The sequence below is a fragment of the Thermobia domestica genome, chromosome 8 (genome assembly GCF_964235325.1).
Source record: "Thermobia domestica chromosome 8, izTheDome1.hap1.1, whole genome shotgun sequence".
Classification (NCBI taxonomy): domain Eukaryota; kingdom Metazoa; phylum Arthropoda; class Insecta; order Zygentoma; family Lepismatidae; genus Thermobia; species Thermobia domestica.
Genome location: NC_137461.1, coordinates 79,084,810 through 79,156,898, shown reverse-complemented (window position 1 = coordinate 79,156,898; position 72,089 = coordinate 79,084,810).

The window sequence follows — 72,089 nt, the reverse complement described above, 5'->3', positions numbered from 1 at the left end:
GTACTATAAATATAATAATAGCCAAATGCAAAGTCTTGGTTCATCCGTATGTGGCTATTATGCTTATTTTTATTTGTGCTGTAAAGCCCAAGGAAAATCTCTGCGTGAAATTCAACACTTATTCACAACAGTACCCACGGTTAACGATCGTAGACTACTACAATATACATTACAGGTAATTTTATCTTATTTATCATTGAGAGTGTATTTGTTTTATCATCACCTATTTCTATACTAATCATCTTTTTTCCTCGTTCTTTTACAGAATTCACAATACGAAGCTTTGCAAACCGGTGCTATGCTGCGAAACATGGAAACAAATCATCACAATCAAGAAGAGAAGGAGATCTAATAAAGAAACCTAGCTCAATATACAAACATTGTCAATAAGAAAGAAAAAGAAGAAACCAGAAAAATGAATAAAATACAATTTATGCTTATCTATGTGTTTTTATTGTTCATTCCATCAATATGATACATACAACGTTATCAGATTCTCCTAAAGAACTGTACGATATAAGACGAGAACCCTGGACAAAGTTTCCACCTAATTCCTGGAGGACATTGATCAGGGACCCGTCGCGCATCAAAACAAATCATCGATCACGTGACCGTACTACATCCTAAGGGTCCTACAAAATTGAAAGGGGATACGCGTCCATACCTTATAACCTTATCAAAGAGGATAAATTGAGTCAATAACCGAACACGTGGTTGTACTATTTTGTACGCATGAAAGGACCACCGAAATTTATCATGATACATATTGAGGTCCTGTACTATGCTTAAATTGGACAATTTCCAAAAATTGAAGGGGTGGACCCCCTGCCAAATTTTAAAAAGGATGCATCAATATGATAGAAAATGGACCCTTGTAATCATAGGACCTCATCAAAGGGGATAACTTAGGTCAAAAACAAAACACGTGGTACAACGTATTGCTTACGTTTATATTTTGACAATTTTGTACGTCTAAAAGGGAACGAGCTGGACCATCCAAACTTATAGTGATCTATATTAGGGTCCTATACTATTACACCAAATGTACAAATTTGGCAATTTCCAAAATTTAAGGGGTGGACCAAGGTACACCTCCAGCGTGCATTAATATAATCATGTCTTATGAAAGGTAATAGACTCCTGTATACGACCATATAAACATATAAGGTAATAGGACCTCATCAAAGGGGATAACTTTGATCAAAACCAAACACGTGGTACTACGTATTGCTTACGTTTATATTTGGGCAATTTGGTACTCCTAAAAGGGAACGATGTGGACCATCCAAATTTATCATAATACATATTAGGGTCCTGTACTATAATACCCAATGTTTAAATTGGTAAATTTCTAAAATTTAAGGGGTAGGCCAAAGTACCCCTCCCAAATTTTTCAAGGGGTGCATTAATATTCCCATGTCTTATGAAAGGTAATGAACCCTTGTATACGCCCATATAACCATATAAGGTAAACACCTCATCAAAGGGGATAACTTAGGTCAAAAACCTCCGAAATTTCAATTTTTGGCAATTTTTTTACCCATGAAAGAGAACGACATAGACCCCAATACTAATAGAGGTACATACTAGGGTCCTAGGCTACCATACCTAATTTTTAGATTTGGCAATTTCCAAAATTTAAGGGTGGTGTTCCGATGTACCCCTGCCAAAATTTAGGGGGTGGGCCAAGGTACCCCTGCCAAAATTTAGAGGGGGTGGTCCTAGGTACCCCTAGGTCATTGACTCCGGGCCAAGGTCATTGCCCTTTGACCTATGACGTCACAAAGGTCGGGGTCAAAGTGCAAAGTGAGACAGGGTGGGGCCAGTACTACTGAATACCATGTGTTCTCTTTCCTATTACTATTTAAAACTTGACCCACATGGCCAAGGAACCTCTCATGTTCGTCACCGATATGAGCGGTTCTGCCATTGTCCAGCATATTCTCATTCGCTCACCCCTTTTCTCATTTCTTTAATCATCACCTCCTTTAACCTAAAAAGCAACACTATATAATGTTAAGTTGGTTAAAACAAATCTGGGAGGATAAGTTACCAACTCTTGTCGAGATATCTGCCTCCTTAACACACTTTTCGTTCTTTGTGTTACCTAACCAGTTTTGTTGCTTTAATATGTCATCTCCTCCAATATGTTGTCAACAATCTGTTGTTCGCTACGTGGGAGGGGAAAAAGGGATTCATTCTAACTCAGTGGTAGTGTGCACCTATATGGTAAGATCTTTAGATCTACAACCAAATGAGTTTGTGATGAATATTGTATCAGTTGTTCCTTTTTCGTTTCTGTTTTTGCGGTGAATACTTCCATTTTCTCGCAAATTCTTATTGCATCAATACTAACAAAACCATTAGGTATTATTAACGTCTGTCTCCATTAGGACTCGGGCCATGGTTGTGCGTCATGAACCCGCAGACATAATGATTTTATTTAATATCATTTTATCCACTATATTCAGTCCCTGTTGTAGTTATGCAACCACACTAAACACACACAAAAAAGCTTGTCCATCTTGCTTCTGTTCGAAATATCTAGGATCTGTCAACGACTTTTCTTTCCTTGCTTGGTGGAATGTCGTTCCATCCGTCATGAATCGGATCCATCTTTCCTAACAAAATATCTGGGACTTCTTGCTTCTTTTTCACGACTCCCTAGCGCCACCACTGAACGATTCGGAATCACTCTTTTTTGATACAGCAGATTACAAGTCTAACTAGAAACTAACTAACTAGGGATGATTCCATGCCGGGACCAAGTACCTGGGGAAAACATATATATCGGCTGAAAGCTCTTGCCAAGAGTAGCACGAAACCGTTTTCAAATCACGGGCAAACCCGCAACCTGAAACTATAAGAGTGACCCTATGTATGGCATATTAGACAAAAGTAAAAAATGAATGTCACGATGCATCACGCGTAAGCAACTGAGGCCATCATGTTCCATTTTGGTTCATTGCTAGAACGTAACTCGGGAAAGAGTTTGACAACATCGCTTTGCACCCAGATGTACCCATTTGGTCAGTGTTGCCAACCAATTGTAAATACAATGTGGCAGATGGTCTCTGTACCACTGGATGTATATCTATGAAACGTGGCATCAACATCATTCGTCACTAGAAAAGATATAGTGTGGACGTATTCCTCTTCCAAGTACCCCAGTTTGTCAGTGTTTCCAACTAACTTTAAAAATGAGATGCAAAGCAGATTTCTTACGATGAAACGTTTATGCAGCAAGATTGACAGAAACATCGCACGAAATACCATTCATAATATTAGACAAAAAATTACTACGAAGCTAGTATACTACTATTTGAAGAACTTCCATTTTGAAAACGTTAGCAATACTGACAGACTGGAGTGCTTGGGGAATGGTAACAAGCACAGAATGTTTGCTGCTGTGTCGAATGATGTTAATGCCAAGTTTTGTCTCTATGTATGCAATGATCAGGCAACCTTTCGATAAAATATATTTTAGAATGGTTGCCAACACTGTCAAATTGAGTTGCTTGGGCACACTCATACTATGTTTTTCATTGTCCAATGCTGCTTCTGTCACATTGTTCTATATTCGTTCAATGGCACGCACCCATTTGCAACATTGTGATGTTTACACTTGGTTGGCAACACTGACAACCGAGAATGGTTGGTATACGGTCACATTCAACGTATTTTTGCTATAATGTCGTGTGATGTTTCTGCCAATCTTGGTGTATAAAAGTCTCATCGTACGTGCTTTACACCTTATTTTTACAGTTGGTTGGTAACACTGACAAACTGGGCTCCTTGGAGGAAGAATACGTCCACAGTATATTTTTTCTAGTGACGAATGATGTTGAGGCCACGTTTCATGGATATACATCCAGTTTTACAGAAACCATCTGTTACAGTGTATTTACAATTGGTTGGCAACACTGACCAAATGGGTACATCTGGGTGCAAAGCGATATTGTCAAACTCTTTCCCGAGTGACGTTCTAGCAATGAGCCAAAATGGAACAGGATGGCCTCAGTTGCTTATGTTTGATGCATCGTGACATTCATTTTAACTTCTGTCGAATATGCAATACATAGTCACAAATACCAACAAATTGTTTGTGTTATTGGATCAGGATGCTTTTTTGCCCGTGATTTGAAAACGGTTTCGTGCTTCTCTTGGAAAGAGCTTTCAGCTGATATATAAGTTTTCCCCAGGTACTTGGTCCCGGCATGGAATCATCCCTAGTAAGACAATAACGTGCCGCTTCAACTCAATGGGTAATAGTTTTAGAATTATTTGCTCCCAAAGTTTATTTTTCCACGATTTTGGACAGCTCTATCTCTGAAACTATGCACTTGTGACCACAGGTCCATAAGAACATTTTTATTTTAATGTCAGGAATCTGTAACTATATATACCTATCTATATTTATTCTGCACACTAAAATTATCAAAATAATACACTTGGAAAAACTAGTGTTTGTATGTTAGAGCAGTGAACATATATAAACTACGAATGTTTTGCGTTTGAACTGTTTTCAATGGTAGTAGGTAGTTTCAAAGCTCGGATAGTTGTATAGTATTTCAAAGCTCGGCCAGACGTTCGTGATGTAAAATGAGAAACATCCTTGCCACTTTTAATTAAGGCGAATTGTGTTAAACTGTGCTATTAGATAAAGTGTGCTATGACGTGTCATTGTAATAGCTGTGTCAAGAGCAGCAGGACTTTGATGATGCTACACAAAGCTCTTTGAGAAATAAAATCACATATTATTATTACTACATTTTATTTCTTTTTTATTCATTACTTTAAAAATGGCCTAATCACAATATTTGCACACCTGTTACATTGGAAAAGAATATTAGATATGGACTTAACCTAGGGAATCCATCAATTGCTAGAAACAGAAATTTACTGTCAAGTAATCTCTTTCTCTTCACGTAGCAATTATTAGTAATAACGCAAATGGTACTGAAAGGATTGTAATGATACGATATCGCTTCATACGATATCTCCTGAATGAATAACAATTTCCGAATTTCTTTTGCAATACATAGCTAGAGGGATTATCCCGGCCGAGTTTGATAGAGGAGTAAATCCTTTAGCTCATGATTCGATAATGACGACTTTCACGTGGATATCTCGTATCCCATACATGTAAGCAAAATTTTTAAATTATGTTTTTTTTTTTAAAAATAGATAACTAGGCCGGTTATCTCTGCTGGGTTTGTTAATGAAATCTGTCCGTTAATATCTTCCGGCTAACGGTGACTTTAACGGTTGTTATTCATATCTCATTTTCAATTATTGTAACAAAAGTAGTGGAAGTTGCATTTCTTGCTTTATATAGGAGCAAACATCTTTTATTGGTTAACATGACGAAAACAAATTAAAACTTGTAGCATGTGATCCTTTTTACTATTTTACAGAATTCATTATTTTAAATATTGTTTGTCATTGGTAGCCTGTTTCGTTCTTTCCCAACTTTTCCTTCCAGAACATTTACTGTTATGTACTTCGAAATACAGCTCAAGATAATATTAAGTCAACCGTAAACATCTTTAAATTTTGAGATTTGATATATCATTTCGTAGTAATTTCGAGAAACCCTTCACAAGCGCGGGCTTCTTTTTTTTTTTTTTTTTAAAAAAAAAAACTTGAACCATTTGTTATGAACTCGCTAATGTTACTAGAATTCTGTATAAATCTATACTGTATTAGCCTACCATACAAATGTAGACTCTGTAAGAATAAAGCATAACTTTAGACACGATTAGTACACTCACAAATTTAGATCCTATTAGACCATTGTATACACCTAAACTATTAGCCCACCCACATTTCTAGATTCTATTAGACTACCGCATATATTTAAGCTCTATCAGACTGTTGTATAAATCTAGACTTTTTTATACCACCTTTTAATCTAGACTATATTAAACTACCTCATAAATGTAGGTTATATTAGACTAATATATAAACCTGAAACGTGATATTAAGTACTTTGATGTGTAAAATAATAAGGATTAAGCTTATCATTGCCGTTAATTATATAACTATTATTTGGATTGCAATTCAACTTATACTGGTATATTTAATTCTTTCCAAAAAAAAATCTTTCTAGAACTGATTCTTCTTAGGAATAAATACTTCAACTGTGTCCAATTATATTCTCCATTTACTCCTTTATCATATATAATTTTAGAGTACTAGGGTACTCTAGGGTACTCTAGTAATAGGATAAGGGAACGATGCATTTAACATATATTTGGTAAAGCAATAACATAAAATTGTAAGCCATTAAGTTTATTTTACGAGCATTTTCGAGAAGAGAAAAATAATAATTTTGAACTTTTAAGTAAAACTGGTTAACTTTTAAGTATTTATAAAACGTATTAGTCTTAGAAGGTTCGCCTTGTGACCATGCTGTAAGTATTTTGAATATATTCAAGTGGTATATTAAATATTATACAAATAATATTATATTTAATTTTAACGTAACTTTCCAAGCCTGGAACATATTTATCCAGATAATATTTAATAATATGTATTAGTTTCACCTCTAATTAAGGTATTTCTAATCATATTCTTTTTACAGTTAGCTAGATTTCATAAATGTTCTCACATGTTAGTTTCATTTCTTTTTAGGAGCCTGGCGCAAGGCTAGTCAATTGAATGCCATTGTATTCCGTCTCCCACTTTCTAACTTTTTCAACCAACTAGCTGGCGTTGAATTTTTTTGAAGGGCTTTTTGTAGTTTTTTATGCAGGTCAAAACATACAAAAAAGGCAACCGGCTCTTTGTTCGTTTCTGTGCGTTTTCAGGAGTCTTACTGTTAAGGTCTCGACCAGACGCTCATTTGTCAGCGCTAAAAATGAACAGTGCCGTAGTAATTGTCCCTTTTAGTTAGCTCTGTATGTAATTGGACGAGAAGGTCCTTCGCATTACAGATTCCCAGTGAAGTGAAATGAGCTTTGACCGTCAGTTAGGTTCTTCCAAGTTACGGAATTTAGAGGTCTAAGAATTATATTTAGAAACTAATCCTCTGAGGGTCACTTGGATTAAATTCTTGTTATTAGAATGATCGCATATAAGCTATCTATAGGGTCTGTGTCGTGGGTGAGTGACCTTGAACATTCTTAGGTTTTTTTAATTCTCTCCTTATGGTGGAGAAATCCTTGTTATAAAGGTAACCAAGAAAGTTCTGTCGCTTTTTATGGAGATCTGTGAGTAATTGGCCCTCACATCGTGAGTTGAATGCGAATGGAGATAAGGCGAAGGTCAGTTGTTGGTGTGGGTATATCTAACATACTACCTGGTTGTGGCAGTTCAGTTACACGTGAACTTGAACTTGCGTAAGGACAGAATGAACATGGGACTTTCACAAAGCGTCATAAGGGCGTGTATGTGTACGAATTCAAACTGGGGTCAAACGCCGCTGCAGTGGGGCGAAAGATATGCCGGCCTGTCGTGACTACGCGGACTGGGCAGAGATGGTTTAACAAATTTAAGCATAGTCTCGCCACGTGCCAGAAGACCAATACATGCACAAAATAAAGATCTACAGGCACCATTTGAAGCAAGCACTGGTCAGACATGTGAGGAACTGGGACTACAATTCAATGTGAGTGGAGAAACATTCGGCAGCACTTAAATCAACGGGGGAAGCACTACAAGTTGGCTCGATTTGTTTCACATTATTTGACTCCGGACCAGAAGGCAATGCGAGCAGACACCTGTGTTTCTTTACTGTCTCGTCTGAGGAAGGATCCATTTCTGGACAGGGTGTTGACATGTGCTGAGAAGTGGGTCCTGTACGAAGCTCCATGGCGCCCTCATCATTAATTAGCATCCCATGAACCGGTTCCAAACAACCGAATCCAGAACTGCACCAGAAGAAGATCCTCTGTGTGTTAGGTGGACTGCTCTCGGCATCGTGCATCTTAAACTGTTACCAGCTTGTCAGACCATCAATGCAACTGTGTACTGTCATCAGTTGAGGCGTGTTGAAGAAGAATTCAAAACTATGGAGCCATCAATTCTGAATCGCAAAGGTGTTCTCCTGTTATAGGACAAGTGGCTAGGATAACCCAGGGCACCATTCTACGCCTTGAATAAGAAAACACTATTGCTTCCGCCATACTCCCTGGACATTGCTCCGTCCGATTATTATCTGTTCCATTCCTTCAGCAACCACCTTAGAGGATGCCAGTTCAAATCTCTGCACTTGAAGCCTTCTTCGCTTCCCGGCCCAAGTTCTACCGCGATGGAATCCATGAATTTCCTGAACGTTGGCGGAAGGTTGTCGATGCTGATGAGGACTACTTTTGATCTTCCAGGTACATCTAAGGTGACATATCGATGTTCTAAGATGGTGGGTGAAAAAGCGACAGAACTTTCTTGGTTACCTTTATAGAATCCAAATGCGTTTGGGTTCAATTCTCTTTTTTATGATTATTTCCAGCATAATGTATTTACGGTTAATGTTTCGAGCTTCTTCCTCTAACTTTCATGTAGTAAAGTGTAAGTGTGAGTTTTTACTTCTCATTCCTTGAACGCTAGAAACTTTAACTCTGGTCCAGGAGAGAAGACCGACTAACGTAACCCAGAGTCCAACCGATCCCAAAGATTGCTAGATTCGTTTATGGTAGACTTGGGGGTTCAGAGTCTCCAAACCGGGAGTAGGCCAGACTGTGCTTTTGAATATAGGTCCAGTCTTTGAAAGTAAGGAATACGAGCCAGAGTTGAGTGTTTACTGTAAATAGTATTTCCGATGGTCCGTGATTGATTAGAGAATGTTGAATAAATTAAGGAAATTAGGGTTTATAGAGAGTTAGCTTACTCCTTGCTTTCTCCAACAATTATTGGGGAAGGTGAGCAGGAAATTTAGTAATATATAGGAACGGAGTGGCGTTCTGTGAAATTTAGTCAATCAACCACTTCCAAAATTAAAGTGTTTAACTTTGAAATAAATGTTTAATCTCATATATTTTTTCCGCATCTTTCATTTAATTTTCTTTGATACGAACTTACCGACAGTTAGACAAGTTACGAACATATATATGATGAGGTTAGCTAGTCCTATATGATTTTTGATTGGAAGTTAAATTCGATCGTCATTCTTGAGAGAATCATATACTGAGAAGATTGATGAGAGATAAATATTATTATTATTATTATTAATTATTTTTTATAAACTTCCAGTCTAGAACTCCATTTGATTCATAACTTAGCAGAAGTATCTATTTTAGAACGAGAAGAATAATGTTCATGCATAATGAAAATCGCATAATGAGATGAAAATCGAAAGACAGGACTTCCCTTTCGGTTAGTTCTGATAAAGATATATCGCTGTCCAATATGTGGTGGTTGTAGATGACTCCTTTATATGAGGAAATCTGATGGACACACACACAGACACACACACACACACAAAGATGCACACGCTATTTTACAGAGGAGATTACAAGCCTCTTCACTCTATGGTTGAAATTCAATATAAGAACAAAGAGAAAATTAAGAAAGTAAATAGCAAATTATTTTATAGGATTTTGCTGAACTTTATCCCTCACATACCATCAGGCTCTCATTCAAATGAGGAGTTGGTGGCAAACAACCCACCCTTTCTTTGGAAATAGTGCAGATGCCTTTCGTAAATTTTTACATAGTTCTAATAAAGTTTCGCTGAAGACTTTAAGATTTAGTTTACCAGTACATGGATAAGCACAAATTTTATTTTTACTTTCAAAGGATGAATCTACTGCGGTTGAAAATAAGGCATAATATTAAAAGTGTAATTATTTACACCAATGCTTTATATGTGTTATCATCAGAGCCCGGATTTTTATGTGCTAAAAACTGTAAAATATTTTTTATGTGCCAAAAATAAAAAAAATGCTAAAAATTAAAAAAAAAACATATAACAAAAATATCAAGGAAAAGTACGGAAAAAGGCGCAAAATAAGAAAAGTAAATACTGGTTCTCACTAATAGCTCCTATTCATCAGATGTCGAAATTTCATGGACATTGCAACGAATAACTAACGTCTTTTCCAAATTGTCCATCGTAAAGCCATGCCTATTGTCACGGAATAATGCCTTATATTCAGAAAAGGAACGTTCTACATCACACGAGTATTTGAAAAGGTGCATATCACGAATATTCACACCATCAATTTCACTTGTGTTTTAGTCTTCCAATACTTCAGACATTTTACAAGGTTATATAGGGTTTTATAGCTAATCTTTTTCTCAAACAAATCCTTATTTTTTCTCTTGATTTCGGCTTTCGAAGTAGAAAGAACATTCAGCTTTTTTCAACTCACTGTACTTCTTTAACCGAAGTACTCAGTAAACCTACCATAGTGTATAGTTTCTTTATAGAGTGAGTCAAGAAACCGAAATTGGCAGATATGAAAGCCAAGTCACATTTCAAGCTACTGCCATTTACTAAATTTTGAACAATTTCAATGGATAAAGCATTGTCTGGATTTAGTTTAGTTGCTACAGATACAAATGCTTCAAAAATCTCCCCATAAAATAGTACTGCATTAAGCCAGGCGTCCCACTGTGTGATTACGGGTGTTGGTGGAAGTGAAAGATCGGGATTTGTTTCTTTGAAAAGTTGAATTCTAGTTGGCGATTTTACGAATTTTTTCCCATTTGACCCTAGTCTACTTTTGGGTAAAGGGTTAGGATTTTTTTTCACACAGTCGATGTAGAGTGTATACGACACATGTCACGTGAATCATGTTATGGTAGCATACAGAAAGAGCTTCAGTTTTCTTCATATAAGGAGCACCATCAGGCACGAAAAGAAAAATATTGTCATATTTCACATCATTCGGCCATAAAATGTGCAAAGATTCATTAAAGAGCCTGACAATTGTCAACGTGATTCGTAACTGAAAGTCCTTTAGAGGCTAACAAGAATTGTTGTTTGGAAATTATTTCATCATTATTCAGTACACCTACCACAACATTTCTTACTTTTCTAACACTAATAGAATCACTAGCTGCATCAATGCTCACAGAAATGTTTCGTTTTCACATACGAAGCAAATGTGTGTTAATGTTTCTTCATAGCATTTAGGTAACTAGTTTCTCCGAAGCGCCGACTCATCTGGAGGACTTACGTTTGTATATTTAGTAAGAAAATTTCGGGGTTCGAGATTGTTTATCATATGCAGGGGTATGTCCACATGTCGTTATGTAGCTTATTCTTTTCCCGATATTAATTTCTCTCCAAAATACTTATTTACATAACTCTTAAAGCAAATATGTATTCTTATGTGAAATAAAATTTGTAATTTACACTTGTAGACTCTTAATTGGGATAATAAACTTTGTTTTGGGCTTGTATGTGTTTGGAATAAATAGTTTTTTACATATAAATCCGGGCCTAAGTTATCATACACATAAGTTTGTTATGGACATCATCGTATCAGTGAGTTTTCCCGGGGTACTCCCGTTTCCACACTTTCTCACTGCACCAGTTCTTCCATCGTTATTAACTTACTTTAATTATCGTCTCCCTTAGCTTAAAGGGCATAATAGTGGGAGTTTAACTGAAATATTTCATTTTTCAATTATTATTGGCAATTTTTCTTTTGTTGAAAGAATTGTCGTTTCTTTCCTATTTACTGAAGGGCTATTTGTAGCAAAATACACTGCAAACTAGCAGATTGCTTTTTGCTTTTTCTTGACAATGATGCAGAAATATTTTTTTTCCGCAACAAGGACACCGTCCTGGCTTTTGTTTCTTTTTTTTCCCAATGAATACAGTATTTTTGATATTATCCATGTATGCAGGTGTACTAGAATTCAACAGTGGCCAATACCTAACTAAAATGTTAAGATCCAAATTGAAACCGGATATTCAGACCAAAGACCATCAAAGTTTCAGCCATATGGTTTAGCCATAGCATTTTAAGCCCTGAAGAACTATTTTAATTTAATTTATTGATCTGTCATCCAGAATTCAGTTTCGAACAGTCATTCATGCTGCAAATATTTATTATTATTATTATTATTATTATTATTATTATTATTATTATTATTATTATTATTATTGTATGTAATAATTGTATACAGGGTGACAGGGTTTCTGAAATATCTCATAAAGATGGTAACTTTGGAGATTTTCAAAAGTCAAACTTTGAAGATTCTTTGGAGAAAATGTTTGAAAATAAACTGAATGATCTGAAGGGAGTATTTCTAAGGGAATTTGAAAGTTTGAAAGAGAAAATAGTGCAATTAAGGTCTCAAAATGAAAAAAAAACTTAATGAATTACTTTTGAATAAATCCTGTAATTGTTCGAGGAATGCATCAGTAGAACCTTCTCGTAAAAATTTTAAGGTTGTTGATATAAGTGATCCTGATCATTTCCCAGAATTAACTAATCTAATAATCCTGTAGTATCTCTGGTTCCGCCTGGTCAGTATCACGATCCGATTGAGATTATTGTTAAATTATTATCTCTAATAGAGGAGATACCAAGTGATAGCTTTTTGTTATATCAAAAGGGTGATTATCTTTCTTTATATAAAGAAGTCCAAGGGCTACTTTGGACCAATATTTTGTTGAATCCAGATATTGATATTGTTGCTCAAAATATTAATGATGTTATATTGAATGCAATTAGGAATAATGTTCCTTTAGTAACCAAATCAATTTCTAAATATCCGAGATGATATTCTCGTAATTTAAGTTACTTGCTTAAAAAAGAAGAATAATGCTCATAAGAAGTATAAAAGAACCCAATCTCTTCAAGATTATAATGTATTCTCTAAATTTCGTTCTGATTTTAAAAAGCAACTTACTGTTGATAAAACTAAATATTATAATAAAATTGAGAATAGTTTAAAAATAATCCTAAAAGATTTTGGAAGTATACGAATAATAAAATAAATACTAAAGATGGACATAAGGCAATATTAGTTGACGACGAATTCCTCTCTGATCCTCAACTGATATCTGAAGCTATGGCCAAACAATTTGTAGCTGTTTATCATAAAGATGAAATGTGAATGATGATAATATTACTTTTATGGCCAGTCAATTTTGTAGTGATCAAATATTATTTTCTGCTAAACAGGTAATTGATGTTATTAAATCTTTAAATGTTAAAGCTTCTGTAGGTCTTGATCAAGTTCCGAATTTTATAATTAAAGGTATATCTGAAATAATTGCACCAATTTTGACATCATTGTTTAATTGGAGTTTAGCATATCATTTCTATCCTAATATATGGAAAACTGTTGTTGTAACTTCAATTCCGGAAACTGATGGAAGGTTCGTAACTGATTATAGACCTATTTCTATTCTTGATGTAATGCCTAAAATTTTTGATCAGCTTATTTACAATTATCTTTATAGTTCCGTCGAACACTGTATTATATCCGAACAGTATGGTTTTCTGAAAAGTAAATCAACCAAACTAAATTTGAATAAATTTTTGACATTGGTTTCTCCTGTTGTGTATAATCGTGTTCAAGTCGATACTATATATGTTTTGACTTTGCTAAAGCCTTTGACAAAATATCTCATTATATTCTCCTTAAGAAATTTCATTCCTTTGAAATTCCTAAATCTTTGATACTTTGGTTCGTTTCCTACTTGTTTGATCGTAAATTCGTAGTTAGATATATGGGTTGCAACTCATCTGTGTACAAGATTTCTTCGGGTGTTCCTCAAGGATCCAACTTGGGTCCATTATTATTTTTAATATATGTCAATGATATTGGTAATTATTTGAAATGTTCCCTTTTACTGTACGCGGATGATCTGAAGATATTTTTAGAAATAGTAATTAATCAGGATCACCTTAAATTACAAGTCGATATTAACTCAGTTTATCAATGGTCCGTACAAAATTTACTTCCCTTGAACATGAACAAAATAAAAATTATATCGTTTTCTAGGAAAACGAATATATAGTATTTTTTATACTCAATAAATCAGCATACAATTCAAGCTGTTTCAATCAACAAAGACTTGGGTGTTATGATGGATTCTAAATTACTATTTGGTCATCATGTTTCTACCATGGTTTCCAAGGCTAGAAGGAATCTGGGACTCATCAAATGAGTTGCTAGAGATTTTAAAAATATTGCAACATGTAAAATCTTATATTGTGCATATGTTCGATCCCATTTGGAATTTGCTAGTTTAATTTGGAATCGTAATCTTACTAGTATCACTCAAGCTCTGGAGTCAGTTCAGATTTCTTTCTTGGCTTGGTTAAAATATAAATTTAAATTATACGATATGACTAATAGGGAGATTCTTGCTAAACTGGACTTACTAGCTCTTGAAGTTCGGCGAAATTGAATGCAAATCAAATTTATTCATGATATAATACACGCTAGAGTAAATTTAATTGAATATTTATATATCAAAGTTCCCCTGTATAAGTCTAGGGTTTACCGTTCTACATTATGTAATAATCAATTGGTTAGTTCTCCACTATTTACTAGTGTTGACAATATAAATAAAAACCCTCTTAAAATTGATTTATTGAATCCCAATTTTACAATGCTCAAAAAACAATATTTGGAATGTTTTATTTAATAAATATACAAAATTCACCATTGCTTGGTATATTGCCTATTGAATTTTCATTGTTTTTGTTTTACCTACTTAGTTTATATCTGTCCATGTGTATTATTATAAATCTTTTTCTAATGTGTTTATTTTTATTACGTTCAATATATTTAATTTCTTAGTAATACATCTTGCTTAATTTAATAGTTGTTGAATCAAGGTTATGTTGTAACTTTATTTTATAATTTAGTTTGTATCAAATTTAAGTGTAAAATTTTTAATTTTTCTTTGTATTTGGTCGTGATGACTTGATGTATTTTTAATTTGTTTTGTTTTGTTTGTATTTCTCTCGTAATATTTTATTGTATATTATTGTATATATGACCATTTTGGCCTCGGCTGTGGTCTTTATCATCATCAATAAATAAAATAAAATAAAATGAATATAATAATAATTGTTATTATTATTATTATTATTATTATTATTATTATTATTATTATTATTAATAATACCGATTGCAATTTAGATTTTATTATTTTTTTTTTAAAAAAAATATGTGATAGTTAATAATGAGGAAATTAATATACATATTTTTTTTTTGAATTTACAGAACCCATGTCAATTCCGTTTCTGGGGAACTTTTTCTACTTTTTTTATCTTTGGTTACAATTTCATTCTTGGAGTAAAGTGGTGAATTATGTGTGCAATAAATATGGTTCAGAAGTCTCCTTGAACCAATTTGGCTTCCTTCAAATATTTGTCTCCAAAAAGGAGTTCGTTCATGAGATCCTTACAAATAGGAAAACAGAAGGACGTGACATGCTTCCAATTTTTAAATATGGCTATAAAGACAAGGGAGGTAAGTACTGTTTTAAAGTTTAGAGTAACATGTACTTGCATAATTAGTAAACCTACATTCAAAGTTTACTTTTTCATTTCTTCACATGTTCAAAATAAACTTTGAATACATAATATACTTACTTGATGTGTATTCAGAGTTTGCACGGTATTTATTCGATGCAGTATTCTATCGTAGCTCTTTTATCAAATTTTCGAACAATATAACCAAAACACAAATATTACAAAGCAACGTTTTACACTCACTAGAAAAATAAAATGAGAAGCTGACAGTTTGAAGTAATTTAATTCGTTTAGGTACTTCAGCAGATGTGTTTTTGAGGGTCACTTCAGAAATAAATAAATAGCAAGGCGTATTGCGTATATATACTGGGTGTTCGTGCATCAATGACGGAAAATTTGGGAGATGAATCTACAGGTAAAAACAAGCAAAAAATGTCATATGAACATTGGGTGAATGCGGCTTCGTTTGGACGCTAGAAACGTCTTAAATGTCACCTTTCGAGGCGGTAATTTGCAATATCACAAGAACGGAGAGAAATACGAATGTCGGGTCAAAAGATATCAAAGGAAACCCCATCCAAAGAATCCAATTATGCATAAGTGATGGTGAAACAGTGGCGGCTCTAGAGGGGGGCACAAAGAAAGTGACTGAAACCTGGAGAAAACTGGACAATTTACAATGAAAAATTGTAGGACGGGATGCTACTTGGAACATGCAGCAACAAATGTTAATGAACAAAGGCAACAATGGCTACGCTGTGTTGACACTATGGGAGGCGAAATATAGGAACACAGTATCTTTGAAACGGAAAGAAATAGGAATGTTGGGTCAAAAGATATGAAAGGAACGCGCTATGAGCCTAATTTCTTGTGTTTTGGTTACAGGAAGGAAGATTATTAGCTTTCCTGTGCTTTGAAAATGTCACTCTTTTTCACTTGATCTGTCATGCTTACCTAAGCCTGGTGTATTTATAGCCTTACTGGAGCACTCAATTCTCTTGGTGTTCTATTGTTTCATATTGTAGCTAATCAATTTTAATGTTTATGAATTTGTTTCAATAGTAGCTTTTTTTTTAGTTAAGCTAATTTGATTTCTTGTGTTTTGACCATTTGATTTTCTAACACTTGCTCTGTCATGTGCGTTAGATAACGTTTAGCTACATAAGCCTCTTTTATTTTTAGCCTTGCTATAGCACACAATTCTCTTCGTGTTCTGTTGTTTAATATTGCAGCTAGGTCCTATTTCATCATGTGTAATGTTTTTGAATAATGGTTTCAGTAATAGTTTTATTTTTTCGTTTAGGTGAGCTAATTTACATGAAATGATTAACGTTGTGTTTACTTAATAATAATAATAATAATAATAATAATAATAATAATAATAATAATAATAATAATAATAATAATAATAATAATAATAATAATAATAATAATAATTAATAAATAAAATGTAGCTACGAAGAAAAAAATATATATAATTCAAATCCTTTCAGTTTATATAATTCAAATCCTTTCAGTTTGTAACACTTATGTCAAGTAGGCTTATAGGATAGTGAAATTAGTAACAAACAGGCAATATTGCCAAATTAGGACGTATAACTGTGAAATTGGGATCAATTGTATTTTGCACTTCGACGGAATTACTAAATTTCTAAAAGCAGCAATAAAACAACAGCACATGTATCTAGTCAGGTAAGTATGTATCTCTAAACCTCTCGAGATTCTTTCCACACAAATCAAGCGTGGAGTCGGCGAAACACTGTATTGATAAACTACTGCATAATTTTTAGTGCTGCAAGAAATAATTTAGTATTATGTTATTGTTAATGACGAAGGGGAGGAGTGCATTTAATATAACTGCTTAAATGTCGTGTTTCCTGATATCTGGGTTTTCCTATGAATATTTTTATTATTACATAGTTTCACTTAAGAAAAACGGTAATTTGTAGGTGCTCGAAGAGGTTACTTGGATGTTTATGTTTGGAAGGTACTCATAACTCATAGATGTTTTGTATTCCCATATTTTGATACAAATTTGGCATTATTTTATTAAGATATTTGTAAATTAATATTTAGAAAGAAATATTGCAATAATAGAGGTAATATCTATAATAGTTCTATGATAGAGAAAGAATTAATAAGATTTGATATAAAGCTTTTCATGTAGGTCATAATCCACGATAAATTTACTCTCTTAAATTTTCAAAGTTCAGTGATAAATATGATTTCCCTTTATGAACTTCCCTTGTAACAGTGTTGACAATGGAAGAAAGGTAAGCCATATTTGAATATTTTGCTTCTAATTTAATTACTTTAAACTATTTCTTAAACAAAAGTATTGAAGAAGTATTTCTCAGCAATATTTCCTTTCTTTGAAATGATCAAATATTTCGAAAATATGAAGGGAGAGTGTGTTTCTTACAAATAAAAACCGTAATGGACAAGTTATATTCACTTCTTGGACCAGGATTTCATATGACAATATCATTAATTGAAACTCATTAGAAAGTTACATTTATCTCTATGGTAATTTCCAAATGATCTTGCATTGTAAAATATATGTATTTATTTCAGGTTTGCTGTTTCGAAGTGGACAAATATGGCTGGAACATAGACGATTAAGCTTAAAAGTATTACGAACACTAGGATTTGGAAAGGATACCACGGAATCGATGGTTGTTGACGAAGGATCACGTTTAATAGGAATGTTACAACAGAGAAGTTTGGAATCTGGATCCAAAGGAGTTGCGATAGATCATATTTTCCACGCACCTGTTATCAATTGTCTATGGAGATTTATTGCTGGACATACTTTCAGTTACAGTGATCCAGTGTTACTTGAAATGATACATATACTCGAAGAATATGAATCAGTAACAATGAAATCAGGATTAATACTAAATGCATTTCCATTGCTTCGATATGCTCTACCAGGATATACAAATTATACCAGTCAAATTAAGTTAAAAAAATTCTTCGGTGACTACATCAAGGTAAAGTTAACTAATTTAAATAGTTTTTCACATAAACAATAATATGTCTTTCATTGTATTTATAAACTAGGTGCACATTTATTAAATTCTGTAACAAATTATAGGTGTATCTTAGATTTAGTTCTCCCAATTTGAGTAAGGATATTATATCAACCATTTCTGGTTGCTTGTGGACTAATTTGCGGTGCAATTAATGGAGTACAGAATGGAGCGATCTGCAATAATGGTTTCTCTTTGACAGAGAAAGGCATGATTTTTCACCCCCGCCATAGATCGCCTTACCAGAAAACATACCTTCTTTGGGTGAACTGGTGGTTTTTGAATACCATTCTGGACATTGATCATAGTGCTGATCGTTTACTGGTGTCGCAGCTGAGTCATAAAAAGAAGACTCATAAGTAGTTTGATACAGGAAATTTCCCTGGTAGTTTCTTCTACTGAGAGAACTGCACACATTCAGAAGATGACCCCTGTGTGCTGGCATCAACTCTTCGGCACCTAGTGGTCCAACATTTTCACTTTACCGATTGCGCAGAGCTACCGAAGGACAAGTTTATGATCTGCGTAACTAGTCTGCAATCACTAACACTTTCCCATGGTCCACTTCCATGGTATTTCTAAACAGATAAACAGACCGTGCTGTTGTTCGGTCGGGGCTGGTCTTATTTTCTTTAAAATTCTGTTACCTGCATGATATTTTTTAAACCAACTGGGTACACTGCATTCATCCACGACAATTGGTCCATGTATCCTGTTGTTATTTTTCGTGATTGGATGTGGGAATGGACTACGACTTCTGATTTCAATATTGCTCTGTGTAAAGCATAAAGAATAAGAGTGTGGTTTTAACGTTGATCCTTATAGAGGAAAACTTATACCAACTAGCGGGAAAGGATTTCCTGCAATCGATTAAGTTTCCCAAGAATATACGTTATTCCATATCCACTCCAATCTCTCTAGTAAAACTGGAAGTGGTGTAAACATACTACTACTTCCATTTTCAATAATTATTAAGAAATTATGACACCATAAAAAAACAAAACTCCTTCACGTGTCGTACATGTGAAACTGCTTATTATTATTATTATTATTATTATTATTATTATTATTATTATTATTATTATTATTATTATTATTATTATTATTATTATTAATATTATTATTATTATTATTATTATTATTATTATTATTATTATTATTGTGAAAGACTTTAAAAACGATTTTAAGTGTAATTAAAGCAATGTGTAAATTTCCTTTTGCAGAATATATTTGAAAATCACAACCAAACTTACCACGAAGATAACTTGCGAGACTTGATGGACTACTTTTTACAGGAAATGGAACAGAAGAATTCAATCCTAACAGGTGTGTCTGCAGGTGCTTTTACTACCACGCACGGATGATTATGGTAGATAAAACTAAAAAAAAAAATCCCCAATTAAAATTAGGTTATTTAGCCCTTTAGAATTACACATACAGAGGTTGGACAAAAAATCTAAAACGTTTACAAAAGTAAGAATCATACCTAGTATGCTGTGGGGCCTCCTTTTGAATCCAAAACAGCTTGGATCCGACGTGGAATGGACGTATACAGCTCCTGAATCGTGGTGTGTGGAATTTTGTACCATTGTTCCTCCAAAACATGCTCCACTTCCTTAAGGGATGCTGGTGGAGGGTAATGAGATCTAACAGGCCTTTCTACCTCAGACCACAATGGCTCAATGATGTTCAGATTGGTGATTGTGGGACCCAGCGGAGGAGCTCCTGGTCATGCTTCTTAAACCATGATTTCACCATTTTTGCAGCGTGACAGGGTGCCAAATCATCTTGGTAGATGCCATCACCATCAGGGAACAATATTTTCGCCATGGGTAGAACCTGGTCCCCCAAAATGGCCCCATACGCCTTAGCATTGATCATTCCATGCAGGGCTATGATGGGACCTGCAGAAAATGACGATATCACTGCCCATACAGTAACAGAACCACCCCTATGCTTTACAGTTGGGAGCAGAGAGTCTGTATCATAAGCCTGTGGCAGTGTTCTCCATACGTAAACACGACCGGTTGTTGGAAACAAGGTGAAGGTCGATTCATCGGACCACATTACGTGTTTCCACTGCTCATGAGTCCCACGCCTTGTGGCCTTTGCACCATTGGATACGCCTCTTCGCATTTACTGCTGTGATCAGGGGTTTAGCGATAGCGGCTCTCCCACGAATTTTCATTTTATGAAGTTCCCGTCGCACTGTTTTCGACGAAACCGGGTTCTGTAGGCCGAAATTGAGTTCACACGTAATTTTCATTGCAGTGGTCTTCTTTTTAGCTGCTACAATCCGTTTTATTGCCCTCCGGTCCCTATCTGACATGATTGGTTTTCGGCCATTGTTGTGCTTTGCATACGTCGTTTGCTCATGAATTGTGTATGCCCTCGTGACTTTGGACACAGTGCCTTTCGATACCCCCACAATGTTCACCACTGTTGCCACTGAAGCTCCAACCAGACGGGCATCAACGATCATGCCTCTTTCGAAGTCTGTCAGGTCGCCCATTTTACCGCACCACTTTACACCAGGATACTCACAGATGAACTGGTTACTGCTGACGGAAGAGGAAGGTCCACATGACACACTGAAAACAAAAAAACGATCGGCAATCGCAACACGTGTTGTACATAGAGGGCCAAACTTACGTTTCCTGTATGAAGTGTTTTTAGATTTTTTTATCTACCCCTAGTTATCAATACATTTTTGCCACAAAGGTATTTTGGTAAAAAGTGAAACGTCTTCTCTAATCTCTTATACCATAATTAACTTTGTGTTTATTATGGTATAAGTCTATAAATATTGATATTCAGGTCAATAATATTTTCGAATCTATATCTTACTGAATTTCTCTTGATCCGTAATTAATGAGTTTAGAATGTTTTGCATACACTGAAACAGTTTCAAATAAATTCAAGCATGATTAGAAGTAAATTATTGAACTAAAATTGTAATGTCACTAATGGATAAACAAATCATTACGCAGGTAAGGGTGCAACATTCTTCATATCATTTAATTAATTACTTTAAATCGTCTATTAAAGATTGGCTGTTTAATATTGTAGCCTGTAATAACAATCCAGTGAATGTGATACTTTTGCTTAGTACCTTTAATCATTCTAGCTTTGTAATGTCAGGTGATATATATATATATATATATATATATATATATATATATATATATATATATATATATATATATATATATATATATATAGATGAATACAATTTTCAAAAAATTTAAATCATAAAAATCCGAGTTTTAGTGATAATACATTTAAAATTTTAATAGTCTTAACTTGAATATGTGCGTAATATAGTTTATTACAAATAGGACATTAAGAATTCTATAACTATTACAACATAATCAGTTAATATGCTCTGTTGTTTAATATTAGAACAACACAGTCTGCGGCATTTCTTCAATAGTCGAATCATTATACGTAGGTATTCTGCCCTTATTGGCAGGTCACTTGCCGCAGCTGAGAAGCTTCCATGCTCCATAGTCTTCCGCTAACCACTTCCTCTTCACATATGATCTTTTTGTTTTTATACTGTCCATTAATTGTAGCCCCCTTCACCCTCTCCCTCTCTTTCTTGCCACACTCACATTTCATAAGCTTCCAGTCGTTTCTTATCACTTTTACGTAATATCCATGTTTCCGCTCTACAAAGTAAAACACTCCACACGAAGCATTTTATGTCTTTTTCTCAACTCTTTATTCAGGATCCCACAAAACAAACTTTTCTTCCTTCTTTCGCCATTCCTATTCCTGCTTTTATTTCAGGTTCGCACTTCATGTCATTACTAAGAATACTACACAGATATCAAAAACTATTCACTTGTTCTATTTCATCCCCTCCCACTTTTACATTTGACACAGACCGCTTCGTTCCAATTTCCATGACTTTTGTCTTTGTAACGTTTATTTTCATCCCATATTCTTCAAAGTCCTTCCTCAAGTTTTCTAACACCGTATTGATTTTCTTTTCTGATTCTGCAACAATGCCATATCGTCTGCAAATCTTATACATCTAATCATTCTGCCTCCTACCGAAATGCCATCTTCATTATATAGAATCTTTTTCACCATCTCTTCTATATATATATATTAAATAATGTTGGCGAGAGATAGCATCCTTGTCGAACTACCCTTCCAATTGGACTTCCTCTGTCAGTTCCTCCCCTATCCTAACACTTGTTGGTTCATATATAAGTTCTTATGAGTCTTTGATCTTTCCATTGCAACCCAATCTTCTTTAGAACTCTCAACAATAATTCTCAATTCATTCTGTCAAAAGCCTTTTCTAGATCATTAAATACAACGTACACTTGTTCCCCTTTTTCTATAAACCTTTCACCGATCACACTTAATAACCCAATTTCATATCTTGTACCCTTACCTCTCCTGAATCCAAACTGTTCCTCCTCAACCTTCTCGTTTGATCTTCCATCCAACCTCCTGTTCAGTATTCGGAGCAGAATTTTAGCTGCATGAGATATGATACTAATAGTTATATAATCTTCACATCTCTTTGGGTTCGATTTCTTAGCAGTCGGTATCATGATCGTCTTCAGGAAGTCTTTCGGCCACTCTCCTGTTTCATATATTTCATTGGAGGGTCGGAACAATTCTTTCTGGCCCTTGTCTCCCACATTTTTAATGAATTCTATTGCTATATTATTATTCCGGTTGCCTTTCCATTTCTAATCTCGGATATAGACTTTTCAAATTCATCCCGAAGAATTCTAAACCTTTTATCATCCTCACTTACTACTTCATTTCCTACTTCTACATTTAGGCTACATGGTCTATCTCTACTCTCATATAAGTCTTCATCATACTCTTTCCACCTTCCTATGACATCATTTCTCTCGCTGACCACCTTCTCATTCTTATTTTCTACTGCCATTGGAAAAATCGAAATATCCCTTGTTTCCGATGAAATTCCATCGATTTCACCTCCTTGTACATTTCCTCATATTTCCCAACTCTTTCTAATTGTTCTATTACCCTAACATTTTCTTTTGTAGAATTCCTCCCTTGCTCTATCTGTTTCCCTTCGTAAAACTCACTGTTTAACTTTCCGTACATCTTTCTACCTTCTTCTGTATCAACCTGTTTCCACGTCTTCCTTTCCCTCACTTTCTGCAACATCCGTCCCGTAACCCATGATTTCTGTGTTCGCGGTAACCTACCACTTCTTGCGTGGTAACCTACTACATCTTTTCGTCCCTTGTGTTCGCGGTAACCTACTACTTCTTCTGCAGCTTTCTGTATGCAAAGTTTTATATGTTCCCACAGTCCGTTACTACTAAATATTTGTTTTTTCGAATTTTCAACGAAAAGATTTCTTACTTCCTCGTTTTTCAACTTTTCAGTATTCAACACTTTGTTGGCTGTTTTCCTTCTGTCTACATTTCTCAGTTTAATATCTACTTCGGCCAGCACACGACTATGATGAGAGAAAATATCTGCCCCGGGAAGGGTCTTCACGTTCTTCAAGCTATTCCGATATTTGTCCTGAATCATAATATAGTCTATCTGATATCTTTCGTCGTCTATTCAGGATTTCCATGTATATCTTCTTCTCTTGTGCTGATTGAACCAAGTGTCCCCAATCACTAGTGAATTCTGTCTACAGAAATTCACCAGTCCCTCTTCCCTTTCATTTCTTTCGCCTAAACCATATTTGCCTACTATAGTCAAATAATAACGTCATAAAACTAACAACAAAATTCCCATTGTTTAATAATATATATATATATATATATATATATATATATATATATATATATATATATATATATATATATATATATATATAGGGTGGTTCTTATTTATATGTGAAAAAAATTAGGAATTTCCTTGGACGACCCCCTAAAATGGTTCCATATATGACCAAATTAAGCCAGGAGAAAAATTAGATCGATTGAAAAATTTTAAATTGTGCCTCAAGCGACCTAAAGTTTTGAATTCGTTTAAAATATAAGTTATAGTATATGGGGAAAATCTGGAATAAACCCTTGTAATTTAGAAATAACTTAAGAGAATGGGAAGATACCCAGGATTATGGAATTAGAGGAAGAGACCAACCTAATCTTGTATAGCATTATTATGGCGGCCATCTTGAAGTCAGCTCAAAATTTTCAAATAGGAAGAGGGTCATGTGACATATCGTTTTGAGGTAGCGTTTTCCCAGAAGCACAAATCTGGCATTACGTTTACGCTACCAATAATCATGTAAGAGTTATCACGTGTGAAAAACGAAATCCTTCGATGTAATGTTATTTTATTGTAGTTATGGACTACAGATTTGTAAAAAAAAAAAAAAAAAAAAAAAAAAAAAAAAAAAAAAAATGGAAGTATTTTACATAAATTGGAAACAAACTGCTAGAGAAAGTTAAATCTTTGTTTCCCCATGAACTAGAAATAAGGTTTTTCATCAAGATGATTCATATACCATTATGAGGAAAAAGAAAAATTATAACTTGGAAAAATCGAAATATCCCTTACACTGGTCAACAAATTTTCACTTTTTATTTTTTACAGAAACGAAAGTAGCCGATCTTTATAGATTTCGAGGCGCTGAACACGAATATCACACTTAAAATTAGCTGGTAGCTCAGGGTTGCCAGTAAATGTGGAATTTACCTAAAAATTCATGTTTTTCACATTTATTTTGTTAGGTTTTACTCAGGAACGTATAATTACGTCCCTATTTATCGTTGCGGAATGTGTTATACCTCTTTCTTTCGATGACCGTACTTTCTGAAAATTTAACAATCATTCCGGTAACCGGTACCGTTGGGAAGTTATATACCCATATATTCGAAAATATCCCTTTTTTAGAGGAAAATCCGGTTTTTTATTTTTTACTGGCAACCCTGCATTAGTAAAATTATAATTTATATTTGAAAAGTAACCTGTCAATATTGGGAATGTTTTCTGCAAATGTCGTCATGATCGAAGTGAGCCGAACTGTGAAAAAAAACATTATCCCTTCTACCGAAATGCCGAAATTTTACATACCTTTACAAAATGTACATTAAAAATGTAATATTGACTTCCGTATGAAGAACAGAACTATAGGACAATACATTCAGACAATGTAACTATCATTTCGGTAGTCTGTACTGGGGTGGGGGATTTTATGTACTGAAATGTTGCACGAAAAATTCCCTTTCTGCCTACAACTTTTTTCTGCCTACAACTGGCAATCCTGCAATAAATAACTGCACTGGCAATCCTCGGATAAATATAATCATAAAATATACGTTGACACCAACAATTTATATTCTATTTACATCCACACAACAAAATGTTTTTCCCATGGGATAACCGTATTGTCAAGAAATTTCGAAGAAGGAAATGTCACACGTACTTAGGGAACAAATGAATTGCGTTGTTGTTATACACGAATTGCGTTGTTGTTATACATATACAAAGAAGTGTAACAACGGTTTTGCTTCTGTCGTTAAGCAAGTTGTACTTGTTGGATCTGGCAACAATGCGTAAAGCTCACTCATGTGCCCACGATCCAATCACCTGATCATTCGACAGGCTGAAACTTGTTGGCGGCGTGCGTGTGTGTGTCCACGCTCTCTTTTACTGTACTGTTTGTGTCTTGGTTGGGAGGTGGTTGGTGGTGAATGTATATACAGTACAGTATTTGAATTAAACTGTTAGTGTTTGTGTTATTTGAGCGAGTGTCGGTTTTCATGAAAATGCCCCGCACCTGCAAGAACAATCCTGACAACTTTTGTTACATTTGTGCAGGATCTATTTGTGATAATAGAAGGCGACCACTTACTAATGCAGTAAAGAAAGCCTATTCATTGTATTTCGGTTGTCGAGTGGGAGACCAAGACAAATCTTGGGCTCCACACGTGTGTTGTACGTCGTGTTTTTTCCGCACTAAATGCTTGGATGCATGGGAAAAACGTCTCCGTGAAGTTTGGCGTGCCTGCTATTTGGCATGAACCCACAAATCATGTGTCTGATTGCTATTTTTGTATGACACCGCCCTTGAAGAAAGGAATCAATACCAAAAGGAAGAGAAATATCGAATACCCTGACATCCCATCTGTAATTCGCTCTGTGCCTCATGGACAACGACTGCCAGTTCCATTCCCCCAAACGCAACAACATCAAGCAGTGATAGCGAGAATGCTGATCCTACACATTCAGCCGAAGAAGTGCATCCATCCACCAGTGTTGTTGATCATTTACGCTATCTTGATCCAGCGAAACACACAAAATCACACAAGTTGAACTCAGTGATCTGATTAGGGATTTAGATCTCCCGAAGTGTAAAGCTGAAGTGTTAGCCTCACGACTGCAGCAGTGGAACCTTCTAGCTGAAACAGTGCGAGTGTCAGTTTTTCGGGATCGTGAGAAAGAACTTGAGAATCATTTCAGTACTGAAGGTGACATTACATTCTGAGGTGATGTTGAAGGTTTGTTTCATGACCTACATATTTCATACAAACCGGACGAGTAGATACTGTTCATAGATGGTTCCAAAACAAGCCTGAAGGGTGTACTGTTACACAATAATAACGAAAGACCGTCCATCCTTGTCGCATATGCTGCTTTAGCGAAGGAAACGTACACTACGTTGAAATCTGTTCTACGCGTCATTAGTTACAATCAGCATGAATGGCTAGTATGTGGAGATTTCAAAGTAATTTCGATTTTGTTGGGTTTGCAAGGAGGTTATACTAAGTATTATTGTTATGTATGTGAGTGGGACAGTCGCGCAAGAGATAAACACTATACACAAAACGAGTGGCCTTTAAGAACAGCTCTGATTCCTGGCTCAAAAAATATTGTCAATGTACCTCTAGTGAACCCTCAGATAATTGTTCTCCCACCACTGCATATGACAGCGTTTGTAAAGGTAGTGAACACGAATGAAGCAGCATTCGGATATTTGTGCATGAAGTTTCCACGATTAAGTACAGAGAAGATCAAACAGGGAATATTCATTGGTCCACAGATACGCCAGCTCCTAAATGACCCTGACTTTGAGGCCACTCTAACCCCTGATCAGCTGCATGCGTGGCGTTGTTTCCGTAATTTGACCACATTGTTCTTGGGAAACAAGAGAGCCGACAATTACAGGGACCTTGTGGATGAATTAATTCATGCTTATCAAAACATTGGCTGCAACATGACACTGAAAATGCACTTTCTTTACTCACACCTCGATGTCTTCCCAGAGAACTGTGGTGCTTTCAGTGATGAACACGGCGAGAGATTTTACAGGGATATTTCTCTCATGGAACATCGATACACGGGTCGGTGGACAGCTGCAATGTTGGCTGACTTCTGCTGGACACTACAAAGAGATGCTCCAGACACAACCTACAAGTGGAAGGCAAAGAAAAGGCTCATTCATTGAAGGTGAGTGCATTCATTTATCCTAGGCAATAAATATGCGTACAATTTACTTTTGTGCAGCAATAACGAAGGTCCGAGGACCAATTTATTTCTTTGGCCAAAAATGTAGTAGACAGGGGAAATTTGCGGTATTTCAGTTCAAAGGATAATATTTATTCTCAGTCCGGTCTTCTTGATGGCACATAATGTTACCAGTCTTAGAATAACTTTTCCAGCATTCTTTCCAGTTATTTATTGCAGGATTGCCAGCTGTAGGTAGAAAAATGTAGGAAGTTTGCAGAAAGGGAATTTTTCGTGCAATATATCAGTACATAAAATCCCCCACCCCAGTACAGACTACCGGAATGATAGTTACATTGTCTGAATGTATTGTCCTATAGTTCTGTTCGGCATACGGAAGTCAATATTACATTTTTAATGTACATTTTGTAAAGGTATGTAAAATTTCGGCATTTCGGTAGAAGGGATAATATTTTTTTCACAGTTCGGCTCACTTCGATCATGACGACATTTGCAGAAAACATTCCCAATATTGACAGGTTACTTTTCAAAAATAAATTATAATTTTACTATTGCAGGGTTGCCGGTAAAAATAAACAAATCGGATTTTCCTCTAAAAAAAAAGATATTTTTGAATATATGGGTATATAACTTCCCAACGGTACCGGTTACCGGAATAATTGTTAAATTTTCAGAAAGTACGGTCATCGACGAATAGAAAGAGGTATAAGACATTCCTCAACGATAAATAGGGACGTAATTATACGTTCCTGAGTAAAACCTAACAAAATAAATGTGAAAAACATGATTTTTTAAGGTAAATTCCACATTTACTGGCAACCCTGAGCTACCAGCTAACTTAGGTGTGATATTCGTGTTCAGCGCTTCGAAATCTATAAAGATGGGCTACTTTCGTTTCTGTAAAAAATCCACTGTAGACCAGTGTTATTTATGTAGTAGCTTTATGGTAAGTTTTCAATAAATTTTCAATCTTATTTTTTGCTACGCAGTTCACTTTTGTCACATCCAGGAGAAGATTTTCTATGGGCCTTCAGATGCAGAAGGTATATATATATGAGGATTTTAAGACAAATTGTATTCAAATTATGCCAAATATTGTATATTCATAAAAAAAATAGGGGGTCCAAATGAGCTTTGGGGGGGCCCGGGCCCCCTCGTCTCCCCAGGATAGGCGCCCTTGAAGATAGTCATTGTTATTTGACCATGAAATTGGACCGCACTCAAGAAACTCTTTGAATATTTTAAATCTCTCGAGAAAAAATTGTTTGTTGTAACAAAATGATTGATTTCTCTTTTCACAATAATTTTTATGGTTTCGCTTCTTGCGTCAAGCTTCTTTGCTGCTTCACGGTTTCCCCTTACAGTTTTTAATTCTTTCAACCAATTTTTGTTTTTCCAGTATGGTAATTTCATTAAAAAAAAAAAAAACAAACAAACAAAGCTACGTATTCATCAGTCAAGTACCAGAGATGTCGAGAAAGTTTAGTAAGAGCCACTTCACACAATTCAGTATCTATTTTTGCACATATAGTCGTGTCTGAGAAATGCATACTCTCCGAAGACCCGTTTCTATTTGCTTCATTAAACGAAATTGTTGGCAAAAGAGAAGTATTTTTAAATAGTAGATAGCTTTTCCCATCCACCTTGCATGGTAAATTGCTCCAGGTAAACGGAAGAAAACGCCTCGAGGAGGTATGCCACCCAAGAAAATGACGGTCAGTTCTAAAAAATCCCTGTAATCTTCTATGCAGGGTCCTGCTTCTACACGTTTGATAAGCAAAATTTAATACTTTATTTCTTACATCGGAAATATTGTTCCTTGCATAATCATCATCAATTCCTGGAATAAAGTTGGTACAATCTATTTTAGACCACTCGTTCTGAAAATGCTTAAATAGGGGAACACCCAGTCAAGATGCAAACGAAACACAACACTTGTCAAATAAACATTTTAAAACCAATTCATAAATGTAGTGTCTTCAAGGAAGGTATAGAAGATTGTTTTGGAGCTTCTGCTCTAGCAGAACGCAGGCATCGTTGACATGACACACATTGCAGGGAGTAGTGTTACAACCAACTGAGTGCACAAACTTAACCAAATCCTATTCTTCAAGCCAATGAACTGTAGTGGAAGCAATATGTTCTCCTCTTGATAATGACAAACTGAGAACACCAATTAGTCTCTCATGATCATCTCCTGCAATAATTATAGATAAACTGTTGAGTCTTTCTGCCAGTCAAATTCAGCAGTAAGTTTCCGTTCCATTGCACAACTAACGCACTTGATTCACTCCGAAATTATTTTTGAGGTCCTGCGCAACTCCGCTACGGATTTTCTCTCAGCATCGGTGAAAGGAAGACCTAGTTATTATTAGTTCCTCTACATTATGGCCTAATGCTTCTGCCGTCGCTGTCAGAACATGTACTTTTGCTCTATCAGTTGCCTTGTATAGACCAAGACCAGCAACCTGTCTTGGAGTAGCCCTAATAAAATTAGTTTTCCCCCTTGTACATCTCTTGCAGGATCCGGTATATTTTCTCTAGCATACTCAACTGGGTTTCCCTCTTCATTTCTTGAAATACTTACCTCCATGCCTTTTGGTGTATAAGATTCTAACAAATAATTTTCAGAAGTACATTTTTCTTCTGCATTCCTCTTTCTTTTGAAACTGTGCATATTTCTTTAGTTCTTTCGTGCCAAATTCATGTCTTTACTTTTAGTCTTGTATAAATTATTATCTGTGATAAAGGGAAATCTTTTCACAGGTAATAATTCTTAGACAACTAAAGCTATCTTTAAAATAGTGCCATGTTTGTGCTTTCGGTGAAACGCTACCTCAAAACGATATGTCACATGACCCTCTTTCCATTTGAAAATTCTGACCTAAATCCAAGATGGCGGACTTCAAGATGGCCGCTATGACAATACTATACAACATTAGGTGTGTTTCTTCCTTTAGTTCCATTATCCAGGATATTTTCGCATTCCCTTAAGCCGTTTGTGTTTTACAAAAGTTTATTCCAGATTTTTTCCCATATGCTATGTATTGTAACCGGCTTCAAAACCTTAGGTCTCTTGAGGCACCACTTAATATTATTCAATGGAGCTAATTTATCTCCTGGCTTAATTTCGTCCCATATGAAACCATTTTAGGGGGTTCATCCGAAGAAATTCAGAATATATATTACACAGGGCCGTTTTATCCTTATGGTAGTGTATTGTACACGGTCCAGGCTATCAACAGTTGTACACATCGAAGCTCTCATTGAAGGAAGCTTCTGTTCAACCCAGCATGATTCAGTTTAGCGTACTCGTCCAGCATATTTTCCAGACTCCCTTAGATATAGCGGTATGCCGTTTTGTGATGTTGCTTTATAATAGACAAAAAGGACAAACATCAATGGGCGATGCATCCTGCAATTTTACAGGAATGCAACTACATGAGATAGCCTTGATACCTGTCTGTTATTTCATATGAGCCCTGTAGGGCGCCATTGTTTCAGCGATATTTTGGTGGATGTGGGTGTTGGAAGTCTCATTGCAAAGCAAGGACATTTTGGGAATACTTGCGATCTAAGACGTGCTGTATATATAAATAGTAAACAGCATTTACCTCTACATTAGATGACACTTTGAGTGTAGGAAGCTTCCTTTAATACAGAAACCCGGCATTACCTAAGCCCTTTGAGGAAACTTTCGTTGCAATTAAGAATCCACTGTGCATGCTTCATTTCATGGATGGAACAATAGTAACTCGCACGTACTTTATTTCGTCTGATCAAACAGACTCACGACTCATCTAGGATGATGACATAACGCCTTAATCTCTCTTGGATTGTAGATAAAGTCTGCTTCACATGTGGGTGTACGATATGGTACTGAGAAGAGCACCTGTCGGTACCTGAAATCAACTATCATAAGGATGAAACCACCTTCTGTGAAAGTCTTATCCTTAGTAAACAATAAGTTAATATTATATTTCTATTTACAGATTTGACTTCCAACGATATAATAATGGATATATTGTATGCTGGCTTGGACACTGCAAGTAACACATTAAGCTTTATAATATTGTACTCGGTGTTATATCCAGATGTTCAGAAAAAGGTCCAAAAGGAAATAGAGGACGTTATAGGAATGGACAATTCACCATCATTCACCAATCATATGAAAAGGCAAGAAACAAATCTTTGTTAACAATTGACCATCATTTACCAGTCACATGAAAATGCAAGAAATAAAAAAATGCTTGTTTCTCTTAAGTAATTCTAAAGTATAATCGGGAATTTATATTTACATTTTCTTTCCCTCAGATCAATTATAGTCCCGAACACAGCTTGTAACATGGTCTTTACTTGAGTATTGGAAAATATTTTAATCTGGCGTAGTGCATATTGCTCTCTTTGTTTTTAGGATGCCTTATACGGTTGCCTTCATATTTGAAGTCCAAAGGTTAGTGCCCGCTCTACCACTTCTTCCAAGAATGGCACTGGAGGACTTTTACCTTTCGGATTATAAAATAACGAAGGTGAGAAAGTGAACAGTTATATTCGGTTTGATAAACGCATTTACATTTATTATAATCTAGATCAATGCATTCACAAATATGGGTATACATATTCAAAAGAAACTCGCACCATAGAACGCGTCTGTAGAGTACGTTCTGATCTTAGTTTGAATGAGTTTGTAAGTTCCGATTTTCTAAAACTAAACTGAACCCTGATATCAACATTGTTGGTACCTGTCTAGAACGGTATTATAGGGAGCTAGCTTGTTTACCAGCGGGGGCTAAGGTAGAGGGGGAAAATTTTCAACATTTTTTCTGCCTGACTCTTGCGACACTCCCTTACTCTCCTTCTATATGTCAGCGTTGCCAGTCGTAAAAAAAAGTCACATGAATGTCATTCTGAAGAGTTAGTTGATTATTTGTTGGGTGTTGCTGTGGTCGCGGTTTTGTTGCTTATTATTCATTTGACAATGGCTTCACAGAGTAAGAGAGGGCAAACTATACACAGCAAAGCTAGAGAAGTAATAAATGAAGGTCATAGTGCAGTGTGACGAAGAAGTGAGGGAGAAAAAACTGAAGCATCTGTTATCACAGTCTAATTTGCGTGTGCCCACGTATACACGTTTCTATATTATTTGAACATTATTTATGACTTAATTTTTAAAAATTGTATTGAGTATTTATCTTCATTGTTTTCTGTTACATTTTAGTGCCTATTTTAATGCCTACTTTGTAAATTTTAAGTGCCTATTTGCCCACCTATTTTCCAGGTTGTTAATGCCTAAACACATCTAGTCTCTAGTGATAATGATTAATCGGACTTAAACATAACGCATACCGGTATATTCTTCATTGCACTTCTAAACTGTTAATAGGAAATTATGTATATAATTTATATATTTCAAGTGTTATGTATAAGCTCTGTAATTAGATTGTAAATAACTGTATTATACGAAGACAATGCTATTTTTAGAACCAACAAAATTTCTTCGAAAGAGCGGAATATTCTTAGATATAATTATTATTAATAAGAATTAATATTTATTATTATTATTATTATTATTATTATTATTATTATTATTATTATTATTATTATTATTATATTAATAAGAATTAACGCTCTAAACAAGCTTAGAAGCTTCTAAATGTAGGACCTACATTTTTCTTGCACAAAGCGGTGTTTGGACCATCGCATTCAACTATCCCCAGCGGAATTGACCCTTTTGTTGCAATCGAAGACTAAAATAATAGACCGCTCCGCCACGCGGGCGGTTATAAAATATAGAAGGTGAGAAATATGCAAAATGTATTCAAATACGGTAACTGCTTATGCAAATTAAAAAAAAATCTTTCGATAGGGATTGCACAGGTTGCATAAACTCTTTGAATTAAGTGAGTATTAGGTGATTTTTTACAGCGCACTGGCAACCCTTCCCAGGACCATCTAGTGACCGTTTCTTGATGACGGGGGTGGGGCACCTGTCAACCAACTCTGAATTCCTCAGCCTCGCATTAAAGCCAGCTCCCAGTAATACTTGCTATTTCTAATTTTTCAAGTAGATCCTCAATTATGCCCCCGACACTGAGTGGATGAAGAATGCAAACACTATCTGGTGAGTACGAACGGCCATTCACCTTCCCTCTTACCAGTCTACGTTGATCTCAAGAGAAACAATATTCTATGCTGCTAGGGTGTTGGAAGGTCCCAGCATACTGGATGCAATGAAAGATAGGCTGGAACTCCCTCCTGAATATGCGCATAACGTATCTGCACTTGGTACGGAAGATCTGTGTTCGATTCCATATTGTCGTTGAAACATATGTCTGCTGAGTATGTTTGAAAAAAGGAATACTGAGCACTTTTCATATATTTCTTCGTTGTAACTACCCTGACTAGAAAAAGATTATGACCATTTATATATAATTTAGTGTGTTCACTTTTGGCTCGCAGAGCAGCAGGAATGCGATTCCTTATGGAAGCAATGAGCCTTGCCAGATGCCTGGAGACATGACACCCTACATCTGTGACACAAATCACTTAACTCTTGTAAATTCCGCGATGAGCTCTAATTTGACATTCAATAACATTCCTCTCGAAACTGTTAAATTGGGTTAAGATCGATTGAGTTCGAGAGCTATTGTAGCAATTGATATATATTTTAAGAAACAGTCATTTCGATAACATAGGGTAAGATGGTGCAATCTAGGCTAGGAGAGATTCTATGCGTTTTCTACTGCTATGTGAAATATTCCAAACTCGAGGAAATAGTTATGAAAACTGGAACTATCATCCTTTGTTCAGTAATAAAATTTAACAACATTTCAACACAACAATCCAGTACTGTACACTGGACTGTACAGATGCTGCAGGACCTTCAAGTGATTCTAGAACATCCCAACCAAATACACTTGGTTATACTACAGGCAAAGAGAATCGAGAATCCGACAAAGTAATATAATTTATTTTTTTAATGTTTACTGTATTTAGATCATAAACATCGTAACGAAAACTAATAGCTGATGCCATCATGAGCGAAAAGTGTATTTAGCAAGTATTGAAGAGTGAGGCTCTGTAAAAGAAAACGGAAGGTTAAAAGTGGAAGGCTTACTGAAGACATTGTGCCATCTATTTATCTTAATCATCACACTGTTAAAAGTACCGAGGACATCTTTTCTTGGAAATAAGAATTTGTAATTCTCATTAATGAGAAATGAAGAAAAGTAGATGAGGTTGTATAAAGCAAAAAGAGTTCTTTATACTGTTACTTTTCTTATGAATGAGAATTGCTAAACCTCATTTCTAAGAAAACATTGTCTCGGTGCACAGATAAGAAACGGTTTCTCAAATCTTAGGAATTATTTTTTTACAGTGCATCTTCAATTTTGTAGTCTGAGGCGATTCCTTTACTGACTTGGAAAGGAGCGTCTAGAACTACGTGAAGGTAAAATGTATTCAATAGACTAGGTAAAAGTTTCAAATGGTTTCAAGAAGCTTTTCACTTTACCTAGACGAGCACCGTACTCAATACGTATAAGGGTGGATAGAAGATGATTGTGGACTGCTTAGAAGAATGAGATAGATAAAAGGAGTGTTTTTCTAAGTATTGTCGAGCCATTATAATAGAAAAAATAACAATTTTAGGCATTTTTTGTTCCACAAAGACTGAAAATTCATGTAATCTGCAAAGCAAAGTAATAAAGTGACAAATGACTAGTTATTATGCGTTGACAAAAAATATTCCATCTGCCCTACTTTTACGCTATTACTAGATCTTAGGTTTCGAATTTACTACTGTAATATTAATTGAATTTCATTATCTGATCTAATTTATTTAAGGGAACAACAATATGGCTTAACATGAGTTTAGCAAGCAGGGATAAAGAAACATGGGAGGATGCAGATGAATTTCGACCAGAACGATTTATCAAAGATGGAGAAATTGTTAATTCTGAGCAAATTTATCCATATGGAGGAGGTTCGTATTACATGACTACTCCATAAATGTTATTTTAAATACAGAAGGAAGCATTAATAATTCAGAATGTGATCAGATGAATATATTTCAGTACAACAAAATATGTACACTTATAGGCAATACCTTTATCAGTACAAGGATTTCACTGCTTATGTCTGAATCGCCTAAAATATTTATTAATACGAAGTCTTGTTTTTTTTTTTTTTTTTTTTGAATGGGAAGGAGCAATAGTTTTTATGAATGGGTAAGGCTATTTGAATCCACGGAGATTGCGAAAACATCAGCTACCAAACTCAGTGGTAGTGAAATCCTGTTGGAGTAAATTTATGAGATAAATGTGAGACAATTTTATTTAAATGTTTTCTACGATGTAGAAAAATGTCATATTTTTATTAAAAAAATATAGCTGAAAATAACCAGTGTGCTGAATACATCAGTATTTTCAATTCATTGTTTCGAGTGAATTGGAATCTCGCCCTTGTGTAATAGTTCTATTGATTTTGAGTTTAACGCCCTTATCAGCAACGAGGCCATATGAGACGGGACCTACTGATTAACGTGGAATCCGAACCACATGATCTCCCGCCCCCTGTGTAATAGTGAATACCCTACCTCTATGATCAGGAATCTGAATGATCACTTAGGATTATGACAAATGGGTTATGCTTCCATCATAATTCAAATATTCTAACACGTATGCAGGCAGTGAACATATTCACTTCAAGGCTACGGAATTAATTGTTTGAAGTGAAATGCGTGTTTCTAGCGCCGAGAATTTATAAGATGATACTCTAGAGTTTAACGTAGACTTTTAAATATATTGTTGCCAACGATAACATTCAGAAGATGATAAATCATGCGAAAACACACACACGCACACAAAGAAACGCACTAACGTGTGCTACGGTATAGTAGAGTAGAGAAGTACAGTGAAGTAGAGAGAACCTAATCTACTATAATAGAATGTGGTAGTTAGGAAAGGTAGGATTAAGACCTTGAGATGCTCTTATACTGGTAATTAAAATATTTTGGTATTTCCATGAATAAATAATTTAAAATTATAGTTAAAAACCTACATTAAGACGGAAAATAATGTTTATTTTTGTATATTTTCGTTTTATTTATAGTTGAAAAGTTTTCCCCTATTTATTTAATTGCAAAGTCTTTCATCAGATGCTCAGTCAATACTATTATCAATCATTATATCCACCATTACTGTTGTTATATTATTTACTTCCATCATAGCTTTAGTTTTGAGGAAGAGTATGTTTCTTCTATTTCTTTTAATCACTGACATTGTACAGGGAATATACACATTTAATGTCCTCCATGCGAAGTTCCTTCTGCTTTTATTTAGGTTACGTGGGAATTTTTTTCCTTTTATTTCATGAGCCTTGGGGAAAATCTGCGCTCTCGTTGTATTCTTGTTGTTATTGTAATTATAAATCTGTACGTAATTATTTAATGTGAGGGGCCTCTTTTGCAAATTCAGAACTTGCAATATTGTATCGTTTGGCCCTTGGACCATGGTAAACTCGGCTATGGAAAATTTCTTTCGATCCATCTCCCCTTGATGCCCTAAGCACATGCTTATTTTGCTTAATATTTAAGCTACTTCTGAGATTACGGTAGTATAGTAGGTTAAGTTATATCAGTTGAGTTGAGTTGATTTTGAGTTTAACGTCCCTTTCAGTAGCAAGGCTATATGAGATGTGGACCTACTGATTAACGTGGAGTCCAACCACATGAGCTCACACCGGGAATGGAACCCGGGTCTCCCGCGCCAGGGGCGCGTACGCTAACCGCTTAGCCACGAAGAAGCTCTTAAGTTATATCAGTATGGTAGTTAATGTTAGTAGGACAGATTTAGTTAAGTTAGTTTGGTAGAGTTTGTTAGGTTCGTAGAGTAAGTTACAACACTGTTAAAGTACTTTCTTAAACCTGAGAAACCGTTTCTTATCTGTGCACCGAGAATATCTTTTCTTATAAACAAGAGTGAAACTCTCATTAATGAGAAATGAAAAGTAGATCAGGTTGTATAAAGTGAAACGAGAAAATATACTGCTATTTTCGTCATAAATGAGAATTGCAAAATCTCATTTCAAAAAAAAAAAAAAAAAAAAAAAATATTGTCTCGGTGCCCAGATAAGATACGATTTCTCAAATTTAAGAAATTATTTTTAACAGTGATGAATACGCTACGTTTGTAGAGTACATTATGTCACGTTAGTGTTTGTGTATTGCTGTTACAAGTATCATAATGTGAGTTTGTCAATGATACAAGTTCCTATAACATTTGTAAAGGTTTCTTACAAGTAACGCTACAGTTGTAAACACAAAAATAACTTTTGTACACTGTGCAGAAATTCTCCGCTGGCGGAAAATATATAATGCAGTCCTCTTCAATAAAGACATTTTCATTTCATTTCATTTCATTTCTTTCATAGCAATTCTAATGGTTTCAGACCAGGTTGTGATATTCTGAGGAGGATGAGAATTTCCCCCACTTAATGTTTCTGGAAGAAAATCCCACACTAAAACGTAGTGGAGTGGACAATACTTGAATAAAGAAAAAGTATTGTCATAAATTTGCAAATTAATTGCAGTGATTCATATATAATTAACATGTATTTATCATATAATTAATGGATGAATTTATAGTTAACAGTAACTCTAATCTTACATACCTTAACAATTGTGGATTTTCAAATAGGTGGACATTATGTTGATACATTCCAGTACGAAGATTGTTTTTACACTCCTTCCCCTCCCCTCACTTATACTTTTATGAATTCACACCCTGATTGAAACTAATAATACTACACTTGCAAACATACCTTAAACCTATACTACAGCTTGCAGAAAAAAATCGGTCGTCTGGAATTAATATCTAATACAATCATATACACTTACCACTTTAAACGTAAAACTACCAGAAGGATTTTCTATGTATCGTAATTTTTTATATATTAAACACCGTAATTTAGTAAATTAATTGAAACCTGTTCAGACATATTCGGGAAATATAATAGAACCACAAAGTATTAAGTTCAAATTTTTATTTGTTATATTAACATACAATAGTATACAATACACAATATACAATACAATAATATATAATAGTATATTAATGTATAATAATAATTTAAAATTAGAAAGTAAAATATTAAAAAAAGTGAAGGTACAATAGACTTACAAAGTATGTGAATTCAATGTAAAAGTAGATCTGCAACATCAGGCTGCAGCAGGGAAGTAATATGAGAATTGATATTTGTTGTTGGGCCGCGGTGGCTCAGTGGTAGAGCGTTCACCTCTGGTGCTTGGGGTTCCGGGTTCGATCCCAGCCCTGCCAAGTGAACTTTGTGGTGGACAAACACCGTGTGCGTGGGTTTTCTCGGGGTTCTCCCGTTTCCTCCCACTTTCTTCATTCCACCATTTCATTCATTACTCATCATCACCGTCTCCTTTAGCCTAACCGGCATAACCGTGGGACGTAAAACTCAAAGATTTCATTTTCATATTTGTTGATCTTACATTGAATCCATATCAAAGACATTTTCTTGCCATCTCTTACAATTATTTCTATGTGGAAATCAATATTGAAACTGAAAGTTCACCTATTTCTCACTACTACTCATATCTATCTATCTATCTATCTAACTATCTATCTATCTATCTATCTATCTATCTATCTATCTATCTATCTATCTATCTATCTATCTATCTATCTATCTATCTATCTATCTATCTATCTATCTATCTATTAATTTGTTGCCTCTTATTATCGTTCCCAGTTTATGGAAAACAATATTAAACCCTAATTAATGGCAGATTTCTTACATTTCCGAATGCAATAGAGGAGTAAAATCACGCGTATGAACTTGTCTTGTGGTATTAAATTCATATCAAAATTTGACAATCTATTACTCTTTTTTCTATGATGATAAGCGTTGAAATAGGAAATCATTATTTTCCACCACTTTTGATTTCAATAGAAGAATAAAAGTAGATTTAAACTTATTCTGAGAACTCTGACGAGCAAAGTCCATAAACCGTGAGAGTTGAATTTTGATGAAAATTTGTGACAAGATTCAGTTCGAGTTGTTAAGTAACGTAGTAATAGTCACTCGATGCGCAAATGCTTCGTTGAGCTGCTACACCGACGCCATCTTGAAATCCAGTAGGCAATGTCCAAGAATACCCTTTTGGCACAAAAATGAAAAAGCTTTTGATAGATCTGACTTCAGTATTGTATACCAAGGTAGAGCATCTATATCTGGGAGTACTTCCAGTGTATGATCGCCATCTTGTAAGGCGCCATATTGAATCGCGATCAAATATGATAAACGACAAGAGGGTCATGTGGGGTATCAACTAACACTGGAATTTACTCCTAAATCCATTTCCGTAACCAAAGTTTACATATCTGTTTTCACTTCAGAGTTAAGAGCTCTCTCGCTCACAGGAACATATAAAAACTGTACAAGTAAAATTTGTGTTATGAAATGCAGTCGTGCGAGCAATTGCAGGATTTAAACTAATGCAGTAGTAGTCTTGATCTACAATAGCCACTATACCAATCAGATCTTGATACTAGTGAGAGAAATCGTTAATTAAATTGAAATTCCTGTAGTGAAAAATGGAATAGGAGCACTATAACAATTTATACCTATTTCTAAGTGTGCTATATATATGAGTCTATGTGTGTTGCGATTATGCATAGCATTTAAATGCTGTAATATAAGTTAGGTGCAACGGCACATATGACTTTACAAGAGTATGTTTTGAAGTTATTAGAAAATTAATAGAAAAATTAATAGAAAAATAATATAAACTGATGCACATAAGGAAATATTAACCTACTAACCTTTTGTTCTTCAGTTGTGATGATGGAGATCCAAAACAAAGTGATTAGCATACAGTATCGTGGAGCAGTACAAACACTTAACAAATGCACTTTCGTCACAGTTTTCATGACCACAGACACTATTTTCTACTAGTCTCCAGAACAGAGTTGGATTTAGATTTGGTAGGGCCCTAAGCTACTGAAGATAATGAGGCCCTTTATGTGTGCAGATGAACGTAGGACCCTATATACAGAAATGAAGAAACCAGTGATATTTTACGAAGCAGACTAACAGAAGGGGCCCCATTACTTACATCATAGTGGCCTACACAAACGAAGCACTGTTGTTATATATAGATGTTACGTTATTTATGATTTTTCTTATATTTTGAAAATGTACAATCAATTTTTCCTTGATTTTTTGGGGTCCCAAGAGTATGGGGCCCTAAGCTATAGCTTGTTTAGCTTATACGTAAATCTGGCACTGCTCCAGAACATTTGTAAATGAACCAACTATTGCTCCTGTGACGTACCCCCATTTCTGCCATGCATATGCAAGCATGTCCTTTAGGACTGGCGCACAAAATTGACGATACACAACAGAATGTATTTTCATTATAAAAATTCTCCCATATAACTTGTACACCGAACAAGTGAACACCTGCTACAATTGGTTATTTATCACCGTTTTGATATGAAAACTAGTGTTGCCCTTATTATAAGCAAGTGTTTTATCGTTAAAGGTGGAAAGTTGCAGATATTTAATTATTTAATATTGAAGGAAAAAGCAAGAATGAGGCTTGTTTTATGGATTGCAACTTGGTATTGAATCTTGTAATAATCTTTATTGCCATCTATTCTTAGCAGGTGTGTATGCATTCTCTTATCACTATAGCAGAACAGACACAAGAAAAGTGAATTCTAAGTTTCCAGGTGTATCTTCTCCTAAGAATGGGCTGTGAACTGATAATTTAAATCCCCTTAATTGTTCAATTGGTCAGCAATAAATCGATTGTATTTAGACAAACTGGCAATAAATACATTAAAGTATTTTAACTTCGTAATATGCACGGTATATTATAGATTGTCAAGTATGAATATTGAAAAAAAAAAAAAAAAAACGCAATATTCTGCAAGAATGATGGGCTTCGCCTAAGGTTTCAAGATTGGAGAAGAAAACTTAACACATTATAACGGACCACGTAAAATTGCCTAAAATAGATTTTTGGTTTGATTCAGTCCAACGTCCCACACTTATGACTGCTATGCTAAAGAAAACGTGGACCTACTGATTATAGTGGAATCCGAACCATTTTGGCCGTTTAACTAATATTCACCAGTTTATACTATTTTTCTAATATATATCCGAACAATCCATTTGGTATTCTCTGCTCGTCAGTACTATTAGGCATGTGTTTCATCGACAAGCAGTCTATTCCATCGCACTTTGAAATAACTTGTAGCATGCTCCCATTCCATTTTTCACTATAGGCATTTAAATTTAATTAACGATTTCTCTTATTAGTCTCAATATCTGCTTGCAGGCTATTGTACTGCATTAACTACTGCAAGTGCTCGCACGACCGTGTTTCATAACACAAGTCTAACTCACACAGTTTTTATATGTTCCTGTGGGTAAGAGAGCTCTTAACTCTAAAGTGAAAACAGATATGTAAACTTTGGTTGCGGAAATGGATTTAGGAGTAAATTCCAGTGCTAGTTGATACCCCACATGTCCCCCTTGCCATTTATCATATTTGATCGCGATTCAATATGGCGCCTTTCCAAATGTCGATCATGCACTGGAAGTACTCCTACATATAGATGCTGTACCTTGGTTTACAATACTGAAGTCAGATCTATCAAAAGCTTTTTCATTTTTGTGTCAAAAGGGTATTCTTGGACATTGCCTACTGGATTTCAAGATGGCGTCGGTGTAGCAGCTCAAAATCATTTGCGCATCGAGTAACTATTACTACGTTACTTAGCAACTCGAACTGAATCTTGTCACAAATTTTCATCAAAATTCAACTCTCACGGTTTATGGGCCTTCCTCGTGAGTCCATATTAGAAAGCCATTACTCACTTTTCTGCTCTTTAATGTTCTATATTTTAACTGGAATTTTTTAATATTTCTACAACTTCCGGTTACAACAGAAGAATGAATTCAGAGACATTATTACGATATATTAGAAAACCGCTTGTCTCTATCAGTTACCCATCTTGCACCATTGTAATCAATGATGAAACCGTAAATCGATAATTTCAACCGCGTCCAGTTGACATACAGGGATAGAATTTGAAATGAAAAATTTTACTTGGGACGCTTAACTGAAGCCGAAAGATCACTTTTCGATACCTCTTACCGTTTTTGGTCTATAAAGATAAATATTTAAGCTTGAAATAACGGGTGATTTCTAAAATTTGGCACTGATTATTACCTGTCAAATAATTCGCTAATATTAAATGAATGTTCTTTCGTACGTTAGATGCGGTTAACTTAGCCCATCATCTTTAATCACATAGGGCCTTATGCAGAGTCGTTCTGACGCGTGATTAGTGCCATACTAAAGAGTTTGACTAACATATGTTTCCTGCAGTAGTCAGGCATTTAGTATAACTCTAATCATAAGTCAAAACGACTCTGCATAAGGCCCATGGTGTTTTGTTGGAATGAAGCAATTTGTAAGAGAGATATTGCATCATGAATCATAAAGGACTGATTTCACGAGTGTACGCCTTTTTGTGATAATCACATCATTAAAGGAAAAAAGTTTATCGCAGATTATTTTAAAACAAAAAAAATGTGACTAAAACAACTATATATCGCTATATTTGTCGTTGGGAAACTCAATCGGAAATCAGGATCAGGTCGGAAAGCAGTTGTAATTAACAAACTCAACATTCATCGATTGGAGCAACAAGTCAACAACAAAGCTGGAAAGTCAACGAGAATGTTAACCAAACAATTCAAATGATGGTCAGTCTTATATAGTAAAAACGCTTAAGAACAAATGTCAAATGCGATACAGGAGAAAAATACAAGTTCCGGAGAGAAGTGAGAAGTAGTAACAGCAACTTCGACCAGGATGCAGACGTTTGATCGAATAATTTTGTGGAAAACAATTTATTCTTGATGACGAAAGCTATTTTGCTTTCAGGCATTTGAATAAAAATGAAAAGAAAAGTTTTACAGATTGATTATAGCACAGGATATGTTAAATGTGAAAAGAAAAGAAAATTTGCGAAAAAATCCTGGTATGCGTAGCCGTTTCACTTCCTGGGATTTCACAACTGACTTTCCAATCTTCGCGAATGTCAATCAATCAAGAAGTGTACCTAAATGATTGCATTAACAAAAGACTTATCCCGTTTATCAAAAAGTACCATTCCGATGATAATTATGTCTTTTAGCCAGATCTTGCCTCATGTCACTATGCGAATTTAGTGGTACCATATGTAACCGATGAAAATATAATTTCTATTGCTTAGCAAGATGATCCCTCTTGTGTGCCTCGGAGCTTCGGTCAATTGAACAATTTTGGTCAATTTTTAAAAGGCTTGTGTACTAGAACGGTAAGGAAACAATGGATCTCATAGTGGATGGTAGATGCAGCAGCTGAAAAATTAGATCACGTTCGACCGACTCGAAGAATTAATTAATCTATGCTATTTCTTTTAGTTTATTATGTACGAGAGACTGTAATAAATTAACAATTCAGATTTGTCATTTTTTCATTTTTATATCGAATCATATTAAGTGCCAAATTTTAGAAATCACTCGTTAGTAGTAAATTTAGACGACTTCTAGCCTCAGTAGAGAGATACGGAGAAAATGGGTTATTTTCTTTAGGTGCTGAATTGATTGCAAAAAAATATTTCCTTGTTGTATGTTGCCTTTCTGGTTCTATAAAGATTGAAACTGAAAATGGATGATTTATACCATTTCCAGTTTGAACAGAGGATTATTAAAAGAGAGAGACGGACACTGAATTTATTGCGAAAGACACTTCTCGATATCAGTATTTGCTTCACGGAAATCTATATTGAAAGTTTAATTTACAGTGACTTCTACCACTTTTCGATTTCATTAAGGCTTACGACTGGAGATGGTACATTACTTTAGTTGCAATCAATCGACTGTAAGCAATAACTTGTCAATATTAATTATAGTTTTAGTTTTATGACGATCAAGATTTAATCTGTAAACGGTTTATTTTTACCACTTTCCGTTTGAAATGAAAGTTAGTGGAGAAGACGAGTATATTTTGGAAACGCTGAAGGGATTCCATATAATAAAAATAACACACTGCTCGTTGTACATTATCTAACCTATTTTGCTCTGATACCTGTGGATAGGCGGTCGGACTGATGGACGGACAAAATTGTTCTCTAAGACGAATTTTCTCGTAGATCAGAGGTTCGTATATGTGCCTTTGGCATGGGGGAAACTCCAGTTTGATTCCCAGAAGGAACTCATGTGGTCCAATCCCACGTTCAGCAGTAGATCCAAGTCTTAAATTGTCACGATGCTGAATGAAACGCTAAACTCAAACTCAAATTAAAATCAAATCGTTCTATAAGACTTCCGATACTTATACATAGCATATTTTCAAAACTTTAAAAAAATCTGTAGATCATATGGAAAATTCTTGTTTTCCGCATTATTTTAAAAATCTGTAGATCAACAGATAAATCTGTACACGTGACAACGCTGAACTGAAGTGAAAGACCAGCGATTGGAGACGAGATATATAATGACGTAGTAGGTGACTATCAAAATTTCTAATTGATTTTCCGTCTTCTAATGATGTAGGAAGATAATACTATCTACCGTTTACTTATATATGTTTGGATCTACGTGTTTAAAGATAAATGAATAGTGTGGTATATTATGGATTCATCTCTTCTACTTTGTATTTCAGTCCCGATCAGATGGATTTGTTTTGATTGGGATAACTCTTATAGTGAACACGGTGCAGGGTCCAATTACTCAAAATGCTCTCTCAGGGTTAGAAACACTGTGGTGATTCATCAAGGACTGTAAAACCAAGTGGTTGCTTCAGGGCAAATTTGATAGAATGAGTATTAAGGTTTTGCTTATATCAGACTTTGGTTTCCAAGTTGTACCGCAGGGCGTAGCACATGATATGTGGAGATCAGAATACTATTCAGCACCACTTAAAGTCATGTTTGTGTTCGCTATTCTGTATGTACAGAGGAAAATTCCTTACTCAAAAGACCAATACTACATTCTGGAAATAGTTCACCATCACATGAACACTTTAACTGCACTTCCTAGGGGCATTAAAACATTGATTTTGGAACTTGTATTTGTACTAGCTGTTAATGTTTCTAATAAATGTTCTTAAAAAGAATTCAAAATCAATACACAGATAATGTAAAATAGTAGTTATTCTTTCTTTCTAGGTAGGAGGAGATGTTTGGGAGAAAATGTGGCAAAAATGATTCTCTTTCTATTTACTACAATGATGCTGCAGAAATTTACATTCAGTGTTCCACTGAATCAAGCTCCACCATCAACAGAAACCATAGATGGTTTTACAGTGAAACCAAAACCATTTCATGTTATCATTGAAGAAAAATATTAAACTTAAATACCATAAAAGCAAATTACAATTATTCTGATGTACAAGTCACAGTATTACACAAAGATGTATTAATTTGGAGAAATAAAGGAGTTATTAATTATGTATTAAACTTGCAATTTTGTGGAAAATTTCCAAACTGTATAAGCGTCTTTCACAATGGTCTTTTATAGAAAATCATTACAGATTAACCAATGCATCACTGAGAATTAATACAAACATCTACCTGGAATCTGCTATCTGTTGTTCGCCTTCCTTTTCTTGGTACGTCCAATAGAGAGAATTTGGAATCGTATACTCCTTTACCAGATATAAATGTTGCGCAGTTATGCGATTTACTGTCTAGGCGGTACGTTTCGCTGCTTTTGCTATTGTTCTTTTAGACTGTGGTCTCTCATATTGCACTAAGGAACGCGCTATTTGCATTATATGGGGGGGGGTACTCCAATATCTATTATATTCAATAATGGAGGGACAAGCAATAGCAGGGTTACCTGTTTTGTTGCGAGGATTCCGAGATCGATCCCCTTCTTTTACAGACACACAGACGTCAATACGGAAATGGTAGGTCTTCAGCCAAATTTGGTGGTATTGTATTTACATAAGGAATTTTGACCGTGATACAATACTTCCTTGTTATAGTATAACATGGAAGTAATAACAATCACTCACAGTAACGTAGTAAGATTATGACACCAATGTTGTAAAGAGTTTATATCTGTAGTAATTTTTCAGTTAGAAATTCTTTTGATTAGTCAACATCAAAAACGTAAGCGTAACTGATACTACTCTGCAATGCTTATTCGCCAAGTGACTGGAGGGATTTACCATGCAATACCTTCCAAATGGTACAAACTACGGTAAAACTTACTACACAGTAAATTTCCTAGAAAATTGTACATGAATTTGATACATAACTTGCACCTTTTCCCATTTGAAAAACGAAAGTTGGATCCAATATTGCGGATCCAAGATGGTGGCAGAGGTGGGTAATATGTGTCAGAGAAGCAGTACTGGATACAATTTGTTTTGCATATGATCATATTCATGTTCAGTTACATCTAAAGAAACTAAAAGGAATTTTGTGTCCGAGCATTATAGCAGTGTATGATTGAATTACGGATATATGAAGACCCATAAACATGCAATAACATTTTAGTATGGGCCGCTAAAATTAGTAAAATACACATTGGTCCCCGGAGAACTTTGTATTTGAATCAATTTTACACCAATCCCGATACCTTGTAAAACGTACCTGGAGAATCAAAAATAGTCCCCATCACAATCGACGACCTTCTGCCAACGTTCTGGAAGGCCATGGATTCCATCGTAGTAGAACTTGGTGGCCATGAATCGTAGAAGATATAGTGCATTTTGCAGCTCTACTAGGGATTTGAACTGGCGTTCTCTAAGGTGATTATCTAAAGAATGGAACCGGTGATAATCGGTCAGTGCAATGTCCGGAGAGTATGGTGGATGCAATAGTGGTTCCCATTCAAGGCGTAAAATTGTATCTCGGGTCATCCTAGCCACGTGGACTTAGCGTTGCTTCGTCACAGGAGTGCTGGTTCCAGAGTTCTGAGTTTTTCTTCAAAACGGCTTAACTGCTGACACAGTTGCATTGATGCTCTGACCAGCTGGTAGCAGTTTCCGATGCACGATGCAGTCCAAAAAACACACTGGAGGACCTTCGTCTAATGCAGTGCTGGTTTCGGCTGTTTTGAAACCGGTTCATGCGATGCTAACCAATGATGATGGTGCCATGGAGCTTTGTATAGGACACACTTTTTATCACATGACAACGCCCTATCCAGGAATGGCTCCGAAACAGTAAATAGACACAGGCGACTGCCGCGTTGCCTTCTGGCCAAGAGTCAAATCATGTGAGACCCATCGACCCAACTGGTAGTACTGAGTTGATGGAGGTGCTGCTGAATGGTTTCTCGACTCACGTTGAATTGTAGTCCCGGTTTCTCACATGTCTGACCACTGTTCGCCTCAATTGCTGCCTGAAGATCTTCATTTTATATATGTGTTTGGTTTTTCGGCACGATGTGCGTCTTCGATTGTTTCGCCACCGTCCTTAGACCTGTTAAACCATCGCTGCATCACGACACCCTCACCAATGGCCTGGCATATCTTCCGCCTCCTGCAGCGGCGTTTGACCAAAGTTTGAACTCGTACAGCATACACACCTTTATGACGCACTGTGGAAGCCCCATGTTCACTCTGTCCTTACACAAGTTCATGGTGTAACTAAACTGCCACAACTAGATGGTATGTTGGGTATATCCACAGCAACAACTGAACTTTGCCTTATCTCCATTCGCATTCAACTCACGGTGAAAGGGCAATTGAGCTCAAACTTCCACAAATAGCGGCAGAACTTTCTTGGTTACCTTTATAGAACTGGAATAGAGGGAGTGCTGACAGATCTTGAGCTTTACTTTAAAAAAATATAAATATGTTACTTCAATTAAAGTTGACATTCTTGCTGCTGCAAAGGATGAGGGTCCATAAGGGAAGTGTTTGGCTCTAAGGAGTTAAATATTATGAGTTGTGTATTTATAAAGTAGGATCCTTAGTATAATAAATATACATACAAATTAAAGCCAATAGCTTATAATAACCTAGCTGAATACACTGAAACATTCTTAATGCAACAAATCACAAAAACGTAAAAAATCGTTGTGGCTTGTACAATAACGAAATGAACTATGTGAAAACCTACGCAGTAATTAGTCCGACCCATTATCACAGCTTTCTCCACTTTCAGACCAATGAGAAACGTAGCATTCATGATATAGGAGACTTGTGGAAGTAAAGAAGGACCTGGTGCTTGTAATTATCTTTGATAACCCAAATACCATAATACAGCGCTATATATGCACAACATCCAACCACTCGTGCACTAACCTTGCATTCGCAATAGCAGCCACAAATTGGAGGTGAAACATTATTGTAGTACTGAATCTATGCGTTGTATATTTTGGAAGACATGTGATGTGATTCTAATTCGACACGAACAATATCATCGCGCTCGTTGTGAACAAAGAATTCACTCAAATTCTTCTCTGTATAAGACTTGGCCTGCTTAATTTGATATCCCAAGCGTCATATCGCTCAACTCCTGACTGGTCAATCTTGGAAAGTCCATTGAAGTGTCAGAGGACATATTGCGTTTTCTTCAGTTTTCAGATTCTACTATTAGGCTATTTGTAAATGATTATCGGCGATTAACTCATCTTCCGTATCACTTGAGATACGGGAAGGTCGAAAACACTGGGTAACAAATTTTGACCAACTTTATGTTTATCTGATTTCTTTTCTTTTTTAAATATCGTTGGGTGGTACTAATAACGTGCATAACATTAGTTTTCCCGAAATGTCAAAAATCGCCTTAAAATTTGTCTTTAACCCTTAGAAATCGGGTAATTGTCGAATTTTTCCTCCTTTTTTTCGTTAAAGCGTTATAACTAAGAAACCATTTACCCTAACACAACCGGTTATGCCTTGATTTTTAAGCAAAGTAACATGCTTTCAAACTGTGTAAGTTTATTTGCAATATTACATGCGAAAGAAAATTTATTCAACAAATTTTGTGAAAATTCTTAATTTTTCCTCTAAATTAATTATTTTTTATTTCTGGAGTTGGCAACACTGTTTGTACAGTTAGTCAAATTACATCAGATATTTTTTTGATCAGAAATTGATTCTGTAAGTTTTAAATTGGTATTCACGGGACGACATAAAATGTTGGGGACAAAATTAAAAATTTGGTTATGAAATCAACTGGAACTTGACAAAGAAAAATGAAAAAAGTCATTTTTCATTTCCGTGTAATAGTTCCTAACCTCTATTTTCAACTAGAATATATTACATTTTTAACACTTTTCATAAGCAGAAGAAGTAAATATTAAATGGCTAGTCTATATAAGCAGCAGTTTTGGCCTGGTTTTGATTTTTATCGAGAAATTTAGAGCTAATTGCTATCTTACAATATGCTTCATTGAAGAAATTATGCAGAATTAACTTAGTCACTGGAATATGAACACAGCGTACAAAATAAAAAAAAACAGCAAAAATGCATCCACTTTCACTACAAGTACATAATGCAGAACATTTTAAAAATGAGCACGCTTGCTTTTTTGCTTGTGCGAAGCTGATTTGTCATCAGAAATCGATGTCCAAATGTAATCTCCTATCATCGCGGTGTCCCAGCGCCCTTGGTATCTTCTCTCCATTTGTTCAATGTCTTGATGAAAGCGTTCACCATGTTTTTCACTCACATCTGCTAAATTTGGACGGAAAAAATCAAGATGGGAAAACAAAAAATGCAATTTCAACAACATCCTACAACCCAAATTGCGGTATAGGCCAATCAAAAAACCTATTAACTACCTGTAATTTTCACTCCTATTTTTTACCAAGGAAACCTTACACTACCGCCAAAAAAGCTTCCCAAGCACTTCTTTCATCTCGAGTCATTCTATTCTGAAGTCCTTCAGACTGAAGCATCACACGTATCTGTGGGCCAGTAAATCGCCAGCTGTGATTCTCGCGTCAGTTAACTGTGGAAACATTTGTCTTATGTAAGAAAGAACTGCAGAATGAGGATCTAATGCTCTAAAAACTGTTTTACAAGTCCTAATTTTATATGGAGTGGTGACAGTAAGATTTTTTCTCATTCAACTAAAGGTTTATGTATGGCATTGTGAGTGCCATGAAGTAAATGTTTCCTTTCTGGCCACACCTTGAGTGTATAATGACGGTCAGTATCTCTGCTATCCCAAAGGCAAAGAAAAGACGAATATTTAGTATAGCCACTCTGTAAACCTAGAAGAAAACCGAACATCTTAAAATCTCCACAAATATCCCATTTATACTTTTGGTACTCTATCTTGTCCAACAATAATTTCACGTTTTCGTGGTCTTCCTTCATGTGGACTAAATGTGCAACTGGTATAGAAGGATTCGCATTTCCATTGTGCAGAAGAACTGCCTTTAAACTTCTAGATGAACTGTCTATGAAAAGACGCCACTCCTCTGGTTGATGTTGGAAGCCGATAGCTTCAAATAGACCACTAACGTCATGACAATAACAACAAACTTCTTTCCATTTCGAAGAATTGTGAAAAAGTCTTATGCCTTTTCCAATATTTTGATATTTTACATGTTGAAAGGAGAAAATTCAATTCATTTAAACGGGAAGCAAGAAGTTCTGTGTTTGATTTGGGAAGATCTAAATCTCTTATCAAGTCATCAAGTTCTTGCTGATTAAGCAAATGTGGTTCCTTTTTCCTGGTTTCATGCGAAAAACTAATATCAAGATCGGAAGATTCCTCTGGCTCTCCTTCCGATGACAATACCTCTGGTGGTTTGGGTACAGAAAGTTCGTCACTGTGTGGAACTGGAGCAATGGATGAAGGTAAACTGGAGTATTCTATTTTTCTCTTATTCTTTCTGTTTTTATAGTGTGTCACGTCAACTGCACAGAAGTAGCAGTAATTATGGTGATTAGTAGGCTCTCTCCAAATTCGAGGAATAGCAAATGGTATATACTTTCTGGTTCCCCGTAACCAACCTTCTAATGTAAGCGGGAACTACCGCAACACACATGCGGAGCCCAAAGTTTGTCTTGATTACCTACGGGCACTCGAAAGTAAGCTTCATATGCAACACAGAACTTTGTTCCAAGCACAATGTTATGTTTAAGTTGTTTGGAATTTATGTAATATCCACAATCATAACAAAATGAATCTGCTGACATTTTATCTTCCACACAGCACCTAGTGGAATTAAATAAAATGCCACTAATATAGTTATCACCACAGTTACTCAATACTGTATACAGCTGGCTATCCAAGTGGAGTCATATAGAAATTTACTTACTTTACTTAAGTAAAAGTTAATATTGTTTGTGAAAGTAAGGGGAAAAATAAGAAATTATATTTTTCTAGACAGTTATTTTCATTCAAAATAAATGCTGTAATCAAAATTTGTAATCACAGAACGCATATGTTACGAAACGGAATTTGCTAATTAATCCACAAGAGTTTGTTCTGCGTTGTCATCTATGGACAGCCAAAGTAAAGGCTGAAATACTTCCTCTCAAATGGCGTTCTTGAACAAAGACGATTTTGTAAAATTCCTTCCAAACAATACATTTAAGGAAAACTTATACCAGATTTGTAATTAGCACCTCAAAATCATTCGGTAAATGTAAAAACATTAAGATAAGCAATTTCTTGTTGAGCAGTGAAATCATTGCACATAGCACAACAAATTCGAAACTCGTCAATCATGTGTACCTGTGTGCTTGGCATTACCTTTCCTAGAGCTTTCTATAGTTCGATTAAACCGTTGACAGCTTTGATCACCCACCTAATGCATGTAACCAGTCGTGACTCATTTGATTCATTTGCGGTATGCTGTTTCTTGCTTTGTAAGAAATGTGGCATTTTTGGAATATGTCTCGCTTGATTCTTCAATATTTTGCACCACACGCTCATCTCTGCTACTTCGCACAACGTTACTACAGTGCTTTCTGTTCTCCTACAATCACTGCATGAAGCTTCTTTCTCTCACAAATGCACACACCGTGCGATTAAACGCGGTTTCGTTTGGTCTGCACAGGTAACTTTTTGCTACATGACGTCAGCGCAGCAACTACCTACTGATAGATTTTTCTTTTCTTTTTACTATGAGCGCAATTGAGATACACTTTGTTAGCTACTTATTTATCTTATGTGTTGTTACATGCTTATAAATGAAAAAGTGTATCAACGTTGTGCTTATAGTTTAACAAGCATGAGACTAGGGAAGAATCAGCAATTTTTGGCAAAAATCCTCCAAATACTCGAGTTAGAGACTCCACTTAGGTAAAATAAACGTAAATATGGATAGCGTGAAACAAATATTTATGGCATCGTTACGTAGATATGTTCTATATTTAACACTGGTAGTTAGAATTATTGTTGTACTCATTTCATTTTTTAGAGAGTTTCAGAAAGAAAATACTTATGGAGTCTCATCCTTTCCCTCGAAGTTGGTGTTTGTGATACCATTCCTAGGAAACTGATTTTGGTTAGGCCTGGAGCCACTAGTTTATAACTGTTACAATTTCGTCACAGTTATGAAATTGTAACCTTCCCTTTATGTGCTTCTTTTCTAACTTGGAAAGAAGTAGAAATCACTTGGAGCTAGGTGCAAGGAATAAGGTAAATGTTGCACAAATTTATTCTTCAGATGAGTCAGGTTTCGGTGTGTGATGGCTCGTTTAAGTCGGTTGCATTGTTTCATTTTTTTAAAAGAATGTCCTTCGTCAACTACATGGTCTCACTTGTGTTTAAGTCCTTTTCACACATTTCCTTGTCTCAGTTACTGACATAAATACAGAAAAAGGTACACCGTTCATATTTTATGGAAATTCCCTTTTGAATGTCACGCGTGTTAGATCTAAGTTGTGAACTTCCTGAAAAAATGGTGAAATCTTGAAAATTAAGGAAGGCGAGGTCCAAAATGATGATGAAACCGTTCCCACGGGTAGGAGATAATATTTTTGATCTTTGACCTAAAACTCATAAAAAAGTAATAGTGATACAGCCAGAAAAGAAATAACCGTTATGTAAAACGTTACGCAATACTATCATTAATAATAACAATAAGTTCGTTACTTTTTAGATATTCATGTTGATGTTTCAAGTATTACAAAATGTGAAATCGAACTGTTATTTTTTGAAGTGGTTTTCTATTTTAAGTAGTCCTTGCAAATTCATTTCTCTATCCCTTTACTACCAATGACGATCAAAGCATTTACAAGTAGTTCGTTTCATTTGCTGTAACATTATTTGAATGAAACGAGAAATGCCGATGTGCACTCATTTCCTCAAAAACTCAGACATTTGCTTTTGAAAGTTGTACATCTCAATTCTGTGGAAGGATTGCAGTAACAAAGGCATATATTCTTCTTCTTTTTTTGAGTTTCCATATATCTATTTCAACATATAGTGTAAGGAGATGAATTTCAGAAAAGAATCTGAATACAAATAATCCTCTTGATAGATGACAATGTACAAATATACCGATATGTTTTGCAAAAGTCCTTTAGTATGTATTCATTGTCTGCATTTCTTGGTTGCGTTTCGGATTAAATAATAAGAGCAAATAATAAAATGTAATCTTTCTTAATTATGTTCAAATGTTATGGGAGACAGTGATGAATAGAAAAGAATAATGATGATGGAATGGAGAAACCGTTTTTCTAAGAGAAACAATCTGGGTGTTTGTTTATCACAAATATAACTTCCACATAACATTGGTATTGAACGACGCTCATCAGAAGTAAGCTTTCTACAGGTGTTTCCCTAAATCAAGATTTGAAGGGGATCGTTTCGGAAAGATGCATATTTTTATTGGAAGAGTTCTGTTTTTTTTCTGTATTGTCTTGACTAATTTTTCGTCTCATGGGCAGGAATTCTATCACTGAGTCAATGTGATTCTAATAGTTATTGTGCTGCCAAAATGTCTTGAGCCGTGGCAAAAATGCGAACTAAAGCTCACACCCTCACACACCCACGCGTTGAGCCAATAAGGGTTCAGCTGTTGCTAAGCGAGAGAAAGGGAGTGGAATTCCGTCAGCTGACAGCAGCGCTTGCAACATAAGACTAGATATCAAGTCAATGTGGTATATCTTTAATTGGAATAATCCAATATACTTTGATAAAAGAGTTTTTATCATTAAAATTACTATCATTAGGCCGGAAATCAGTAATTTTTCTTTCTAAACTTGTAAAAAAGAGAAAAATAACATACTCGGAAGCAGGGACGTCCACAGGATTTTGTTTCAAGGGACAAAAGACTGATTACAATGAAAGCCCTTCTTTATGAAGGGTAGCCATCGCTGCCATTATCGCAATAGGCACAGATTTTCCTCGCGGCATCGTCTTGAAATTATGCACTTGCTTCTGATCACTACGACGATCTTCACTCACTCAATTCTACTAGTAGCTAACGCTGCCCTTGACGGAAGCAACGACATTCCATCGAGTATATTCTACCTTATCAGAGTGATTGTAATTCCTGTCTACCTATTTCATACAATTGCTCGTCCAAGGGGCTCAGCTGTATGCATTTGAAACCACTTATGCTTCCTTGGCGTTTTACATCTTCACTTGGTAAACGGAAGCAAACATGTTAGTTCGACATATTATACTGTATTATGGTGGCCAACTTATCACATGTATTTGTTAATATTAGTGCCAAGCAACAAGGTTATATATGTACATTGTGATTCAATAAGAACGTACCAGGCCTATATCGCAGCTAATACTGCACGTAGAGCCTTCAAACAAACAAACAAAAAAAAAAGCATTATCAAATCGTATGTGTAGATTGCAATAAAAATAGCAGCAAGACCAGTGGCGTCTCGTGAATACCTCAAACGGGGGACAACTTCAACATTTGAAATGGAAAGTGGTATAACTGTTGGAATGGTTCGAGAGGACATTAAGTGTCATGCAACTTTTAGAGGACAAACTTTGTTATACCTTTCCCATTTATCCGATAAAGGCGTTGTTGCAGACTTGTATCTGACTACCCGTAGCAGGTCTTTATCTCGGTTAATAATGCACATAGAGCCGTCAAACAAACAATTGAACTACCAAATCGTATGCGTAGACGTCAATAAAAATAGTAGCGACACCAGTGGTGTATCGTGAATATTTCCAACGGAGTTCATCCGTAAAATTTGACATGGAAACACGGGTTGGTTGTGCCTCCAAGGAAGCAAGCGCACAATGGAAGAAACGTCGAGAGAGAACAAGTTGTCATATTTCTTCCTCTTTGGCAGCAACACGGTCGCATTACTAGGTGAAAGTCAGATGGTGTGAGGGTGTCCCCAGTCACACCAGGCGAATGTCGGGAGGGTACATGGAAACCATAGCCTGGCAAACAACCGCCGACGCCTTTGCAGGATTAACTCGGGGCCTAAGTCAAGGGTAGCCCAGACCCACAATGACGTGGACGCGCGATGTATCTTGTGTGCGTATTACAATATGAAATATCTCCCAAATCCGGGAGCATGTGTGTTGGGCTGTTTTGTCGTTGTTTCGAACAGCACACTCGGGGGCGCGGTGGCTCAGTGGTAGAGCGTTCACCTCCGGTGCTTGGGGTCCCTGGTTCGATCCCAGCTCGCGCTGTTTGGACTTTGTGATGGACAAACACCGTGCTCGTGGTTTTTTTCGGGGTTCTCCCGTTTCCTCCCACTTTCTTCATTCCACCATTTCACTCATCTCTCATTATCACCGTCTCCTTTAGCCTAACCGGCATAACCGTGGGACGTAAAACTTAAAGATTTTATTTCATTTTTTTCGAAAAGCACAATCATTTATCGTTGCCAGTGATTGTGTGGTGGTACTCTTGTAGATCCAGTAGATAACACGTACATGACCTTGCTGAACACATAGTCTATGCGGCCTCGAACAGGCGATTGCTGCTATGTCAGACAGAGGGCAGAAGGAGCGATGCTGTACCCAAAACAGGTAACACAAGCGTGTAGAGTCCGATTGTGATTAACCTCCGCAGTGAGTTAAAGTGGTTCGTGTACTGGACAATGTGTTCTACTACCTCTGTGCATTACAAGCTCGTGACGGGACGAATACGAAACTTCCACAAGCAGTGAAAACTCTTTGATTGTGTTGATGTTTGAGTGATTGTAGTAGGAAGTATCGGTAGTAAATAATATTCATGCGGTATACGAATTTGGAGGCATTCCAAATGCTCATGATTTTAGGGTAAAGCCGGGAAAATTATAGGGCTGCAGCTCGATTATACGCTGAACGCTATCCGCAGCGACAAGCTATTTCCCACAATCTGCTGCGGAGATTACCAGCACGATTGAGGCAGACAGGCAACATGCGTGGATGCTATGGTGTCCGGAGAAGAAACGTAGAAAATGAAGACGTTGCCGCTATTGCAGTAAATCCTCACGTATCTTCGCGGCAGAACGCACGAGATCGTGGTATCAATGAAGGTAGTGTCCTGCGTATTCTGTGGAAATCACATTTTCACCAGTACCACCTCTCTCTGCATCAAGAAGTAAGCGATGCGGACTGTAATTTACGGCTTCTGTTCTGCAACTGGGTGGTCAATCGCGTGAGAGAACATCCGAATTTCATTCACTTCATTTTATGGACTGATGAAGCGACATTCTGCAGTGATGGCAACGTGAATCTCCACAATGCACATTACTGAGCAGCGGAGAACCCTCACTGGATGAGAGAAGTCAATCGGCAACACCGATGGTGCATTAATGTGTGGGGTAGCATTGTAGGGACTCAGGTCATTGGGCCATGGTTTTTTGATGGTCATTTAACAGGTGCATTGTTTCGTGATTTCTTGCGTCACCATCTACAGCCACTGTTGGAAAACGTACCGCTCCATATACGTCAGACGCTGTGGTTTCAATTAGATGGCTGTCCAGCTCATAATGCTGCTATGTGTAGGGAAGAACTAAGTGTTCTATTTCCGCAACGCTGGATCAGAAGAGGTTCCAAACCACATTCTCCTCCGCGGTCGCCCGACCTTACTTCTATGGAGTATTTTTTCTGGGATCGAATTAAGGATCTTGTGTATGTGAACCGACCAACTACAATTCGCAACATGCAAGACCGCATTACAACCGCAATCCGGACCATCAACGTGGCCGAGTTGGAAGCTGTTTCTCACAATTACGTACAACGTATAAATCATTTTATTGCTGTTCGGGGACATCACTTTGAACATTTGTGAAAGCCAGGGGGCATCGACTACACTCCGCAGAAGGGAAGCTGATTCTTTAGCTCTTTACTCATTTTTCTCCAATGCCTTGATTGCAACGCCTCAGTTTTCAGTCCCCATGTTTTGTTCCATGCTTTGGCAACATCACATTCGGTTCGTCTTTCTTCGTTGCAACCAATAGTTTCTTCTTCCGTTTTGTTATAGCATCGTATATTGTCCCTCATCATAGTTCACCCCATGCACTGCGCTTCTGTCGCAGCCATATGGGAACCACTCTCTTCAAATATTGCGTATGTCGTTGGTTCCTTATTTAGAGCTTCATTCAACAGCAGCAAATGTATCTCTGCATAATCTTACAGTATGTACCCTTCCTCCGTCGTGGTCTCTTGCTGACGCCATTGTTGTCGTCACTTACACGGTGTGATTCCACGTATGGACAATTGTACGTCCCGTTCGTTTCAGACCAGTATTTACTCTTCTCTTTGTTTCCGCATGCAGAAACCCTCGCATCATCTGACTTTGACCTCGTAATGCGATCGTGTTGCTGCCACAGAGGAAGAAATATGCCAACGTGTTTCCTCTCGACGTTTCTCCCATTTTGCTTGTTTCAATGGAGGCACAACTAACCCCTGTTTCCATGTCAAATTTTGCAGGTGACCACAGTTGGAAATATTCACGATACACCACTGGTGTCTCTACTATTTTTATTGCATTCTACACATACGATTTGGTAGTTCAATTGTTTGTTTGACGGCTCTATGTGCATTATTACCTGAGATAAAGGCCTGGTACTGGTAGTCAGATACAAGTCTGCAACAACCCCTCTAGCGGCTAAATGGGAAAGGTTGACAAAATTTGTCCTGTAAAAGTTGCATGACATTTAATGTTCTTTCGAACGATTTCAATAGTTATACCACTTTCCATTTCAAATTTTGAAGTTGTCCACGTCCACGATGGAGGTGTTCACGAGACACCACTGGTCTTGCTACTATTTTTATTGCAGTCTATACATACGATTTGGTAATGCAATTATTTTGTTTGAAGGCTCTACGTGCAGTATTAGCTGCGATATAGACCTGGTACGTTCTTATTGAATCACCCTATATATATATATAGTTTTTCGAATTTTGGGCCCCCTTACTTCGGTTCCCAGGACCGTTGCCCCGCTCGCCCCCCTCAGGGAACGGCACTGATCATTTTATCAATAGCACCCAAGCAACAATAAAAATTTTGTATCCATTTTAAAATAGAATGTTTAAGAATTAATTTCCCATGCATTTTTTTCTACTACCCAATTCACATCTCTCAAAAAATGCACTAAGCTGAAGGGAACCTGGAACTTCCTAAGTTATAGCAAAAGCAAAAGTATTAATGCTTTTAAGGCTATACTTACGATAAAATAACCTATGTATTTATTCGTTTATTTCTTTTAACAAGACCAAAAAATTCTTGTGATGAATTTACATCACTTAACTTTCACTGCAGTCAAAACAATGATAAGTAATTTTAAAAAATAACGTTCTGTCTCACTTTTGTCAAGGTGTCAAACCTACATGTTTTGTTTTGAAGAATGCATAATCTACTGTAATGTCATTCAATATAGATCATTTGAATTATATTATACACAACTTAAGAAATTTATGTGATTTGCTTAAGCAATCATGCGTACAAAAAGATATTTTATTTTAATACCATATCACCTGTTAGGCCTATAATTTATTCTCTTTTCCATAAATGTTTTAAACATCGAAAGAAATCCAATTTTTGTCGTGAATGGTTCAGATACAGCTTTTGCCCACGTAATTCAAAACGTGAGCTACTGAGAACTTGAAAACTGCTAAGACTGAACCTGTAATTGAAAGCGCAGTTGAGAAATATCTAGAGCTCCTTTGACGTAAATGATTCACATAAAAACCTACATTCTTAAAATTTCAATAAAATGTAACAAAACAGTGACAACACTGCATTTATTTTATCACTATGAAAATCACATTCTCAATCTTGCCTGTTAACCAAGATTTTTACCCTATATCAGGATCAATATCAAGATAAAGTACTTAAAGGAAATGTCGCACATTTTAATGCTTAAAAAAGTACTTGACGAAATAATCCGATACAACCATACTGTATAATGATCGTGATGTGACAAATTCATTATTATTTTCTTGTAACATTTGTGACTCAGGGATGAATCTAAGAAAGTCTTCAAACTGAAAAACCACTGGAAGCTCTGAAGGTGAGGTGAAGTCAGTTGTACTGCCACTGCTGATGTGTCTTTCTTTTTGTAGAATTGTGGAGCCGCCATCACTTCATATTTGAAGGCAATAGTATGCTTCTCTTCTACCGTCCAAACTTGGAAACCTTTAAACATTTTCTTATAAATACAAAACTTGAAAATAATATAAATTTACCACAAACTATAATAGTCCGGTCATCTCGGTTTCGAAATATGTTTTCGGGACCGGAAATACGAAGACACGAATATTATTTTGGCAGTCAGAGAAGTAGATTTTAAAATATCAGACTTTTTTCAAAATGGCGGAACCCAAAACTAGGAACATTATTATACTGATCGTAGTCTCTAATTGTATATTTAGGAGGCTTATAAATTCAAATACAAAGTTGTTCTGTTCATATGAAAAGTGTTTTTGTCACATTCACTATTTTGGAGTGACGAATAAGATAAATAGAACGTAGAAAATTCACAGACAATGCTCATAATTATTGTCTAAATATATCTTTTTGGGGGAAAATTAAAAAAAAGGACTACTTTGTCGCGTCTGTTTTGTACCATATGCATTATTTTCTATATACTCATTGAACCTTGTAGCTTTACTATAACAGTGAAGTTTGTGTCTGAACAGAATATATCTAAAAGAGAAAACATAAAAAATGATTTTTCCAAAGAAATTTACCTAGTGTATTGAACCTTTTTTTTTTTCAAGTTCCAGAGGTTCCTTTTAAATAAAATATGTTAACTGATTGACGAAATATTTTAACTTGTAAAACATTATATATCCAGTTATATTGTTTAATAGGACCAGTTGTAATTTTTCAATTGCTCTTATTGTCATCATTTTAAATAGAATTGTATGTTACAAATATAATTTTATTTTTTAAAAATTTGTCTTCAACATACTGCTACGAATATCACTACTAAATTTTTAAACTGAATTTTCATATTGTTGCATTTACACTGTACAAAGCACTTTGCATTTAAATGCCTTAGTTTTGCATGTTTTACACCCACACATTCTTACAACGCCATATTGCAAATGATTGAGAAATGTTGAGGGTATTAAATGCCCAAATTGTTTCTTCCCAGCCATAGTCCACAGGGTTTAATGTTGCCTTATTTTGAGGTAATAGTACCAGAAAGTTTCTTATGCATAAACATTCTCTTTGATGTGCCATGGGATTGAGTATGATGTTGGTGAAAGCACATCAAGCGATGTCTGATGTTTGGTATATAACCGTGGGAAGTAAAATTAAAGATTTCAATACATTTCATAAAACACATTTGAGATAATCAAATCATTCAACGTTTGTATTTGGTGACAAAACTTTTACAAGATAGTTTCCTACTTTAGAAATCTCTTCTTGTGACAGATTTTCGTTTTCAGCAAACTGCTCGAGATACTTAATTGGTTCTGCTCTAATAGCTGCTTGTTTGTACCAATCTTACTTAAGGCATCATCACGCGCTAAAATGTAGAATTTAATAATAACACTACAGAGTTGAGATAGAAGTTTATATAAAAGAATGATTCTTTTCTAATTTCCACTTCCAAATGTTATACACATATTCATCAGCACATTTGCTACAGAAAGTCATAATGTACGTGAGTAACAATGCTATTTTATATAACGTCTCTGTCATTGGACAAAATGAGGACACGTTTATTACCTTGTTCAATAGCCCAATTCGCATGCGGCAGAATTCGATAATCTGCATCTTCAATGCTACTATTTAGTTCCTTAATATTCTTGTTGTCATTATTCAGAGTTAGAACAGCAGGGTATACCTTGTCATCAACCACACTTTCACTTAGAATTACAGGTATTTGAAATTCTTGGAATAATGACGGAATGAATTGGCGAGCAAATAATTGAAGTTTTGTTTCATTTTGAGATGATGCCCAGAATGGGTCTAATCACCTTCAAACAGACGATTAGATGGAAGAACATCATATGCTAAAATATATTTGAGGGATTCTCCTCTTTCCTCTGCAATCTCAAGAACTTTCTCCGCCTGTGAAATACTGTATATTCATAGTATGTAACATTTACTGTACGCGGTACTCTTGCTTCAAGACCTGAACAACAGAAAGAAGAGACTTTCAACTTCGGTATTTTGTCACTGAAATTCTTCACTTTGAGTAAATATATTTCCTTTCGAAACTTTTGATACTGTTGATAACCGTTCTCAAATACTTTAAGAAGATAAGTCTTTTGTTTCTCATCAAAACACAGTTTTGTAATAAAGTTACAAACGGGAGGATTTGTGGAAGCTGTATATATTATAGTTTTCCTATTATTCATAAAGTTAAACACCGTTCCCTCATAGTTGTTGTAAAGAGGCGCTTTCTTACCAGTTAGTTCATGATGGAACACCTCAGTATGATTCATAAGTTTTGCGTTAATTACTTCTCTAAGTATGTTGCTAATTGTCAGTACTTCATGGTATACAAGCTACCATTCAGCAACATAATAGCTTAGTAGGTTCTTTCCGTCTGGGCATCGATTCCTTCCGAACTCTTTTGCTGTCTTTGTATTGGTTGTTCTAACTTCATTTTAGGAGATACAGAGTTGAATTTTCCTTCGCTATCATGTACTAGAAAGCGACCTTCCTAGAACTTTTCGTATAGAAATGGAGAGTCTACTTCCATTTTTTAAAATCCTTTCTATGTACCATGAACCGTATGATGAGGAGTGAATGCAGTTGAATGTTTGAAAAATACTCATAAGTTCTGAAACTGATTCCACATGACATATGTAGTGCAAACAAATATTGACACTAAAAAGTCAACTTTTCGTTAATTTGTTCCAAAAGCATAGGCAGTATTATAAACTACTATCAGGATCACTGACAGTGAATTTTCTACGTTCTATTTATCTTATCCGTCATTCCTAAGTAGCAAATATGACTAAATTACTTTCCATATAAACAGAACAACTTCGTATTTGAAGTTGCAAGCCTCCTAAATATATAATTAGAGACTATGATCAGTGTAATAAGTTAATTTTTAATTTTTCTAGTTTTGGTTTCCGCAATTTTGAAACATGTCAGATATTTTAAGAGCTACTTCTATGAATGCCAAAATAGTATTTCCTTCGTATTCTCCAGCCTCGAAAATATATTTCGATACCGAGATGCCATTCTATGCCTATTTTTAACTTTCAATTTTCGTGTCCGCCATTTTGGAAAATGACGAACACTACTTGTCTGACTACCAAAATAATACTTTTTTGTATTCTACAGCGTCAGAAACATATATTTTAACACTAGGATGATCATTGTAAACCAATTTATAAAATTTAATTTTCAATGTTCGCCATTTAGGCGTCTACGGGAAAAGTCCCAAAACTGGAATGTCTACCCAAGAAAAAATAGTATGTTCCCAAAACAGATTCCATAAATAAAATTCTCTCTCCCTCTCCCTCTTTTTTTTTTTTTTTTTTTTTTTTTTCGGAATTATATGGTGGGTCCTGGACTTACCATACCACCACATCTAAACTGAATTCAGGTTATGCAATCACTATTATAGTAATAGAATATATATAGAAGGTCAGGAAGGCATAACAAGTGTGTCTTTTATGAGACGAATAAGTAATTTGCCTGACCTTAATAGTATGAAACTTCACACGAAACTTCGGAAAATGCACCAGAAAATCAGTATGTTCTTTTAAAGAGAAATATACATTTCTTCTCTAATTGAAAGGTGGGTGCCGCGATGGCTCAGTGGTAGAGAGTTCACTTCTGATCCATGAAGTCCTTGGTTCGATACCATGTCACAGGAAGTGGGCTTTGCGGTATGATGCGTGGGTGTTCACAGGGTTTTCCCGTTTCCTTCCATTTTCCTCATTTCACAATTTCATACATTCTTGTCATCACCGGCTTTCTTTTAAACTACCTGGCATAACTGTTGGACGTGAAAATGAAAAATCTCGTTTTCATTTTTAAATAAAAGGTACGAACTGATTCTCCACTACGATTTCTCACTTCAGTTTTTCATACTAAATCAGGTTGTGCTACAGGAGTTAGCGGAATATCTTGTAAAATACAAACAAAGTTATAAGGTTTTCCCCGAAACGTTCGCTCAAATAACAGTTCCTATCCAAAAATTTCCTACGCTTTGTGAATTTTTATAAGAAAATACTTATGCCATATGTTAAGATTATCAATAAAATATGTGTGTATAGAATACCCATAAAACCGTATGAGTCGTATTTGAGAAAAGTGTCAAGAAAACTCGACTCTAAGCATAAACTACTCATCGTGGACTTCTCAGAACAAATGAGTAACGCATATTGTCACGTTATTAATGAAATATTTATTTGGAAACATGATCAAATCTCGTAGATTTTTTCAGGAAAAATACGTTGTATCATATTCAAGGTAATTAATTTGATTTGAATTGGTGATGGTATTAAAATAAACATTTTCGTAAAAAAAAAAAGTCAGTCGATTATGTAACACAAGACCTGTTTGTGAAATTAGTCACGCCCACCTATAGAGCGAAGACAATTTTCAACTTACTCTTTGCTGATTTAGTCTGATAATTGCGATCACCTAACGAAAAATCAGCTCTGAACCTTGTTTACTGATCTTACGTTAGTTCGATACGTAAGGTAAAATTAGTGCGGACCTAATTTTTTCTTGTATTAAATTTAATTCTATGATGTGTTCGAGAAATAAGTTTTACAAAATAAGAGTTACTTTTGTGGAAGAGATATAAGAAGTTTTGTGAGAAAGACAAATGATTGAAGTGGTTTGGTAACTAAAATCCCTGAAAATTCCAATTAAAATTATTATTTTTTTGTGAACATGAAGGAAAAGGAATGCAATTTGAAGTGACATTGTAAACAAATAACCACAAACCTATGAATTCTAACACCGCGTATTGAATATTTAGCTTCTAATTTGTCGAAAGTTCGTTTCATTCAATGAAGATTGATTTACTTACAATATATTTACAATCAAAATTTAATAGAAATATTATCTTTGGAGTTTTGCGACATTATTTCCAGTTTAACCAAAGAAATTTGTTAGATTTGTTTGTTCCTTATGTTTATTAGAGTTGTTGCTTTTCAAATTAACAAGGCGTCATTTCTTCTCGACCAAAGAACGGAAGGGGAAATGATTATAGGAGGGATAGACAAAAGTGAATCAAAATGGCTTATGGAGCGGTATAAAAGAAGCAAAGGCGTGGAAATGAACAATTAAAACAAACTGAACAAACTTTAAACGAGGACCAATCTACATCAGGCGAGATCAGTGACAACTGCTAGTGGAATTTTGCGCTTTTACATCGGAACGGAGAATCTGCCAAAAGAGCTCAATATTATGGTTTTCTACATAAATGAATGTTTATGCTCCTGTATGTTCCTATATTAAAAGCGAACCATCGTGCACACAAAGAGCTAAACACTTATGGAAACTTATGTCATTTTCTAGATCTATAGATTCAGATTCTAAATCAGCCATAGACCCAGTGATAATGCGAAATACATGGTTTAGTCATCTCGAGAATTTAGTTCTGGCAACGATATCGGACACAGATGCGAACATAAGAAGGCTCGGTTGGAGGAGAATTTTGAAAGCAAGAACATTATCCTTATCTGTCAGTGTGAGAGAATTCAAAGTTCCTGAGGTCAAATTAGACGCAAAACCTACATTGATATGATAAACCGGTCTGAGTGTGTCTCTTGACGGAGCAACTACTAACACAACACCTAAGCAAAGATGAGCTGCAACATAGCATAAAAATTGCTACGGTTACAAGTGAATAAGTAACAAGTTTCCCTTGCCACTCAATCAGTAGAGTGCATTATAAAATTAATGACAGAAGAGGTTAGTTCTGTGTGGGGTGCAGATGCTCACCATGGACTTATTTGGGCAACTTCAAAATCTCGGGAGCGTATACCACAGTTCACAAAGAAATCGGAATGCAAATTAAAAATGAGTAACTAAACGTAAATGTTAGACAACATTTGAGAATCAGTAATTTGCAACTACGAAGTTAAAGATAAGTCTAGGAGTGTGGGCGGGCGGAATTCGAACTGCAGCCACCTCCTCGTAGTGAGTTCTGAGTTAATTCCAATATAATAAATTTAGTTGGAAACAAGATAAGAGCTTCAGAAAATCGAATGTATCTCAGCGAGTTTTCAGCAACTTTTAAAATATTATACGCTTTCCAAACGTATGAAAACTTGAATACATATCATTTTATTGATTTTTGACTCCATTGTGTCTGATACCTAACAGGAAAATCACTAACATGTTTAATAATATTTTTGCGAAACTTTTACAATTATATTAATACACAAGATCATTGACTTTCCACCCCCACAGTTCAGAGGGATTGTGGCAATTCAAAAAATTGAAGTATAATCTTGAAATCGTTTAAAATTATATTGGGACTATCTGGAGAACAATTGTTATGATGAAAGTGGAACATAGTATAAAGTTATAATATTTCATTTAGTGTCTTAAAAATCTACGATTTCATCATTTTTTTAAAAAATTCAAGCCGATGGCGGCACCTCAAAAAATTGAGGTATGGATTTGAAATTTTTTCTGTTTTTTGGCTAAAACTAAGGGTAAAACTAAATGACAACTAAGGGTAACAAAATTTCGAAAAAAAAAACATTTTTTCGATACACCCTAATATATATATATATATATATATATATATATATATATATATATATATATATATATACAGGGTGTTAATGATTTATACCAACAAACTGTAAGAGGTGATTCCTCACATCAAAAAAGTTCATATGGACCTATGGCGAAAAGTGCATAGTTTCAGAACTAGGGCTGTACAAAATCGCGAGAAAGCCAAATTTCAAGAGGCCCTATTTCGAATTCGAGAAACTGTGGATGGTGGTCATTATCAGCGTAAAGGAAGTCACGCATACACAATCGAAAAATGCATATTTCATTAATGTTCAACAGGAGTACAGAGTATTGCATACAGGGTGAAATTCCCAGACATGCCATCAACCGAATTTTGAGATATGCTTTGACTATGATTGGTCCAAAGTGGGCAAACGATAAGCCTCGATAGCAGTGAACATGGCATCCTTTGGCGGGATGTCGGAAGTGTTAAGGATCATCAGCAGCACGGTCTCTCGTACTCGGGAGAATGGATGCTGCAATGTTTTCTTTCACGCTTATAAGTAACGAAACCGTGAAATATACCGTGACGAAATACATCGCTTCACACGTTATTCCGAACACTAGAAAACATGCAGCTGCCTTTTCCTAACACTTCCGACTTAACTCCGAAGCAATTAATGTTCATTGTTGTCAAGGACTACCCTCTGTCTACTTTGGATCCTACTTGAAACCAGGGTATATCTGAAAACTCTATTGAGAGCGTAAGTGAGAATTACACCCTGTAGATAATACCCTGTACACCTATTGAAAATTGACGAAAAGTGCACTTTTGGACTGTGTATGCGTGGATTCCTTTCCGCTGATAAGAACCACCATCCACAGTTTCTGGAATTCGCAATAGGACTGTTGAAATTTGGCTTTTTCGCGAGTTTGGACATCCCTAGCTCTGAAACTATGCACTTTCGCCATAGGTCGACATGAACTTTACCTTTTATTTTGATGTGAGGAATCACCTCTTACAGTTTGTCGGTATAGTTCATGAACGCCAAATATATATATATATATATATATATATATATATATATATATATATATATATATATATATATATATATATATACCGGGGTATTCAAGAAGAACGTACCAGGTCTATATTGCAGCTAATACTTGCACGTAGAGCCTTCAAACAAAAAATTGCATTACCCAATCGTATGTGTAGAATGCATTAAAAATAGTAGCGAGACCAGTGGCGTCTCGTGAATACCTCCATCAGGGAACAACTTCAAAAATTGCAATGGAAAGTGGTATACCTATTGGAATCGTTCGAAAGGATATTAAGTGTCATGCAACTTTTAGAGGACCAACTTTGTCATATCCTTTCCCATTTAGCCGCTAGAGGCGTTGTTGCAGACTTGTATCTGACTACTCGTAGCAGGCCTTTATCTCAGTTAATAATGCACATAGAGCCGTCAAACAAACAACTGAAGTACCAAATCGTACGTGTAGAATGCAATAAAAATAGTATCGACACCAGTGGCGTATCGTCAATATCTCCAACGGGGGTCATCTAAAAATTTTGACATGGAAACATGGGTTGGTTGTGCCTCCATTGAAACAAGCGCACAATGGGAGAAACGTCGAGAGGAAACACGTTGTCATATTTCTTCCTCGTTGGCAGCAACACGGTCGCATTACTAGGTGAAAGTCAGATGGTGTGAGGGTGTTTCCACTTTACGTTTCTAGCATTGTGATACGTTTTGGTAGTTCAATTGTTTGTTTGAGGGCTCTATGTGCATTATTAGCTGAGATAAAGGCCTGCTACGCGTAGTCAGATACAAATATAGAACAACGCCTCTAGCGGCTAAATGGGAAAGGATATGACAAAGTTGGTCCTCTGAAAGTTGCATTTAATGTCCTTTCGAACGATTCCAACAGTTATACCACTTTCCGTTGCAAATTTTGAAGTTGCCCCTCGTTGGAGGTATTCACGAGACGCCACTGGTCTTGCTACTATTTTTATTGCATTCTACACATACGATTTGGTAATGCATTTTTTGTTTGAAGGCTGTACGCAGTATTAGTTGCGATACAGGCCTGGTACGTTCTTATTGAATCACCCGATATATATATATATATATATATATATATATATATATATATATATATATGAGCAGATTATCCGTTTTCCGCACGGGAAGAATACACTTTATCTTTCACATAAAAAGTAATGTGGGCTGAATTTGGATTAAACGGCATCGGAAGTGTCACTGTTTATCTCAGCGACCCAGAAAACTATGGATTCGGCACTAATAACGGTCATTTTTGATCATTTTTATATATATCTCCCCTCCTCCAGGGTGCGAGGCTGAATTTGGATTTATACGGCATCGGAAGTGTCACTGATTACCTCAGCGACTCAAAAAACTATGGATTCGAAACTAATATAGGTCATTTTTTAATATGTTCTCCCTCCCCTTCTCCAAAGTTGAACCGTCGAAGTGAAATGATCGAAGATATCCCAATCCCGAACTTCATCTACGTTGAAAATTTGATCGTGATCGGTCGGGTGGTTAAAAATTATGAAGTCACATACATAGTCACTTGAATTTGTATATATATATATATATATATATATATATATATATATATATATATATATATATATATATATATATATATATATATATATATATATATATACTACCATTTTTGTGATCAAGATTTACACAATGAGCATTGAAATTTGACACAATGACCCCATATTTAGTGTATGAAATCAATGTAAAAGCTAATTGTTTAAACTGTGTGTATATTTCACATATATTAACAAGTAGATTGACCGTTCCTCGCACGGGGAGAATACGTTTCAGTTTGGACATAAAGGGCAATGAGAGCTGAATTTGAATTAAAGCGACAGTGGAAGTGTCACACTGAGAAAAAATGGATGTAGCCTACTTAAAAATGAATGTTACATGTGTAAATCCTGTAGTTTTTGGACTTAACGCACAGCTTATCTATAACTAAAAGAGAATGTTTTATAATACTTTCCGTGTAAGTGTTCCATTTTTACGTATTTTCAGTATGAAACAATATAAGTGGTCACTATCTCACATACAAATTTATGTATATAATATATAGCTGACGAATGTAAGATAAATATATATAGGCGGTCTATGCATTATACGGAAGACTGTTAAATCTCAGCATCCTGTAACGGCATGACGTAACAGCTAAGAACAATGCTTAAATAGCATACGGATTTCATAACGTATGCTCCGTACTGATTTCTGTAGTAAACAAGAGGATTCCGTATATTTGTACAATATACCGCTGTCCGGATAACGGATTTTTCTCAGTGCGCTATTTGTCTGAGCGGTCCGGAAAACTATGGTTTCGACACTAGTATCGGTCATTTGTGTTCATTTTATACATCTTCTGCTCCGCTTTCTAAGTTGCGAGGCTGAATTTGTATTTAAACGGCATGGGAAATTTTACTGTTCATCTCAGCGGCCCCGAAAACTATGAATTTGGTCATTTTAGAAAATTGTTATATACAGGGGCGGACGAAGGCAGAATTTCCACACGGCAAAGTGCCTTTTTGGCGCCCCCTAGTCCTAACCTATATTTTACATTTTATTACAGTGATTTTAATATTTTAAACCCATTTTTAGAAAAGAAAAATTAATACTGGATTACATGATATAGGTATAATAAGTATATGTAAGTATATACAAGTATGTCGAACAGTATTTATTGAATACTACTAATGGTGACATGATTACCGCTATATTATAGCCTAAATTATTTTATTCTATCAATAACATCAGGAGTCATTCTACCATATATCTGACTATGTAACAATCTATTCTAAGTGTTTACGCACAGCAACATAAACTGCGATGGAACTGTGAAACTCTCTTCTTCCATAGTGGAATGAGAAAAAATTATGTAATTGACGCTACTTTACACCAAACAAGTCATTTGAAAACACATTATAAAGTTTACTTTCTGAGGCTCGTTTTGGGTCGTTGCCCACCCTTGATCCGCCCCTGGTTACACCCCCCATATATACATATATATACACGGTTCATTCCCGTTGTGCCTACTTCCCGTTCTGCCTACAGACCCTCCAGCACTTTAAAGAAAATATTTTTAATTATCTTATCTCTAGGCAGAACGGTAATTCCCGTTGTGCCTACTTCCCGTTCTGCCTACTCTTTCGAGACGGGGAATTATGTGCAGGGAGGAATTTTTGTAGGGAATATTTCTTTAGTATTTCTAAAAGCTTCTGTAAAAACAACCACCACCTCTACAAGTTTCATCATACATGGAAAATTGGTTGACTCAGTTGCAAGAATGTTAGACATTGTATGTGAAACAAACATTACTCCAGTAGTTTACCTCCAGCATGCTAAGACTTGCAGTACTAAAAAATGCCACAGTTCACATCCCCAAGACATGTCTGGCCAACTATTAAACAAACAACGCAAGAGGATGCATAAGGCGGCCTTTAAAAAGAGTGTTTGTCTCCATCATATCTCTTTCCTCGAATTGATTGATTCAGTTGCCAGTAACCCGTTTGACATTGTATCTGAAACGAACACGAAACAGACTTACTTCGGGCTAATATCAATTCATTTCACAACCGAATTTTAATCGGTTTTCCAGTAGTTTATCTCCAGCATACTAAGGCTTGCAGTACTAAAAAGTGCCACAATTCACATCCTCAAGACATGTTCGGCCATACATTAAACAAACAATGCAAGAGGATGCATAAGGCGGCCCTTTTGAAAAAAAAGAGCCTTTGTCTTTTACATCACTGCTCCTTCTTTGGCATTACCTTAACAGGTAATTTGTCTTCTAACACGATTCTATACTACATGCAATGTTACATATACTTATATTGTCAATGTAAATACTACATATCGTCAATGTTAATACCATATATCGTTAATATAGCCAATATATTTAAAACATCTCACCATCACTGTTCTAAATGCAAACAGTATGCAACTGCATCTGTGTAAGCCACCAAGTCTATTACATGTGATTCCAGACGTGCCTTCAATGATTTTATTTTTTGTTCAATTCGCTTATATTTCAGCTTTGGTTCCTTCGGCTTTTTTCCTACCTCCAACATCAGCATACAAGCTTCATTCTCAC